This window comes from Tachysurus vachellii, chromosome 23 (genome assembly GCF_030014155.1).
Source record: "Tachysurus vachellii isolate PV-2020 chromosome 23, HZAU_Pvac_v1, whole genome shotgun sequence".
Lineage (NCBI taxonomy): Eukaryota > Metazoa > Chordata > Actinopteri > Siluriformes > Bagridae > Tachysurus > Tachysurus vachellii.
This window is the reverse complement of record NC_083482.1, coordinates 9144699-9205646: the sequence shown is the minus strand read 5'-3', so window position 1 is coordinate 9205646 and position 60948 is coordinate 9144699. Positions and strand designations below refer to the sequence as shown.

The following is a 60948-nucleotide window of genomic DNA, read 5'->3' as shown; positions in this document are numbered from 1 at the left end:
CAATCCAGTCCACTTTGCATAAAACTATTACTCAAAGACAACCAGCGATGTTCTGACCTCAGAACAGCTGAGGAGGACACGTTAAGACATAAAATACAATCCTGCTTTGGTTAAAGATACGTTAGTTAGCTATATATAAACACATTAAACATATTAGATCTATTTATGTCACTCATTACTAGCATAATACAAGCATGATAAAGTGCATTATGAGCTATAGTATAGATGGCACCGAATCATGTAATCATGCATTTCATTAACATGTAATTAGGTTTTCAAAACACTTTTTAAATTAATAAAATTCATTTGAACCGGTTTTAGAATTAAAAATGAACCGGTCGAACTGGTGTCAGAGCAATTTATGGAAAAATGGACGAAGAAAATGTCCATATTCTGCTTTCACCAAGCTGTAATTTGATTGATTTGGGATTCTTCCCTGTGAATCGTACAACACAGATTACAACTCAACACAAATCTTGCAAATTGAGAGTATCTGTGAATCAGCCAGGGATAGCTGAACTTGCTGAAGAAATGCAGTACAGACTTTGAAAACAGAAAAGTTCAAAGACATAGAGGTTTTATAGTGTGTGAAGTACAGTAATGAGGCCGACAACACAAATTCCATTGCGGTGGATTCTTGGCTTGGACATAGTTTGGGAGAACATGGAGCCCCTGAATAATAGAGGGGGTTTTACAGTCTAAAGCATAACGTGTGGTTGTGCTGTTGGTGACAGCTGACTTTAATCAGAATGTCTGCTAAGACCTTAATTACTCGTGCCAAATGGTTTATGTTGTAAATACAGCCGTATCAAATGTGGTTGTAGTGTAACCTCATAGTGAACTTGGATGCTGTAGTTTGTTCCATAGAGGGTTTATCAAAAATGCCAAGTGACATATAACAAATATGTAGTGCTTCAAAATGTATATAAATAAATGCCAACGAGTCACATGAAATACCTTCATTTTTTTTTCTTCAGGCTTTTTTACAGTCGAACAGCTTATTGCATGTTTAGGATGCACTAAATTAATACATACAATACTATGTCTCATGTTGGACAGTGAAGCATTTTGCAGCACCATCTGCTGTTTCAGCTAGAGCATGACATTCAATGTCCACTAGTCAATATATCTGTTTATTTCTGTCCATAAGTTTGTTTCATTTATTTCTAAAATTTTGTTAATTTATAAAGTTATTAGCCAAAATTCAGGCTCAACAGACAAGCTGCCATTGTTGGGCCCTTGAGCAAGTCCCTCCCTGCCCTCTGATTCCAACTTCCTGGGAAAACTGGGGTATGTCAACAAAAATGATTGCACTTTGCTATAATGTATATGTAAATAATAAAGGCGGCTTCTTCCTCCTCGTCTTCTTCTTCTTCTTCTTCTTCTTCTTCTTCTTATTTTTTTTTTCTTTTAGTTATTTCTGGTTATAGTTGTACTTCTAGTTCTAATTAATTTCAGCGTTCTTCAGTGTGCCCTCTATCCTGTTTACGGTTGTGATGGATACACAGCCTATCTTGGGTATACTGGGTGCAAGGTACTGTAGGAGATGGATGCCAGCAAACATCCAGACTTCAACAATCTAAGCACAAACAATCCATCTACCTGCATAATTTTAGACAATAGACAGTGGAGGCAACTGAAGAACCCAACAGCAAGAACATGTGAAAGTCGACAGAGACAGTGAGCCATGATTTGTGGCTAAAGTAAAGGAGAATTCCACAAATGTGGAACTGTGGAACAATTTGTGAGAACATATAAAAGAGTACGGAGACAGCTATAAATGCAAGGTAACCCAACTTAGTGTTCTTACTATAAACAGCTGGAACCAAATTCCTTGTGTGAGTCAACATGATTTTGATTATGATTCTGATTCTTATTATTCCTATTGGAATTCTTGCATCTTATAAATGCCAATAATGATGAAAAGAAGATATGTATTTTGACATATCTTTGACATGTATTTTAACAGATGCAAAATCAACACCTACAGAATTTTACAAACCACTTTTTTTTTCTTCATTCTTTTTTTGAGGCGCATCCCAAATGCATTACTTAGTACACTATATAGTGCACTTATTTAGTAGGTAGTGATTTAGGACACAGACATGTGAACTTTATTCTGAGGCTGTGACCGTTTCCTGCTCTGTTGAGTCGTTATACAAACTCAAATGGGCAGGTTAGTTGTAAACACTCGAATGTGGTTTAGTTAACATAGTTTGCTGCAAGGTAAGAACTTTTTTCTGTGAATGTACAATGGTGCAAGTCTAAAGAAATTAGCCAATAAGTCAGGGTCAGGTTTTAGCTGTCATGTTAGCTAGCTAGTTTCTGTCTTCCTCTCATGATATACACACATAGCTAGCTCTGATTTAGCTACAAGCTAAGAACACACATCCCTGCTAGTATCTGCATGGATTTAATTATTTCTGCGTGTGTTGAAAAAAAAGATGTAAGGATGTACAGACAGTTATTTTTTATGCTAGCTTCGTGTTAGGTGTTATTGCTATGCTCAAGTGTCCTTGTTTCCTTTACAACAGGGTTTGCTAGCAGGGTGCTATGCTAATTCTGCATTATTGCTAGCTTGTCAGACAGCTAATGTTACTGTAGTTACGAAGACAAGAATTCTGGAGACGAATTATCAATGTAGACATTTTTAAACAGATTTAAAGATTTGGGGCAATATACCAGCTAGGATACAGCAGAAAGTGTATATATTTTCTGTACTTTTTAGCACACAGCAGTAAAAAGGCTAGAAATGCTATGAATGTTGCTAGCATGGGATTTCAAAGCATGAGATCTGCATTTCTAATGTTTTTATTAATAATAATAATAATAATAATACTGTAGCTATTGTGGTTCGTAGTAATAATAAGTTAGCATGGTCTAAATATGGACAGATGCATTGGGTGGTTTTTGTATGAGAGAGTTAACTAAAACTTTTCACAAATAACCTTTGCACATTGGCACAGTAAGTAAGTAAGGTATGTGAAGCATATATTAATGTTAAGGATATATGAGTATCAGATTTGAAGAACAAAACACAAAAGCGTATACATTAAAAAACGATTCAAGATTCAAAAAATGTATTTATTGTTTGCAGTTTTTTTTTTGTAATATTGTGTAACATCTTCGTTAATTGACAACACCTCAGTTGTGAAAGTGCTTTAATGCTTAGCCTTGGATCGAGAATGATTTGATACTATAGAAGCGTTAAAACAATGAAACAATTATCTGAATTACAGTTTGCACTATTGTCAAGACTGATGTTAAGAAAATCATGTGACCGAACAGATTTGAGAAATGAACCTCACCTTATTTTTTTTTAACATATCAAGGGTCACAGTAAAATGCAATAAATGACAAAAATCTTTCCCCCCAGGTGGACGGGCCTGAGGCCATCGCTAGGCGCTCCAGGCAGAAGCCATGCAGCAGAAGAGGAACATCCAAATCATAGAATGGGAGGACTTGGACAAGCGCAAGTTCTACTCTTTCGGTGTCTTTATGACCATGACTATCCGTGCTACGGTCTACCCCGCCATGCTCATCCGCACCAGGCTGCAAGTTCAGAAAGGAAAAACTCTATATAGCGGCACCTATGATGCCTTCCGGAAAATCCTGAGCGCTGAGGGGATTAGAGGACTTTACCGAGGCTTCATGGTGAACACCTTTACGCTCATATCAGGCCAGGCGTATATCACGACGTACGAGCTGGTAAGGAAGTACGTCTCCAGTTACTCCAAGGACAACACCGTAAAGTCGCTGGTGGCAGGAGGGTCAGCATCTCTTGTTGCCCAGAGTATAACAGTCCCCATCGACATGATCTCTCAGCAGCTTATGATGCAGGGTGAAGGGCAGCATCTGACGCGCTTTAAAGTCAAATCAAATGCGACATGTGGAGCAAAACACAGTGTCAGTTTTGGACAGACAAGAGACATTATAGGTCAGATATTTGCAGCTGATGGGTTCCGTGGGTTTTACAGAGGATATGTGGCATCTCTTCTCACATACATACCCAACAGCGCAGTCTGGTGGCCTTTTTACCACTTTTATGCTGGTAAGTTTGAACTGCTGAAACTGGACGGTTTTGATTAATGACTTTTCATGTTTCTGAGATGGTTTTATTGTTTAAAATGGGAAGAGCAACATAATTAATAATAATTAAAAAAAAAATCAATACAATCAAAAACATTTCAAGCTTTTGATTTGATTTAGAACCAGAGTTGCATCCACTTTTTTTACTCTCCTTTTACAAGAACTGTATTCTCTTATTTGTGTGTAATGTACTTACAAGTCTACACCTTTGCACTGAAGCAATAACCTTTTAAGCATGTGATATTTCAGTCATAACCATAATGGGTGTTTCACACCAGCTTGTACTTATGCTGACAGATTAATGAAAGTGCAGCCAACATTCTTTTCACACGCCACAGAGAGGAAGGGCTTGTTCCAGACATCCTTCAGTTTTGTAATCATGAAAGTCAGTCGCTATTTATTTAATAAGAGAATACTGTGTTGTTTTTATGTATATGACAATAATAATCTTTAAGGAGAGTTCAGTTTGCCTTCAAGCCTGAGAACCTGCATCAGACAGGTCTTCAAAGCTTTATCAGGAATGCATTAGATGTCTCTTTTAACCGCATCCATATTCGTCATGATTGTGTGTGAGGGATTGTAAAGCAATGTTATTTGTCTTGTCTCATTTTAAGCACGTCGTTAGCTGAAGGAGAAAATAGGCGGTAGGATAACAAACAGCATTTTCACACCATCTTGAAGTGTTTGTCCATATCATACTGAAAAGGCAGAAGGAGATATCGGTGTATCCCAGAATATAATGCACTTTCTGCTTTTCCACAGAACAGCTCTCCAAAATGGCACCGAGTGACTGCCCACATTTAGTACTGCAAGCCATGGCTGGACCACTAGCAGCTGCCACTTCATCCACTGTCACCAATCCGATGGATGTCGTCCGAGCCAGAGTTCAGGTATTCTACTTTTCTTAAGTGTTTTTTAAAACATAGCTTCAGCTAGTAGTCTATAGGATTTTATGTGAAACATTGACTGAAGTGTGGATTATAAGATTTAAATGGAGGTTGTGAGTTTAATTCAGATAAAGCCACAGATATACCCATTATAATCCATCCATCCCTCCATCTTCTACCGCTTATCCGGGGCCGGGTCGCGGGGGCAGCAGTCTAAGCAGGGACACCCAGACTTCCCTCTCCCCAGACACTTCCTCCAGCTCCTCCGGGGGAATACCGAGGCGTTCCCAGGCCAGCCGAGAGACATAGTCCCTCCAGCGTGTCCTAGGTCTTCCCCGGGGCCTCCTCCCAGTTGGACATGCCCGGAACACCATCCCAGGGAGGCGTCCAGGAGGCATCCGGAAGAGATGCCCGAGCCACCTCAGCTGACCCCTCTCGATGTGGAGGAGCAGCGGCTCTACTCTGAGCTCCTCCCGAGTGACTGAGCTCCTCACCCTATCTCTAAGGGAGCGCCCAGCCACCCTGCGGAGGAAACTCATTTCGGCCGCCTGTATCCGGGATCTTGTCCTTTCGGTCATGACCCAAAGCTCATGACCATAGGTGAGGGTAGGAACGTAGATCGACTGGTAAATAGAGAGCTTTGCCTTGCGGCTCAGCTCTTTCTTCACCACAACAGACCGGTATATCGACCGCATCACTGCAGAAGATACACCGATCCGCCTGTCGATCTCCCGCTCCATCCTTCCCTCACTCGTGAACAAGACCCCAAGATACTTAAACTCTTCCACTTGAGGCAGGGGCTCTCCACCAACCTGAAGGGGGCAAGCCACCCTTTTCCGGCTGAGAACCAAGGCCTCGAACTTGGAGGTGCTGATACTCATCCCCGCCGCTTCACACTCAGCTGCAAACCGTCCCAGTGCACTCTGAAGGTCCTGATTTGAAGAAGCCAACAGGACAACATCATCTGCAAAAAGCAGAGACGAAATCCCGTGGTCCCAAACTGGACTCCCTCCGGCCCCCGGCTGCGCCTAGAAATCCTGTCCATATAAATAATGAACAGAACCGGTGACAAAGGGCAGCCCTGCCGGAGTCCAACATGCACCGGGAACAAGTCTGACTTACTGCCGGCAATGCGAACCAAACTCCTGCTCCGGTCATATAGGGACCGGACAGCCCTTAGCAGAGGGCCCCGGACCCCATACTCCCAGAGCACCCCCAACAGATCACCACGAGGGACACGGTCGAATGCCTTCTCCAGATCCACAAAGCACATGTGGACTGGTTGGGCAAACTCCCATGAACCCTCCAGCAACCTGGTGAGGGTATAGAGATGGTCCAGTGTTCCACGACCGGGACGAAACCCGCATTGTTCCTCCTGAATCCGAGGTTCGACTATCGGCCGGATTCTCCTCTATCTATCTCCTCCAGTATCCTGGCATAGACTTTTCCGGGGAGGCTGAGGAGTGTGATCCCCCTATAGTTGGAACACACCCTCCGGTCCCCTTTCTTAAACAGAGGGACCACCACCCCAGTCTGCCAGTCCAGAGGAACTGTCCCCAGACGCCACGCGATGTTGCAGAGGCGTGTCAACCAAGACAGCCCCACAACATCCAGAGACTTGAGGTACTCAGGGCGGATCTCATCCACCCCCGGTGCCTTGCCACTGAGGAGCTTCTCAACCACCTCAGTGACCTCAGCTTGGGGGATCGACGAGTCCTCAACTGAGCCCTCTGCCTCTGCTTCCTCAGTGGAAGACATGTCGGTGGGGTTGAGGAGATCCTCGAAGTACTTCTTCCACCGTCCGAGAATGTCCCCAGTCGAAGTCAGCAGATTCCCACTCCCACTATAAACAGTGTGAGCAGGGCACTGCTTCCCCCTCCTGAGGCGCCGGACGGTTTGCCAGAATTTCTTCGAGGCCAACCGATAGTCCTTTTCCATGGTCTCACCGAACTCCTCCCAGACCCGAGTTTTTGCCTCTGCAACCACCCGGGCTGAAGCTCGCTTGGCCCTCCGGTACCTATCAGCTGCCTCCGGAGTCCCCCGAGCCAACCAGGCTCGATAGGACACCTTCTTCAGCTTGACGGCATCCCTTACTGGAACCCGGTGGGGTCCACCACCGGGTTCGGGGATTGCCGCCACGACAGGCACCGGAGACCTTACGGCCACAGCTCCGCGCGGCCGCGTCGACAATGGAGGTGGAGAACATGGTCCACTCAGACTCAATGTCTCCAACCTCCCTCGGGATCTGGTTGAAGCTCTGCCGGAGGTGGGAGTTGAAGATCTCTCTGACCGGAGACTCTGCCAAACGTTCCCAGCGGACCCTCACAGTACGTTTGGGTCTGCCAAGTCTGTCCAACTTCCTCCCTGGCCATCGGATCCAACTCACCACCAGGTGGTGATCAGTTGACAGCTCCGCCCCTCTCTTTACCCGAGTGTCCAAGACATACGGCCGGAGGTCAGATGAAACAACCACAAAGTCGATCATCGACTTCCGACCTAGGGTGTCCTGATGCCATGTGTACTGATGGACACCCTTATGCTTGAACATGGTGTTCGTTATGGACAAACTGTGACTAGCACAGAAGTCCAATAACAGAACACCACTCGGGTTCAGGTCAGGGGGGCCGTTCCTCCCAATCACGCCCCTCCAGGTGTCACTGTCGCTGCCCACGTGAGCGTTGAAGTCCCCCAGTAGAACGACGGAGTCCCCGGTCGGAGCACTTTCCAGCACCCCTCCCAGAGACGCCAAGAAGATCGGGTACTCTACACTGCCATTTGGCCCGTAAGCACAAATAACAGTGAGAGGCCTCTCCCCGACCCGAAGGCGCAGGGAAACGACCCTCTCGTTCACTGGGGTAAACTCCAACACATGGCTGCTGAGCTGGGGGGCTATGAGCAAGCCCACACCAGCCCGCCGCCTCTCACCGCGGGCAACTCCAGAGTAGTAGAGGGCCCAGCCTCTCTCGAGGAGTTGGGTTCCAGAGCCCAAGCCGTGCGTGGAGGCGAGCCCAACTATATCTAGTGGGTATCTCTCAACCTCCCGCACCAGCTCAGGCTCCTTCCCCCCCAGCGAGGTGACATTCCATGTCCCTAGAGCCAGATTCCGTGTCTGGGGATTGGGTCGCTGAGGCTCCCGCCTTCGACTGCCACCCAATCCACAATGCACCAGCCCCTTACGGTTTCTCCTGCAGGTGGTGGGCCCACAGGAGATCGGCCCCACGTCACTCCTTCGGGCTAAGCCCGGCCGGGCCCCATGGGGTAAGACCCGGCCACCAGGCGCTCGCATGCGAGCCCCAACCCCGGGCCTGGCTCCAGGGTGGGGCCCCGGTTGCGCAATACCGGGCGACGTCACGGACCTTGTTTTAACTTTCATTCCATTATAATCCATTATAGAATTATATTAGAAAAACCGGTACTGTTGTGGGATGTATTTCATTTTTAGCAGTTAAGAATTTGCTGAATTTACAGACAAATCCTATAAACAATTGATGCAGAGTACAGTTCAGCCTTAAAGCTGATCTGCTGAGGATTAAGGACCTTGATTAAGGTCCAGTGGTTCTCTGTAGCATGAAACGTCAACTGCTGAATTTGTCATTATTATATTTGTGAGTATAAAACGAAAACCCCGTGTCTGCATTGACAGGTTGAAGGCAGGACCTCAGTCATTGAGACGTTCAAGGAGCTGCTCAGAGAAGAAGGATTCTGGGGGATGACCAAGGGTCTTTCTGCCCGCATCATATCCTCCACTCCTACGGCTATAGTTATGGTGCTCGGCTACGAAACTCTGAAAAAACTGAGCCTTCGTCCAGAGCTGGTTGATTCCAGGCACTGGTGAAGGAGCTGTTGATGTCTGATCAGTGACTTCCTTAGACAAAGTCTATTTTAGATTTTTTTCTTTTAAACATGTTGTCTCATGGTTTTTTGGTGTGTTGTTGATGTAATTTTAAAATTGGTGGTAAAGGGAATGTTTCATTTGTCATTACTGTAATTGAAATGCTGTTCTGGTTTGTGAGGAACTCTGCTTTCTTAAAAACTGTAAAAATATTTTATTGGAAAGATAGGCATTTTAATGTGTTAATTTATTTTTGTTACTAACTAGGTATTTTAATTTTTTTTGTTTATTTCAGTGGGGTTACGTTTGTTTTAGAGTTCCTTGCTACTTGTCCTTTGCCACTTTGTGTTAAGTGCTGCACTGAATAATGTTCAGACGACATCTCTTTTCAAAATTATAATTTCTAATCATGGGTAGAGTGACATTTATTTTTAAAAAAGGATAAAGTGTACTGCTTGCACAGAATGTGTAAGAAAATACGCAGTGTGATTGTAATGCTCTAAAAAATCAGTATAAAGATGCAATCTGTCAAAAGATTCCTTTCAGTGTCACTCAGTTTTAATTAAATTAGATTTTGCAGGAGATTTTTTCAAGAGAGAATAAAACACGAGGCAGAATATAACCCAAGCATACATCCGAGGAGCTGAGGGTCTAGGGCTCGGGTTATGGGACCAACCGTGTTATTAGTGTTTTAGAGCTTTATCTATTAAACTACTGTTATGCTAAACAAAGCATAACAAAGTAAAAATATTAGTGCTTCTGCTGTAATATATACAGTCAGTATTTATTCAGTGTTTTTATCAAAGAATGTATAAAAAATTTTTTGCTTCTTGATGTTGTAACACTTTTATGAATATCCACTAGAGGGCGCACGGACTGCACTTTTTAAATTGCAGCCAATCTTTTAAAACCCAATCCCAACTACTTATTACACACTTAATACATCAGTAATAATGTGTAATCATGCTGGTGCAGCACATCATTAAAACCTATTTTCAGTTGGTGTTAATTTTTAAAATGACAAATTTGAGTAATTTTTCCTCCTGTAAAAATCAGTTAAAAAAAAGGCTTATTAGAATATATTTAATGAGTTATAGTGACTCTTCTAAGCGCATAAATACACAACTACACATCAAAGGTCTTCTTGCCACAACTGATAGAAAAACATCTCTTTCCACCACCCACTCACACACACACACGACTGCAGCTTCAGATTCGGAGCAACTGCACAGACTCCTGTGGTGCTGTTTTATGAAATTGCCTCAGCCAACTGAATGAACTTTCACTCTGCTCTGATTTAGTGCTCTGTGGGAAAGCAGGGAAGTGAGCTTCCTCAAATCCGCACACCTCATTGTGTGGATATAGTGCCAGTCTGTTGGAAAAATGCTTCATCCTTGGATCTCAGACAAAGAAAGGGCCATGTGTTTCTTTCTCATCTAATGCACAATGACACACACAGTATGGAAAAAAATGGAAGGGGAGGATATACAGTATAATGTTCTTCCAACGTCTGCATGGATTTGCTTCTCCAATGTCTTCCCATCTCCCAAAACAAGGTGATGGTGGATTGGTGAGACTAAATCATCTCTAGGTTTGTGTTCGTGTGTGTTTGTGTGTATTGGCATCCCAGCCAGGGTGTATTTCTCTTTGCACCCATTGTTTCCTGAATAGGAACAGGACCCATCCTGATGAGGATAAAGCAGTATACTGAAGATAAATGAATGAATATACACGTAATTCATCAAAGTGCTTTATTAAAACACATATTTAAGTACTTACCTAGTCGCTTTAGATCTCAAACTCTTAATTAGTTTTAGAATGATGGTGATGGTGGAGCCAAGTGAGTTCCAGGAACTTAATAGCAGGAGGAACCTGGAGAAACTACATGAACATGAGGAGAATATACACATAAATACCACACAGAACCTGAGCTTTGGATAGAACCGGAGAGGCAGCAACATTACATACAATATTTTTTTCCTTTTAGATATGTCTGTGATGCTAATAGTGTTTAAAATGTAATAAAACCATAGATGGAAGGAACGCTAGGTAGTGAAAACGCTTAGACTTGCACTAAACACGTCTAGCACACAGTTCATTTTCATTTCTTTCCTCTCATAGCTGAAGCTTGCCAAAAGTACCTGTGCTTTAAATAAATGAATGTGTAAGCTTGCTTGAATGTGTAATCTTGCTTGAACAATGGAATTTGAAATGAAACCATATACACTATAGTATTAACACTGTAACACACTAATAGTAATAGCAGAAATATCACTAACTACAAACAACTGTTAACACACTTTAAGCTTCTTTTTTTGTGTAAAAAAATATTACTGCAGGATAAATGTGACTGTACTGAATGAGTGATGGGAAAGTCTGATGCTTTGGTCAGTGATTAGCTAAAGGTCAGCACAGATAAATGATAGAGAGAAACATTATCATACCACTTTCCATCAAATCAATGTGTAGTTAGAGGTCCTGCACGCTGGAAAGCCCAGGGCTTAATCTATACAGCCACAAGCATTATAAATGACTAAACACAGGGCAACAGTTGTACCAGATGCCCTAAAGAGCACACATACTTAATAAGTGTGATATTATAGGGGATAAGGGTTGACACAGAAGGTCAGGTCTCTTTTTTTTGGAGTTACATGGGTGATGGATGTCCTCCATTAGTCAGTGACAGGGTTGTGGTTTAATCTAAAGATTGTGTGTGTCTCATCCAGCTGAGGTCTGGCAGATGAGGAAGGTTGTGGCTAAATGCTTGTACACCCCAAAACGGCATCCAAATACATTTAGTATTCATACTAATACAATACATCTTATATACCCACAGTTTAATGAAGACAATAATCAAGGACAAAGTGTATGTGTTGTATTAAGTTTATTATTTTCCAACTACAGGATGTGCTGAGGTGTTTTGACCGTCTTGTAAAACAGCACGTTTCCAATACTGACAATGTTTTATTTATTGTTATTTAATTTATTTCCTTAATTTTTATGGAACATCTGCAAATACAAGTTCACTTACATTATTGCAGCTACAAACACTCGCTCCCCAACCTCCCATTTCTCTCTAGCAGTTAATAAGATGAAATTCAACATGTACGTTTATGAGAAAGCAATAAGGAAAATCCAACACGACAAATCCCTTAAAGGGTGATCCATAAACTTTGTTCACTCTATACAAATAAAAAAGTTATGTATGTATGTATGTATGTATGTATGTATGTATGTATGTATGTATTTATGTGTATGTATGTATGTATGTATGTACTGTATGTATGTATGTATGTATGTATGTATGTATGTATGTATGTATGCATGTATGTATTTATTGTATGTATGTATGTATGTATGTACTGTATGTATGTACTGTATGCATGTATGTATGTATGTATGTATGTATGTATGTATGTATGCATGTATGTATTTATTGTATGTATGTATGTATGTATGTATGTATGTACTGTATCTATGTACTGTATGCATGTATGTATGTATGTATGTATGTATGTATGTATGTATGTATGTATGTATGTATGTATGTATGTATGTAAATTAGAAACTATAAAGATAATTGTAAAATCTTTAACTCAGCATTTTGTTTGGATTTCCTCAGTTATAAGTTGCTTGAGATAACAGCATCTGCTTAATAACTAAATGTGAACGTCCATGAATTACAATGACACAACTATCAGAACTGCTGTTATAGAAAATTAATCAACACCATCTGACTATAAGTGAGAATTCAACAGAACTGTGGTTTAATATTAATTATCATGTTAACCATGCAGTGCAGCAGAGAGTGTCAAGGTTTAACATATGCTGTTATGCAAATCAGCGGCTCGTTAGTCTCCTCGTGTAGCACGTTTGCTTAAAAACAAATTCGTGAAAACACAAAGACCTTCTGAAATTCCAAATCAAACTTATTGATTAATGGGACAAACTGCAGGCTGTTGAGGGCTGAATGCATGTACTGATGGGTGCTTTCTTTTCTCCTGAACTTCCTGGGGGAAAGACAAAGTGCTCTCTGGCCTCACTCTACATTTATTATCAAGTGCTGTCCAAGAGGCAGTTTGTCAACGAGATAAATGACGCAGTGTCAGAAAAGGAACAAATCAGACAGGAGAGGAGGGTGGGCCTCATTCTCTCTCTCTCTCTCTTTCTCTCTCTCTCTCTCTCTCTCTCTCTCTCTCTCTCTTCATGTATTTCCTGGGGCACCCTTTCCCATCGTTCCCAATTCCTCTCAGCTAGCAAAGAGGGTGCAAGGATAAATCACTTGTTCTGGGAAATGTATTCAAGAATTAGTCGAGAATGGAATAATTTCCAAAATCCACACAAAGAACAAAGCATAATCTTAAACCATAGATCTGGTTCCCTAATTTAGCCCCAAAATACTCTTAATCTCTGGAAAATGGACACGACATGAGCCAATACGTTTCCATTCATAATCTATTTAAAACAAAGGATTCCCCGATATTTAATTTTTCATGCATACTGAAATATTGCTGTTTGGATGTTTTTTCCATAAAGTTACTTTTTTTTCATCAAGTCAAGGATTCAACTGAACATCTTGCATAGTTTTCTAACAGACTAAATTTTAATCCCAAAACAGGAAAAACATTGAGGTATTAAAGGACAAGGACTCATAAGGCAGTGCATCAGTGTGGGGAGGAGGGAAGAAGGGAGGCTGTGACGCTCGTCTCGCACGTCTTCACCAGTGGTCCAGTGGAGCACAACACAGTAAGACAGAGAGACTGAGAGAAGGTGGATGGGACTGGAAGAAGAAGAAGAAAAAAGGAAAGAAAACAAGTGGCAGCAGGCTAGGCTCTGAGATTTACATAGATTTCTACAAACCCTATTATACTATTTGACCATTTTTTGTACTTTTTATCAAATAGCTTAAACCGGATAAAAACAAGTATGCCGAACTTCGCAGGGACCTGGAAGATGAAAAGCAGTGAAAATTTTGAAGACCTCCTCAAAGCCCTTGGTAAGTATTAAATCAGATCCTTTTGTTTTATTTTACCCTTTTGGAGCTTGTATTCAGGAGCTTCTGAGACCACTGTGTGATCACATGGAGTCATTTGTTTCCTCTCTGTCTCGCTAGTGACATCTCCTGTCCTCTCGGTTTTCAGTAGTATATTCATGGATTAAGTGGTGTGAAGAGTAAATCACCATTATTCTCAGCCTGTTGCACTGCTTTTGTTTCTTTGGAGGCAGATTTCATTCTTATTCAAATTCTCAGTTTAAAGAAGTACAGGCGTATTTTGGCCCAGGGTTTAAAAAAAAAAGTCAAAACTGAAAGATTTTTTTATTTTATTTTTGAAATAGACAAAAAAAGTTGAATGCCTTGTTTAATGCAAGGCTTAATGAAATGCTGATGTGCTTTAGTGTGTTAGTTCATTTAGATAATGAAAACCATTTTCTGGTGAAAGTTGTAAAGTTTGTGCTGCAAAAAGCAATCTGTATTTAACCATCACACCCCAGCATTTTGGGTTGATGACTCAGCACCAGTTCTTGAGCTAAAACTGATTAATTTGGAAAATTGAAGGGTACAGTTCTGTGCTTTCCTTTGTTTTGGAGTATTTACGGGTTTAAGGGAAAGAAATGCACTTTAAAATGAACATAACAACCCTATAAAGATGCCAGACTGTTTAGAGCAAAACTGTACCAAGAGACTGTAGGTTCATAATCAGCCTGTGAAGAAATCTATTAAAGTGCAATGAGGACAAAGGGGAAAAAAAAAAAAGGCAAGAGCCATGAAATTCCTTCCAGTCAACGCCTTGTCATTGCATCGCCATATTGGCAACATCTGCTGATAACAATCTGCTCTGTGGTGGGTTGATGGCTTTTTATGCAGAAATGTATACACACCACTGGCGTGTACTGAAAAAAAAACACGAACCCGACTTATGGCTGAGAAAAATGTGTCAATCATCTCACATAGTTCTCATTTTTCCTTCTCGGGTAACAAAAAGCACCACAAAAATTATTCATGTCTTCCCTCTACCTAGAAAAGACAAATCACATAATTGTACCAAGTTGTATCAGGAATGAGAAACTGAGGAATTTAACACTACTTTGAACTACAGTCCCTTAACGCACAACAGAAATGCTTTCAAGTGAGACTTTTTAGTGCCTTAACGTGAATTGGTTCAATATTCCATGATCTTTTTGCTTATTATTTATAATCTGATTTTATGACACAACATGGAAAATAATCAGTGATGGGATGACATGCTTATTTTCCAAAGCCAGAAAGAACATCCTGAAATGATTTAATCTTCTTATACCACAGTTTGCCAACACTATTTTTTATTAATAAGACTGTACAATTGTTACACAATTGTTACCTCACCAGCATCTTTTTTTAATCTTGAAGTTAAAAACATTTCATCAACTTATTAGGAATTATATAAATTAATTCAATTCCCTGTAAATTAGTTACTATACAAATAACATTAAAATGTGTACATTAACATAAAACTGTGATTGCTTTGCAGCCAAACTGTGGTTCACATCATGCTGTAAAAAAGATAATCCACCTTCTGTCCAGTCAGATTAAAGAAGTCAATGATGGTATAATATAGATAGTTGTTTAACATTATGCACAGGGGTGAATGCCATGCTAAGGAAGGTGGCCTGTGCTGCGGCCTCCAAGCCTTCGGTGGAAATCCGTCAGACCGGTGAGCAGTTCTACATCAAAACCTCGACCACCGTCAGGACCACAGAAATCAACTTTCAGATAGGACAAGAGTTCAATGAAGAAACTGTGGATGGACGAAAATGCAAGGTAATCACAGAGTACTGGGATAATTATGTGCCACACTGCATGATTATACTGAACAAGCTGTTTTCAATTCTGAACAGATGATAATTAGAATTTTTTTACAGCGGGGGCACGGTGGCTTAGTGGTTAGCACGTTCGCCTCACACCTCCAGGGTTGGGGGTTTGATTCCCGCCTCCGCCTTGTGTGTGTGGACTTTGCATATTCTCACCGTGCCTTGGGGGTTTCCGGAGTGCGTGAGTGAATGAGAGTGTGTGTGTGCCCTGCGATGGGTTGGCACTCCGTCCAGGGTGTATCCTGCCTTGATGCCCGATGACGCCTGAGATAGGCACAGGCTCCCTGTGACCTGAGGTAGTTCGGATAAACGGTAGAAAATGAATGAATTTACATAGCGCAGGTGAGTTTGTGCCATTGTTAGGGAATTGTAGAGGTGAGGGATGCATGTGCAGATTTCATTATACAAAATCAAAAACAAGAACCATAAACCTTATCAGATGACACCTGGCAAAAGAGAGAGTAAAAGCAAGACTATGGTATACGCAGCAATCAAAGCTTACTGACACTGAAACAAGAACTTCTATAATGCTAATCATGGTGACATGAGATACAGGTGTGAGTGACTGAAAACATGAGATTTACTGGGGGCTGATGGGAGTGTAGTTATATGTTATTGTAGTATGTTAGCCACATTAGACTGAATTTTAATTATTTAAATGCAATGTTCTATAAAATTTTATATAAGTCTATATTTATTTGTTTGTTTGACAAATGATTTGAATTGGGTGGGATAAACTTCATAAATAAAATATTTAAATATTGACACACAATATATTTGGAAATGATGCCACCATGCCTTGTGTATTTTGTCATCATTTATTTTTCACTCATTTCGATCAGAGGCAGTTGCAAGAACACAGAAACAAAGTTGACAATTTTTTTGCTTTTTTGATAGCTGTCTGAAACATTCATTTACTTTAAAATAAACCAAATTAAGGGGGCACGTGGCTTAGTGGTTAGCACGTTCGCCTCACACCTCCAGGGTTGGGGGTTCGATTCTCGCCTCTGCCTTGTGTGTGTGGAGTTTGCATGTTCTCCCCGTGCCTCGGGGGTTTCCTCCCCCATTCCAAAGACATGCATGGTAGGTTGATTGGCATCTCTGAAAAATTGTGTGTGCGTGTGTGTGTGTGTGCCCTGCGATGGGTTGGCACTCCGTCCAGGGTGTATCCTGCCTTGATGCCCAATGATGCCTGAGATAAAGTTCGGATAAGCGGTAGAAAATGAATGAATGAATGAATAAGCCAAATTAAAAATTCAAGGATAGAGAAACAGGTTTCATCATCCACTTATTGTTTTCATGCAATGATGTTTGTGCAGCCCAGACACAATATATACATAAAGAATACACATACAATAATGACATAAACAGTGTGTTTTGTAATGTAGTACAGGTTTATTACTGATTGGTCTTGAGGAAAGATGACGCACCATTCTTCAGGAAAAAACCCTTTTGGGAACAATGAATGTGACTAATCCTGACTAAAAGTAAGAGATGGTGTACACACTGGCTGATCAAACTACTGAAAAGCCTTTATACTGAGTCAAAAACTGGCTTCTGACAGAATTATACAAAATAGTCTGGCTTCTGACAAAATACACAAATGCAGTTTGTATTATGTTCATTTCAAGCTTTATTATTTACATACATAGAGTACAGTCTCTTCATGGTGAACCTATTGGTAGCATGAGGTAGAAGTAGACATATAGTAGTACACATAAGGTAATAGTAGTGTGCAAGACAAAAGTTGCAGTAAAGGACATCCTGTGTAAAACCTGTGCCAAACACTAAATATGTGGAGCTGATGATTCACTTTGGCTGACAACAACGTTCATGTGTCCCAGGTAGCAAACTAAAATTGGCCTGTCAACCATTTCATTGGACCAATGTTGAGCCACCAAACTTTTAGCCACTTTTAAATCCACCTTGCCATTTATAGCCTAAATCAATCTTCACTTGTTTCCAGGTTTGGTGCCAGTATAATTCTGTCTGTTGAGGCAACATTTGGCAACCATGGCTGACAACATTTCAGCAACCATTACATCTAAGATGCCAATATTGGCCCAAAATCAGCCAATCTGTTGGGCCAACATTAGGCCCACATTGGCATACTTTTTTTTTTTTTTTATAAAAAAACTGCTCCTTCAACATCACACATCACTGGCCTAATGTTGACCTAAAGTGTTTGGCAAAAGCCAAACATAGCTTCCAAAAATAGACATTGGGAAAACATGAGTTTGTAACCTAGGGAGATTTTTGATTGAGGAATGTCTGTGTGAAGTAGCTTCTCCTGAGTCTCTCTGTGCTTGCTATCATATTCTGAAAGCCTTTTCTTGAATGCAGAAGAGAGAACAGTTTGTAGTTTGGATGAATGGGATCTCTGAGGATTTTCCTGGCAATATCTCTACACTGCTTGATGTAGATGCCAGGCAGGTCAAAAAATAAACTCTGCCAACGGTATGTTTGGCCAAATGTTCTACCCGTTTCTTCGTATATTAGGAATAAAGCTGCTGTTAGCTAATGTTTCCCCATGTTCCTTGGTTCTTTGGTGAAGACAGCACTGATATATCATTCGTTATTACAGTACATTTGAGTTTGAGTCTTTTTTCTTTTGGGAATTTTACTTTCCTGTATTTTACATTCATTCTTTAAGTAGATTTAAAGGTTTATACATTTCCACTTTAAATTGAGTGAAGAATTTTAAGGTGCTGTGCTTCAGCCTTTACCAGCGGATTTATTTTGTTGAATAGCACTTTTACTTGAGCAAAGGTTTTGGGTAATTTTGCCACCTCTGTGGTAATAAAGTGAATAATTGTTCACACAATAATAAAAATCATGTGTGACTTCTTGAAATGAGTTGTTGCTTGCATAAAGTGAGAACCAAAGTAACTTACGGTTAAGCCGTATGTACTTCTTTGATATGTCCATAGATACATACTATACAAATTAACAATAAACAATGACGTCAGTTAGAAAGAGTTCAGTGCTACTCACTCGGGTCAGGAATGGGTTCCTAGCTGTAAAAGCACAGGCTGGATTTTGTCTAAATCTTCAAGGTGGTCAGTCTGGCAGTGGTTTTACTAGGTTACCTTTATGACTAATGATTTTTAATAGCTACATAAAAGCAAAAAACAGCAAGGTTTCAGTCCAACTCATCTGTTCTGTTCATTAGGTGCATTCACTTTACAGTAACATTTTGACACCTACTATATATATACCAATCATTACAAACATAAACCTAGAAGAACAAACAGCATACACGTTATACAGATAAAACTTAATTTTAGTTTAAGCGAACATAACACTCATCAAATGACAAAGTTTTTGGCATAAAAGTGGTGTTATGGACTGATAATTCTGGTATGTCAGAGTCCCATGCTGGTTATAGTGCAACGTGCCAAATGAGGTTACAGTTAGTCTAATAATTTTTCATACCATAACAGCATCATCCAAATGTGCTTTGGTTTGTGTCAAATTTCATAAATAGCTTAGACACAGAGAGATCCAAATGTCTGAGACTATTTAAATGTATGCATATTATTGATAGTGAATATGTTTTGCATAAAAGTTCAGATTTTCCTCATGTGTAATCTTTTCTATTGAAGCACATGTTCAGATAAGATTCCAATAGATTATATAGGTTATATAGGTCCAATAGGTTTGGCACAAACTTGTGGAGTCCATGCCAGCTGGAGCGCACAGCAGCATTAAAGCAAATAGGGGACAAACCTAATTTAAAAAACCCTCAGATTCATGTTAATTCATGTTATTTTTATACGGATTCATCTTTTTACTCGTAATGATAGTTTTTACTCATTAAAATAGTTGTATTAAATTAGAAAAGAATGCAAAACCAAAGCATTTTTAACAGTGTTCTCAGACATTTGGGCCCCACTGTATGTACCCCTTTGAACCCTGTGTGTAAATGGTATCAATTTTATTAATTGGCTTTCCTCAAGACCTTTACAAAACATGAAAAGAAGCTTCTATTGTATTACTAAACTGTTAGGCTGTGTCACCATGGGTTACAGGAAGACATGCAGTGATGATTCCACTGTCTGGGGAAAGTTCAGTAGCCCCAGGTGGGACTCATGGGGCCTTTTTGAGGCTTTATAAAGGGAGAAATATTGCAGTGACTCATAGCCAAGCTATGATGTTGTAGCAGGGTCAACTGCAATGGTGCCCTCGACTCAGCGCTCTTATGAATCATACTTTCAGACCAATGGCCTTTCAGTCTTTGATGTCCTCCTGGAATGTCTGTGAAAACATTATTTTTATGCTGATATCACAAACCAGCAAGCTGAAAGTAGTTCTAAGAGCAGTCTTAAAGCCCAGTAATTTATTTCACTATTGATTTGCACACCAGGGCTTTATTTCTCTCTAGTAGCATTAACCTTTGAGTTGTTCACAGAGCTTGGCCACATGGGAGACTGAAAATAAGATCAACTGTAAGCAGACACTCTTGGATGGAAATGGCCCGAAGACCTACTGGACCCGAGAGCTGAGAGGGGATGAGTTAATCCTGGTAAGGAAAATCGTGAGAACTCTGATAAAGTAGACGATCCATTAAAGACATATGATATACTGTACCTTAATCACAGTTCACGCTGTATGATTATTAAAAATCTCCAAGCAGTTTTTTATGTTGATGTGGTGGTATCTGATTTTCGAGGTCTACCTCATAACATGAGGTAGTGGTTAAGGCACATTCCTTGCACGTCTATGTGCTCCCATCAGTATCAGCTCTCTGATTTCTCCTGAAAACTCAAGAATGTAGCATGGCTATACATCTGGCCTGTTTGGTTTTATAGACCAGATGGACATCAGTAAATGGGACTAATAACTAAGCTGTACTGGGAAGGAGTATTTTCCATTTACTGCCTTGGCAGTCCCAGTGGGACATCAAATGCGTTCCTCACTTGATAAAGTGACTGTGCTCAGCTTAACACAGGATTTTTTTTTATTTTTTGCAAGGCTCAACTTAGGATGGCCGTGAAAACACTTGTCTCCTGAAAAAATATCTGCATATTATGCATATAACCAAATATAAATACACTATGGATTGAACACTATATAATGTCTTTTAAACAAATGCAACTACAGATTGTGTGGTTGATTTTTTTTTTCACTGAAAGGGCACCAATACGAGACTACATACCACTGGGACTGGGATCCTGTGGGATGCAACAAAAACAGTTGCACTATTTAGAGGTTTTACTTTCAAACAGTACAACAGCAGATGTGAAATTGAGGCTCAAGGTTCATTAACTTGAGTATGTATTGGCTTTTACTAAGTGTCTGCTGTTCATTGGCTACTGGTTCAACTGTATTTTGGGAAACTGAACCAATCAATTTACAGACATGTACAAATAACCAAAAATAATTGAGTCAGTGTGAACAGAACAAACAAAAGCTATTATTTCTAACAAAATACTAAATCTGTGGTTGAGACCAATTATGACTTGAGTTCACACAACATACTGACAGTGTTACCATTTTTTCATGGTTTCTGGGCATTAGTAGACCATGCCCATGTTTAAAATGAATACAGATCCAAATAAGGAGGACCCCAAATCTATATGCTAGTCAAGATGAATGAGATTGAGATTTTCATATACAGAGAGGAAGGAGGTCAATCTGAGTTCTTTGTATTCCTTTTCGTTTCCCAATGACACCATTGTACATTTCCTGCTCTAGTGATAAGCCCATACAAATTAGATGCCTTCTTTTTCCCCGCCATTATGACTCACTGATAAGTCATGGTTTGACTTGCCCCAGTAAATGGCGTAGTGTGTATTCAACAAGGAAGATATATTAAAGCTTGGCTTTGGGTCAGCAGCATCTGTTTTCCAGCATAAACATGAACCACATCAAAGTCATTCCTAGCTGGTGGGGAAATGGCTCTGTGGTGTACCTGAATGAATAAATAAGAACCAGTACATTTCTTTGCTTGGTGTTTCCTTATCATGCCATCAGAAAGATATTTGTTTAGTTCTAAATGACACAGCCAAATTATTAACCAATCACTCCATAATTTTGAGTTTTGTTCTTCTGTACCTGGTATATCGATCATATGCAATGAACTTATTGTAGGTGGTAATGGGTTTAATTGAATCTAAAATTATTTAAGGCACATTGTACAAATTGTATCGTCACACAGAGGACTCCCAAAAGCTGGCACACAGCAGCAGAGTACCTGGAGGTGACCCAGCTCGGGCTGGACTAATGATCCTCATTGATCATGTTAAATAGGGGAATGCTAGAGGAGCACAGTGCCCTGACACCCTTCTTGCTAATGTCTCCCAAGACGCCAGTGCACTGGGCAGATGGCCTGTCTTAACTTCCATTTTTAAAAGGGTGGCTGAGGTTGTCCAGCCCTCTTTTCCTGCTCTGTGACACAGATGGTGCTTGGTGCTGACAGCCGGCCAGTTTGTGTCCTGCTGTGCCTTTTGAAACCCAGTAAACACAGCAATGAAGTGTTGAACTGTAGCATTTTAATTCTCCTCCAGCAACAATATCGCCGAGATAGAACACAGAGTCTAATATATACTGTTAGAGCTTAAAATCAATATTCAGTGGGAACACATAGTGGGAATGTTACCATGTTCTTCATCATTATAATTGCATTCCACTCGTGTATGAAAGCCATCACTCACATTAGAGAGTCCACATACTGGAGTGAATATGAAATTAACTCCTATATTCCAGTCATTTGTCTGAAGATAAACTGTCAGCATAATTGCATTAAAATGTCTCGCTCTAAATTCACATTTTAGACGTTCGGAGCCGATGACGTGGTGTGCACAAGGATTTATGTGCGGGAATGAGCCCCATGAGAACCAGATGAAGAAATCAGTCAGCGCTCACAAGAGTGACATTTCATTTCCATGTTACATTACAGGGCTTTTTGTACCAATTTGTAGAAACCTGTGGATTAGCTTTCTTACTCATACTGGACCATGAATCGTATAGACACGTGTAATACTACTTAAGTGCTATTCATTCTATATCTTGTCATATATTTCTTACATTTTTTATGTTCAATTGGTTTGTACTAGTTTCATTAAAAGTATGATAAATAATATTGGTCTCTATCGTATCATTATAAATAAAACACCTTTTCTGCCCAAATGGAACCACAACAAATTTAAACAAGTAAAGAAATATTACAAAAATAAATACAGTATTAACTGCAATGTGCAGCACCAGCCACCCTGCACTTTTATTGATTTTATTATTGTACCTCAAATGATCATATATCATAAAGGTTTCTTTTTTGCATTTTAATATAAAATGTAAAATGTCCTAGAGATTTTGGAGATACCCCATGGTCACTTTTAATTTTTATGAATTATATACTTTCCTCGTGAGCCCTTCCTGGAGTAGACAATGAGGTAAGTAATTGTGTATAATGAAAATAAATACATGTCTACAGCAGAGATTAAAAAGCCCTGTAATCATAACCAGAACTGGAAAGTATTGGAGAAAGAGCTGGCATATGCTCTTGATTACAATTACATCACCTGAAGTGTTAGTATCCAGTTCCATATGAAGCTGATTTGAAGTCCTGAGGTCTCCGTTCTTGTCTGAACACAGTCGTTCAATCACTTCGTCCACGAAACATCTGTTTGGAGCAAGAATATGTATTCATGCCTTTATAATTCTATTGCTTTTTTTTAAAAAACATATGGTGTAGTCCATGCACTGAAGTTATTGATTAAACCCTATCTCATTAACCAGTTTGTCAGTAGCTTCTTAAAAATTTTAGCTTCTTTAAAAAATGAATTATACACGATGTGGAATGCTAGTTACATTTTATGTCAAGAAATGTCGTCATTCCTTCATCAGCCTCTCTTTTATCTCTCTTGATGTTGATACACATCAACATCAATGGAAATAAATGCCAAATAAAAAAGATTCAAATAAGAAATTGCTTGTAATATTATGGAGAACCTGTAAAAAACTCCTAAACTACTTCATGGTGGAAAACAATGCACTGACACAGGAGACTCCTTTTATAGATGTTAATTAACCATATATTTATTTTCTGTTTAATAACGAGTACTAGTAATGGAATGAGAAGGTATTACAACATACACATATAGAGTATAAACCTGTGATTTGAATTACATCCAGCACTGCTGTCAAATCTGCTGATTTAAAACTTCACATCCTCTGACCATCATATCTGAGAATTCAACAATGCTGAAGCACAATAAAAATGAAAGGTAAAACATATGATGGCCTATCTACCATTTTTCACACAGATTAACTAAAATATCAGCAAGGGACTAAGATATAATCCATAAGGTGTTACATACTGTATAGTCAGGTGACAAATTAAAGGAAAAAAAACGTGAATAATGGAGTAAAGAATGCAAAAGTCTTCCAAGCAAATGTATACAGTTAAACAGTAAATATCATTATATGTTCCCTCCATGATGTGGATGAAGATAAACACAGGAAAATATGTACAAAATGTAAAAAAAATATTTAAAATAGGCTTTTTATTACTGGGGCATGGATGCAGTCACTGAGCTCCGGTCACAAGGTCTGCTTCACTGGCTGTGTTTCAATTTAGCTCTTACAGGAAAGACAGTAAAAATAAACATGTGTTAGATTTACAACAAGCCAAGCTCTGGGTCATATCAGGCAGAGGACAGAGAACAGCATAGTGATATGGATAAGCAGGTTTCTGAGGAGGAAGATGATGTAGAGTATCAGCGGAAGACACAGACACATTAGATGAGTCAGATCAGTGCTGAAGCTACTCTCGCTCCTGCTGAAACATTCAAATCCAAAAAGTGGTGACATCTATTAACGCTTAGTACCTCCTGACTTACATGGCAGGGCAGCTGCTGCAAATGTCATCAAAATGATCCCTAAATTTGTCTATAAAAAATGTCATCATTACTAATACAAACCATGAAGGAAAAAAGTCCACAGTGACATGTGGAATGACATTGATGAGGAATGCCTGAAAGCTTATATTGGTGTTCTTTTTTTGCTGGAGTGTATAGACCCAGCAATGAGGCCACTGATAGTCTCTGGGACGTGTCATCAGGTAAAAATATTTTCTGGGCAGCAATGTCACTTCAGAACTTTCGAATGATATCAAGAGTCCTCAGATTTGACAACAGAGGTGCTAGAGCAAAATCTGTCAAGTTTTCTTCCATCAGGGATATCTGGGAGAGATGGGTGCAGCTCCTTTCACTGTTGTTCAACCCAAGGCCGGAGGTGACAGTAGATGAACGTTTTGTCCCTTTCCATGGAAAATGCAACTTCCGGCAATACATGCCCAGAAAGCCAGGCAAATACGCCATAAAAATCTGGGATGCAAAAGCCTGTGATGCAAAAACCAGCTATGCATGGAATTTACAGATTTACACAAGCAAACCTGCGAGTGGCATCCCTGAGAAAAAAACAAGGAAAACATGTAGTCCTCGATATGGCTACTGGACTGTGTTGTCACAATATCATGCTAGATGTGTCTGCATACAGTGTATTTATGTTGTGGACCCACATTCTCCTAGGGTGGAACTCAACCAAAAAAAAAAACAAGCGAAGAATGTTTCTTGATGAGCTAAGAAGTTCCCTTGAGTGAAGGGAACGGGTTCCCCGAGACACAGCCACCACAGCCTTGGTTAGACAGCTGCAGAGTTCACCTAGCACTTTATCCACACCATCATCAACACAAAGAGCATCAGTGCCTGCATCTTCCTCCGCCAGCCCTGTCTCAACATCAACCAGCACAGCCACAACCCCACTGAGGCCACCTGATTCTAAAAGAAAGCGGTGTCAGGTCTGCCCTAGCAATAATGACAGAAAGACATATATATTGTGCTTCTACTGCAAAGAACACACTAAAAGTGTCACCTTTTGCAACACATGCATCTAAACATACACATACTCATGCCTGTCCTTGTGCACACAGACTTTTTTGGAATTAGAAGTAATACATTTCTATTGGTTTGATTTGCTTGATTGGTTGTTGTGTTTTACCTTGCAAATCTTTTGTATTATTACTTGTTCTGCTTTTCATTTTGTATTTGTATTAATGTTCTATTTGTGAACTAAAAACATATGGGTCAAAATTGACCCGTAACACCACAGACGTCACAATAGATAATAATATTATAATAAAAAAAAAATTAAAAAAATTTATTTAAGAGATGTGGTCTAATACCCCTAAGTAATAGTCAAGTAGCATAACAACCGTTCATTTATTTATGTAATTTTCTTTTTACTATTTTTTTTTTACTATTTTGGCAGGGGCCACACCAAAAACCAATTAAACCAATCTTTTTATGGATAAGGAAGGTATTTTATGACTGGTTTAATACACGACCCGTTAACATAGATAGCAACAGAAAGCTAACATAAGTGGAAGGTTATACCCACTGGTGCAGTAGCATGATATACAAAACAAAACAAAACACAAGAAAGATGATTGAGAAGGTCAGTGAAGAAATAGATGACTTTACAATGACCTGCTGTTTCTTCTGCAAATAAGGTACATGGTAAAGTTTAACGTGTCTGTTACTTTGAATGACAACGTCCAAATGCGCCCCCTGCTGTTAATTGTACACAATAACACCTATAGAAATTGCTTCATTGTTAAGTTAGTTAACACTGTTCTGGTTTAAAGATTACTACCAAGCTGCATTTAATTCCAAGATTTGCTCACTAATGAGAGGAACATGAGACACTTCACAGCACAGAGGCCACAGTGATAAACCGACTTGGCCCAATTCACTGTAACAAACATACTTTAAAATAATATGGACTATAATTTTTTTTTTTATTACAGGAAGCAGGAGACAGTTTTCTTTTATATTACTGTTGAATTCTCAGATATGATGGTCAGAGGGTGTTAAGTACCGATTTGACAGCAGTGTTGGATTTAGTCAAAATCACAGTATCACGCTTTCTCGACTCAAAGTTTTTTCTTTAATTTGTCACCTGAAAGTGTTCATCTTATAGTCGCTTTAGTTAATCTGTGTGAAAAATGGTAGACAAGCCTTCATAAGTTGGACCTTTAATTTTTATTGTGCTTCAGCACTGTTGAATTGTTGATATGATGGTCAGAGAACGTTAAGTTCTAAATCAGAAGATTTAACAGCGGTGCTGGATGTAATTTAAATCACAGGTTTATATTCATGTGCATGTTCTAATACCTTCTCATGTCTTTAATAGTACTTGTACGTTTCACAAGTTATGCTAATATTAAACAGAAAGAAAGATACGATTTCCACCATGTAGGAGCCTTCATGGCAGAGGAACCCTTGTTTTTCTCAGTAGTCTTGATAATATAACAAGCTATTTTTTATTTGCATCTTTTATTTTTTTTTCATTTGTAATTTACACCGTATGTATTTTATTCTTTCTTATGTCCTTAATTTGTCAGACATTCATTGTATGGTGTAACACTGTTTCCTGTGCAAAAGAAAATAAAGTCTTGTATCTTGAATGAATTAATGACAAGAGACATGCTTTGATTTTCCCATGTGAATTTTACTGTTAACTACAATTTTTTATTTCAATCTTTAAAACAATAATGAATAATACAAAAGTCTGTACATGAGAACATAGAAACATGCCATGACTTTTTTATTTTCTTTTTCTTTTCTAAATACGCTTTTCTCAGCAGCCACCACTGCATGGGGCACAAGAAAAGTGGGGCAAAATGAAAGTTTCACGACTTTTTAGATTTGGACTAGAAAGGGAGGCAAAACAGGACAAGAACAGTGAAGAGTTTCTAATTTCTACTCAGTATATTATTAGAATGGGCAGTGTCACAAATTTCCATAAAAGGTCGAGTTAAAATCCTTCAAATGACTTCGGGGAGGAGAGAAAAAAAAAAGAAAAAAAAAAAAAAGAAAAGGGTTTTCTACATAGAGAGCATTCTTTAAAAGCCCAGACAAGTCATGACCACAAAGGGATGGTAAAACAATTAAAAAAAAAAAAATACAAAAAAAAAAAGGAAAACATTATAACAATAACTTCCTTTGGTAAAAAGGTAATTGTTTATAATATACAGACCAGCATCAGTCACATCTTCTAAGATAATAAAGTCTAATTACTACATTGTAATATTCATTTGAATATAAACAGTCTGGAGTATATACAAGTTATTTACAATTTCATCTATTCTGTGGCTGCGGTCTTATTTTGAAGCTGGTATCTTAGATAACCGTTAATGCATGATTATCTTCAGGGGTTTAGAAATATTTTAGAGCACAGAGCTTTTACATGGACATGTACAAATTCACGCATGTCGTCACGCCAGACCACGTTGCATGATCTCGTACGAAAAGCTTTCAAGTAGCTTTTTCTTCTCCGTCAGTACATTCTGTCTCCTACTTATTCCACAGTTCAAGTCTGGCTGCAATTCACAATAGTGTTTGAGGACATGGTTAACACTGAACCAAGAAATAATAAGAATAAAAATAAAACGGCAAACAATGTGGGCATATTTAAAAAAAAAAAAAAAAAAAAAAAAATAATAATAATAATAATAAAATACTAATTCACAAGACATTAGAAATAATAATTAAAAAATAAAAAGTTACACATTGACTTGTGCAAGGTTAATAGTACATCTTCATGATTAGCTTCAGACTTGTGTAATTAATTAAAAAAATCTGTTGAAAATATTTTTTTCTTTGATAACTGAGAAAACATGAAGATGTACTAAGAAGTTTCTATCTAAAAGTTAAAAAAGATAAAAATGGACAAGATTAAGGAGTCTGAAAAGAGCTCCATGGCAACCAGCATTATATATATAATAAAAAAAAAAAAAAAAAAAAGAGGGGGGAAAAAAAAAACCCACAAAAGCACCAGCTCTCAGAAATGGCAGAAGTACAGAGTGAAGTGTTATGGAGTGCTGCTGTAGATGACCCTGTATCTGTTGATGGCCTGGAAGTGAAGGATGCAAGGTTCACAGCTCGTTTTACAGGCCCGCAGCCCCTCTTGGCCTTCCCCTATTAGCCACCTGTGATTGTTGGTGGCTTGCTCGTTGGTCACATGATTCTTCCTCCATGAGTCTAACCAGGTCTGGAAACGCTGGTGCAGCCGTGTACTGACTTGCTGGTGGGACTGGACACAAGAATAGACACAAATGAAAAACAACGACCCGTTACTTAGCCTTGTTAATAAATAGCTTTTGCTATGTAGTATATTTTTGTGATCCAACAAATTGATTAATAACAAAAAAGAAACCAAACAAACATTCATTGATTGTGAATGGATTGTGAGTTGCAGCCAACAGATCCTAGTCCCATTCCTAGATAATTAATTTTTCTCCTAATCGCTCCTGAGCAGATGATCAGAAAAATCTCCCATACCTACATCTCTTCATAGGTAATCAAGAAAACGTGTACAGTATTAAAAATATATTGCTTTCAAGATGTTCCAGCGTTAAAAGTGTTTACTGGATCGAACAATGTGGGCTTTAAATGCACATTATAATGAGGCCCAAAACTAATTCAGCAAACTTAAACTTGAAGCCAGAAGATCAGAAGATTCCATCATGACAGAAGCCCAACTTTTATACTAATACCAAGTATAATGTAACCAAGTTATAATTATACGTTATAACCAAGGTTATAACATAATGTAACCAAGGTTTCACTACAAATAAAGCTCAGCATCTTGAGCAGAGAGATTAAATGTCACATCATTTGCATACCTGATGGGCTCTCAAGAGCGCCGTGCGTCTGTACATGTAATCCTCTGACTTAATAACGTACACCATCTTGTAAGAGTTGAGCTTAAACATGCATTCCATTTTCGGGTCCTCGGCACCGTCGGCGGTTTTCTTAGCCGCTTCGCTTGCCTCTCTCATCTGTACATGTTGCCCTCGCTGGCACTTCCTGATCCGTCGAAGGTTCCTGACAGAACAGAAAGGAAACGTTGCATGAAGGTGTAAAGTCATCCGCAAAAGCCGTCTGTCACAGCATGTATTGCAGTACATCACGTAACCCACGCACCAAGGCTCAGCCTCTCAGTGTGACGAGAAAGAAACACCCAATCATAATCAAACAAGATTATGGACAAAGTCTACAGTGCACCTCCGTTTGAGCCAGAGATTCCCTTAACAGGCGCAAATCCGTGGCAAGCCGTATTTTGATCAAGTACAAATTCAGATTATGAAAAAAAGATAAAAAGAAAGAAAATAAACAGGAAAAAAAAAAAATCCCCGCTTCAATAAATACTAAAATTAAAAATGTACTTACCGCACAGGTTACAGGTGAGAGCGGGGACTGAAACCATGAATATTTTGTATTCAGGACTCCACTTTACAGAAATTGAGACGCACAAGCCAATTCTCAATAAAAATAAGAAATGACAGTTAAAAAGCCACGATAGGAGTTACTTGAATGTAAGTATCAGCAGTTCAAACTTGATTATGACCATGCATACAAATCTGCTTGCTTTTTTTTTTTAATCTGTTGTTGCATTATTGTATACAGGGCAAACTGTGAAGCAACATAAATATGAAATGTGGGTTAAATAACCTAAACTGCCCAATCACACACCCATAAGAAGATGCACAGAACAAAAAAAATCTAAATTAATTAAAAAATATATATATATATAAAAATAATAATAATTAAAAAAAACAACCATCACCACGTCAATCAAAAACTTTGGCAAAACATGTTGCCAGTTTGAATGTGATTCATATAAAAACATTAAATTTATAAAAAAAAAATAAAAATGAAAAAAAAAAAAATCTTTGGCATTACACATATTGAGACATGCAAAGCCAAACCACAAGAAAATAACGGATGAATATACAATCCACAAAAACATCCTCCCATGCAAGTGCTTAAACTTTGGAAAAGAAATACACGCACATTTGAGGATACAATTCAGACCAGCATTTTATTGACAAGCTCCCCCATCTGAAATACAGCTGTATGGGAGTCACACACCATGGCAAGTTAGACTTCTATCCACAGCAGCCCTCTGTAAACTCACAAACCCAACCAAAAGCACACACTTCAACGGGAGCGCACTGCATCTCTGAAACATGTAACACAGTTTGTTTTGTTGTTTTTTTTTTGTGCTGAGAAAAGTCTGAAATCAAAGACCTTAAAACCATTTATAGGAACACATTAAGCAAACACATTGAGGAATTTTGCTCACATCATTTCTGTGAAAATCATTACATGAACATAAGGCATAGACTTTTCATATTGGATATATATTATATTCTAATAATAGTAATAATAATCTGTATGCCCTGGGCCTCTTAAAAAGGTTATGCAATAATAAATCTCAAGAGTGAGCCCATTTTTATAATCTCATTATCATCATCATCATCATCATCATCATCTCACTGCATAATGTTTAATTCGATAATGTATGCACTTCAAAGGAACATGACTGTCTAACAAGTCTGTTAAGAATGGTGGTATAAAAATAGTTCTCCATACTTACATTGAAAATACAAAGATTAAAATTATATGCACTTTTCCAGTTACTTGCAGCATCACGGCTGTAACAAAGGCAGTCAGAACTGAATAATTAAATGCAGTTAAATCTTAAAAAAAAAAAAAGAGGAAAAAAAACAAAACAAACAAACAAAAAAAAACACCCTCAAACTTTTTTTTTTTTTTTTATGATGAGCAGAAAGTCTGAAATAAATAGCAATGCTCTAAAGACATTATATAATATCAAACTTACAATGTGATTCATAAATAAACTATATACTAGACCTGCAAAGTCCAAGTCCAGGACAGTTGGGTGAATTCCCAGCTCAAAAAATAAAAAATAAAAAAATAAAAATAAAAAATCCAACAGATAGAAATCACCAAACTGTACTGGACTGCAGCAGAAATTGAACATCCTCAACAACTCCCATGTCCATGAAAAACAGAACACAAAGAGCTTGTCCTTATTTTTGGATGGAAAAAAAAAACAATGACACCCCCACTGAACATTGCACTTCTGCATTGCACTCTGTCTATAATGCCATCAAAGCACGCTTGGACCAGCTAACATAAGTGGCGTGGGTGTTCACACGTCGAGTAAGATGAGTCAACTTGATATTCTGTGGAACCAGAATCTCTGGACCTTAAATGATCACTGATGATGTTACCCATCTATCTATGAGGTTGAGTTGACTTTAGGAAATGAGCCGTGCTAGGCTCAGGGCTCAGGAGATGGAGCAGGGCTGAGCCTCACCTGGGCAGAAACACAGGCTTCTGGGAGAGCTGCTCCCTCAGCTCCGGGGACGCAGAGTCCGTGTTCAGGTAGCGGTCGACGTAATCCGGCCAACGCTACAAGGAAAAAAGGTCTGTGTGAATTTCAAAGATTTCAAAGAAGAAAAAAAAAAGACCAAAAAGGCAAATCAAAGTGCTGCAACTGTGTACCTCAAACTCCAAGGGTTCATCAGAGTTTTCCTCCTCTGTGTCCAGCAGCTCCACATCCAGCTGAACACCCCCCTTGCTCTTCTGGAATAGGAGCTGTGGTGAACACGTAAGTGTTATTATCGAAAAAATGACGCAGTCTGAACTGACACAAATGCAACAAACCCAAATTCAATTTATCATTAAGTAAAACGAAAGCCTGCGTGATTGTGTAGCCTGCACACACAATATATATTGGCTATACAATAAGGTACTGATATATGTAAAAGATTTCATTCTGGCTAGGATCTTTATTTTAACTAGGAGGTGACAGAATCCTGTGAGCATTTAGAAAGGACTTAGTTTTATTTCACTCAGTTCTGTCAGTGTTTACATGATCCGAACTGATCTTGTACACCTGCACCATTCAGAGCATCTTGACTGGAATAATCACAGCCTAGTGTTTAAACAACACCAAGCAGGACAGGAAAGCTCTTTAGACAGTGGTGCGATCAGCTGAGTGCTCCATCCACACTGAGCTCCCTGACCTGCAGTCCGACTACAGCAAGCGCTGCTGGACCAGGGCCAGGAAGATCGTGAAAACCCTCAGCCATTTCCGCAGGCCATTTGAACCCTTAACCAGGAGAACACCTAGAGCCTGGACTTGCAACACCTCAGCACCTTTTGTACATTTCATTTTGCAATTCTGTCTACATTGCACATTTTACACTTTATAACAATTTATCACAATGCTATATTCATTTAATTCATATTAACATTTCACTTTCATATGCTTTCAAATAGCTCATATTTTGACTTGCCCTGGCACTTAATTTTTATATATTTCTTGATATATATAAACAGGAAATATATCCTGTTATCCGTATCCTGTTAATTCCATTTATCGACTGTTTTTATATGTTGACTCTTGAATCTGACTATTTCATAAAAAAGCATTTCAATACATGTACTGTGTATGATTGTGACATAAAATCTGAATTTGAAAGTCTTCACTGAACCGCAAACAACCCATCTACTAAAAAAAGGTTGTTCTATCAGTAAGCAATGCATGTGAATTTAAATACAGATCAGAAACCTAATGTTTCTAGCTTAGAAAACCCATCTTAGAAAGGTTTCATTGTGTTTTGCAAACGTCATTAGAGAGTAAGGTTTTTGTCCTAAATAATCTAGGCATAAAATAAAATGTATTTGTTCTGAGCACTTGAGCTACTGATTGGTCCAATTGATTGGTCAAGCAAATTTGCTTTAACGTCTTCCACAGGAAAAAAAAAAATCCTGTATATTCACCATCTTGCAATCCCTATTATATTTAAGCTCCCTTCTGAATTAAGTACAGCGTTTGATAGCTGAGCGGAACGAGCTGTCCGTTTTTTTCCAGGCAAGCCATGATAGGTTGAAGAAAATGTCATCACTTTCACCTTGAAGCAATTCTCGTCTGCCATTAGCTGCTCGGCTTTGCGTTGGTAGCTGGTTTCGGCACTGGCCCTGGGTGACTGAGTGGATGTGGTTCCACCTGTTGCTTTATTGGAACATTCATTGAGGTAAAGATCCGTCACCTGAACGCAGATCTCATCGCTCACTATGTGCTGGAGCTGAAAAAGGGAGGAAGAAGGACCAAAAAGGACAAAATTAAGGTAACATTTTGTAAAATATGATCATAGCTTCAGGTTAAGAAGACATTTTTCTAGGCTGGCTGACATTAACTAGGTCCACACGGTTTTTTGGGCAAACTTACTGCTATTACTGCATAAGAATAAACTCTATCATGCTCAATAAGCACCAGATAAAAAAACAGCAATAAAAAGCAAATTTCAAAACATATAATAATATATTTCAAGTAATAAATAAATACACTACTTATGATAGTGACCAAAAGAACACTAGAATCTGGTCTTGTCCCTTACCTGTCTGACAATGCTCTGGATGAGCTTGTCCATGGTGAAGGCAATGTAGGCATGGATGGTGAACATCTCCCTCAGCTGGTCCTCATACTGAGACGTCTCCATATTCCCGTCCAGAAGATTGCGCACCATCTCCAGAAAGGCGGAGTAGTAGTCCTCAACGTCGATGTCCACTGGAACAGAGCAAAAAAACATTTCTGCAATCGTTTTAAATCTAATTAGCGTATATACAAGGATGTGTAGCGAGGGTGAACAAACCACCCTTGTTTTCTAATTCATACAGAAATGATTCCTTATGTACATTTAGATGTAATGTGCATCGCAGCATTGTGTGTTAAGGTTGTAAACACGATGTGCTGCAGGAGAAACTGTGCGGGAATTCCTTGAGGACACGTTACAATGGTTTTAAAAGAGGCCAGACTTACGTGGCTCCCTCAGGCGCAGCTGGACAGCTGGACTGTCATTCTTCTCTCTCTTAATCCCTAGTACATTTCGCTCCCACTCCCTCTCCCTGGTCTCCTCCTCGATCTGTTTCTCAGCCTGGTTGTAGATGCGCAGCAGCCTGGAGCACAGCATGTGATGAAGCCGCAGGAAGACGTACCAGTTGTTGTTGACATAAAAGAGGTTGTAGGCTTCGTCGGAAGTGCTTAGCTTCTGCTGGGCCGGCGTCGTGTGGCTGAACAGCAGCTTGGATTTGGGTTGAGGTGTACCGTTAGGCTTCTTCACTCGATCGTCGTCAGGATCTGGCTCCTCCTCTTCCTCCTCCTCTTCCGCATCAGAAAGCTCGCCGCGACGGGCAAACAGCATGTCAGGGATGAAGTGGTAGATGACCTGCTTGATTTTATATTTGTCGTCCTTGTGGATGCTGGACTGTCTCTTGACGTGGTGGATGATGAGGGCAGCTGCGTCTTCCAGGATCTGTCCGTCTTCATAAGGCAGAGTCATGTGAGGGCCTGATGGAGAGGAGCCGTTGTCATCTGATGCTTCTTGCCGCTGCAAGGGATTGTAAATTGCAAATTGTCAAATTAGCTGTTATTATTTTATTTAATTTTAACTAATTTTAGATCCAAATATCAGGCAATAAATCTTTTGCAGCTGCTGCTTATGCTCTATCACAAGGCAGCTGAACAGTCAGAGGAGAGTCGCATCCATCTAACCTCTTACACATACCTGTATTCTCAGATGCTCACAATTCATTAATGTCACTCTGACAGGACAGAGCATTGCAACCTCCCTCAGCATGACAGCACAGGCAGTTTTACTCACTTACACACTTGCGCGTGGCTGCAGCGTCGTCTGGATTAGAGATCATGATCTCCTGACTATAAATCAAACTCTTTTTTGCTGTTGCTTTCAAGAGCCCACGTGTCACATGTCTACTCCTCATGACTTACGAGAACATGGCCAATTGTTCACAAATATCAAAATTAAACAGGAGCCATTACACAATCTTTTTAGAATGGACGTCTTTCATATTAGCACAAGATAAAGTTGCCAGATTCTCAAATGTCCCACATCAGTTAAACAAACTAACTGTTTTTAGTTATATAAAGGGTATAGCTCATAGAATATCATTTCAGAATTACTCACTTCTACTATCATCCTTCTACCAAAAACAACATACATTTTTTTTTTTTTTAATTCTAACTATGGGCCTTTTTACACCTGGTCACTTCATGTGTTTTCTCTGATCCGATAGCTATCTGATTTGTTAAAACTGTTCCATTTACATTAGGCCACATAAATGCGTCTTGTTCAATCCGATCTTTCTACTCCCGCCCAAAATGCAAATATATTTTACCTCATTTCCGGGGCAATTGAAACTGAACACGCTTTTTTGTATGCGGTTTTCACAATGCATTCAAAAAGAAGATGAAAAAACTTGTTACGACGGTTATGCTACAAAAAACATCATTTATTGTTTGCTTTATTTTCGCTGACGCAGCAGCGCGTTTTAAGACCCAATGAGACACCTGGGTGAAAGATCACTTGCGAGTGACGTACTTCAGTTTGGGAGGAGTATAGCGCTGACGTTTGTGGCTTGAACAACCACATTCATTTACACCTGTCCAGCTTCATCTGAAATGCGTCCCAGACCACCTCCTGAACTGGTTTGAACGATCGGATTTATATCCGTCCCGAAAACGTTTCGGAGAGCATTTAGACCTGGTATTTTTACGATCGGATAGCTATCAGATCACAGAAAACGCATGAAGTGACCAGGTGTAAAAAGCCCCTATGCCTTACTTACTAAGCAAACCACAGAATTATATCATTTTAATTTATTTTTCGATCACAGTTTATACAGAAATGGAAGAAATGTCCAGGCTGAATTGATCATTTCTCTCTAGCAGCAAGTCCTGAACATTACTATCAGATTAAAAAAATAGGCTTATATTAATTTGCACTTTGACAGGTACGCTATATTCACCGCATTCAGCTAAAGCTAGAAATGTCACATTACGTGTGTTTGAGATCACTTGGCATCGACCGGGAAGTGGCTTATACTAATGATTAGTATTAAAAAAAAGTTTCAGATTATAATTCCCTTCCAACATTCATACACTAGACAGTAGAGGACATCGATGACATATTGTAAGCACATAGTGTACAGCTCATTATGACAGATACACTGCTGGTTTAAATTTCAAATATGTTAAGCTAGAAAAATGAAGACTAAAGTAAATATATTCGGTAACAGAGATACGATAATTCATGCTCTGTGGCTTAATGGTTTGATTTTACACTTTTTTTTTTGCCTTTTCAAATCATTTGATCCATTTTCTTATTTCCCAAGTGGCCAGAAAACTAATTTGTATTTTTTTTTCCAGGGCACATAAGAATGCTGTACTGTACAGCTATCCACATATATTTACTAAAACGAAGAGGAGAAGGTTATAAAAAGTGACAGGGTTTGTCTTACCTCATCGTACTGAGTCTCGATCTCATTGAGCAATGTCTTGGAGCGGAACACTTTTGTGTCGTTCTGTTTGAAGTTAATACCCTGGTGGTCTAATGACTTGAGGTAATACTTCTCATTCTGCTCCCTCCAGATCTTGTTAAAGCCTCTTTGAGCCTCGCGCCACTCTTCGTCTTTCATTTTCAGTCTGAAAACACAGTTATAGCATCTGTGCCCATTACATAACTTAAAAAAAATCTCTCTTAAACAAAGTTGCACCTGTCCAAGTTTTTTTTTTATAACATTAGGGACTTTGAAACTCAGGTTAGAAAGCTTAAGGATCACTTTCTTCTTGACTTGAATTTATTTGTGAAATGTATTACATCTGACTGGTTATTATTAGTCACGTATCTCAGGTTTACCTTTTTAGAACAATAGGTACAGAGACAGCGGGGTTTCTCTTAAGACCGTCAATTATATCTGCAGCTTTATCTCCGTATATCCTCTGAATGGCTTTGCGGTGAATGACCTCGGACGAGCCTCCCATAGTGTTGTCCAACCTGAATTTGGCCTGTTCTTCTGCTGACATTCGTGAAAGTTTCTTCTGAACAGTCTCCAAAACACGGATAGTGGCCAGGTTTGTCTCCAACACCACATCCAGCTGACAAGAAATAAACGCATCGAGTAAGTGGAGCAATTCGACTTAAAAAAAAGGGGGCATGAAAACAAGTTGTGAAAGCTTTCGTACCTCAAAGCGCTCATCCTCACATCGGTATATGTGCTCTTCGTATTGTGTCTTCTTTGAGCTAACAAATGTGGAGTCCTCGGACCATGATGGGAAAGACACCCACGTGTCGTTCAGAACCTGAACATAGTGAAGCATTAAGAATTTCAGATAATAACACTATTCATCTTTTTATCACTATTCAGTATTGATACTGATTCTGTGCTACAAAACCTCTAGACGTCATTATTTGTTTCAGCAAATCCTTAAAAACAAGCCAACGTGACTACTGCAGAAAGCATGCAACTATAATAGAAGAAGCCATAGATCACAGTCACTTACTTCCTTACACAATGGAGTTCTCCCTGTGCATTTGGGTTGCTGGAAGCTCTTAGGCAGAGCTCTGTAACTGAAACCCAGTCTCTTGCAGGATGAATAATCAATCTCCATAGCAATGCCCTCTGTGGCACGCTCTTTTGGAAAGCTCTCTATTTGGGCACACTCTTTGTAGCCCAGGAAGTTTTTGAACCAAGTAAACAGCTCTGGGAATTTCCTGTGAAAAATAATTATTGAACCGTTTGAAATTAGTAATGGGAGAAAAAAATAAATCCATCGCACCTCATTACTTGGGCCCCTTAACACTGCTGTTAAGAGAGACATTTTTGCTAGGCATAAAATTTAAAGCTAGGAATGCAGTGTTACTTATTTGTAAAAGGACTGTGCTGTAACCTTACTATCTTTTGCCTTGTAAACAAACTGCTGATGCACAAGTGACAGTGATCTGGACATATTTCAATGACCAAAGAGAATGCAAACTGTGATCTGTGAAAATATCCAGAAAAAGCACTCTGGCATCTTCAGGTGACCCGATAAAAACATTTGCTTGCGTGTAAGCAGTATCTTTAATAGCGAGCATGAGCCTTATCAGTGTGCAAAGTCGTGGAAATGAGTGCAAGATGCTAATAATTGTGCACACAAAACTATGCAGAAGCAGGAAGCTGTGAAGTGCAAAGAAATTGGCAAAGCACCGTGACACACTTCCTTCCACCAGAGTCTATAGTTTGTTCGAGTATGAAGGTGCAAATTCAATTGAGATTGATATTTAAAAAAAAATTTATTTGTAGTCAGTTTGGGGGGAAACCACATCAGTGCAAACTTTATAAAAACAAACTGTATAAGTTTCTGGGGAAATCTCAGTTACTTGGGACAGAATCCCATATTACATAGAAAAATAACATTAAATAAAGATAAATATAAACACTACACTTCCACTATACTAAAATCCAACATGACATCCTGATAAACCTCAACACACAGTTGACTTTCACTGGTACATTAACATCATCACACTTACCCTAAGAAAGGTAGCACCAACTGCACTAGTTCTGCTCGGGAGATCACCTCTTGATTGAAGATTACTAAACAACGCAGGAAATTGTCATAGGCCTCTGCACTTCTTAGTGCTTTCCTCACCTGAGATTTAAAAAAGAAATAAATAAATACATACAGAATTTTACAGGACAAGCTGCTTAATGCTCTGTACACAACTATTACATGTTCAGGTTGATGCTAAAATTATATTCTCTGAGTGAATTCATTAGTGTGGACAAATAATTAGGATTCTGCAGGCATGGTAGAAATGAAACTAACAAAACTCACTATTTAAAACCCTGAGATAAAACAAACACTATACAGTCTTGTCATAATTAAATGTGTAAGGACAAAAATCTAGCTCATAGCTGAAAAATGATATACTGCGTTTGAAACTGTCCGAAAGACAACGATTATATGCTAATTAGTTCCAGGAAGTCTTTACTAAAGCAATCAACAGGCCCGTTATATATTACATGATGACAGCCAGTTTTTGTTGCCATAAACTGGCCGAACTGTAAAAGAATGTACGTTATACTACTAAATGCTCCAGCAAATATACTTGTATATAGAGAATAATCCCTTTAAAATTAATTTAAAATGCCACTTTTTTTCATAATTCTGAACCACCAAAACATTGCTAGGAGAGGTAGAACCCTAGAGATTCCACTTGCCTTGTGAGCTATTGACCTGTCCACCACTGGCAAAAAGGCAAAATTGCATAGACTTACCTTTTCAAAAAACAATGATTCAGTGCCAATTCCAAATTTGCTGCCTTCAGCCACTGGGTGTTCTTTCCCCATAAACTTTGGCTTTTTCTGTTAACAACAAAACAAGTAGGTTTCAAAGTTTCAGTATGGTAAACAAATCCATCAGTGTGTCCTTAATTGCAAATATGATTGACACTAAGATCCAGACAAAAAATAATCTCATGGCACTTATTAAACAGCACCAATTAAGCAGGGTTACCTTTAAGGGCGGAGCAGCACCAGGTCCGGAGTGTCTACGATTCTGGCAGCCGTTCTGGTTAAATCTCTGCTGCTTGTTGTTGTTGAGCTGAGGCCTCTTCAGGACACCACTGTTGTCCATACGTACAGACTCGGGCTTATCTGTACTTGTTTTTCCCAATAACTAGCCAGAGAAGAGCATTATTAATTACCATCCACACTTGTGCAATCATTACGAATTAAGTTTCTATTCTGCAAACCGCATACCACAGAACTGTTGGCATCTGGTAAGAACTGTCCGAACTCAGACAGCAGATCCTCCTGGTTCTTGAACAGCCTGGCTACTTGAGCATACACTTCCTGTTCAGTAAGAGCTGGAGTGTAGTTCCCACCTGCTTCCTTTGCATTCCGCTGCTCTTTCTGCACAAATACAATTCTTTCTTTAGACTAAATTATATCTTTAAACGTAGCAAAATAGCTTTTTTATTTTTTTATGATTTTGTACTTCAAAGCTGCTCCTTAACTGCTCCATCTTTTCTCTCACCTGGTACGTATGCAGAATCTCCAGAAAGGCTTTGTAAATGTCTGGTTGGCCTTGAAAGCGGTTTTTGATCTTGTTGACATAGTTGATGGCGTGGTTAAACTCCACAGGCTGGTTGTTTTGCAATGGAGGAGCACTGGCAGGTGTGCTGCTCACTGGCGTATGAGATTGGACTGAAGGGGAGCGGGGCGAGGCGTAGGACGGGATGGACGGATTGTGCTGGCTAGTTGGGGTTAGGGCAGGAGACTGCATGGGCTGCAGGGAAAAGGGAATTGTGTATTTCGGTTTATTTCAGAAATTACATGTCTGAAACGAACTGATGTCTTACTATATGACTTATATATGATTATATATTTTTCCAGTTTCACTGCTCAAATAGACGACATCACGACCACTCAAAGTCACCTAAACAACCACTATAAAGTAAAACATAACAGACAACCGTAATGGTACCTTGCTGATCTTGGCAGGCGTAGGCTGGCTGGGCATGGGCAGAGCAGCGGTGCTGGTGGGAGCCGAAATCTGGCTCTGGTGCAGAGGCGGCTGCGGAATGGGAATGTTCTGCACTGAAATGCCATGTGGCGTGATGTGATGGATCTGGCCTGGGGTTGTTACGTTCACCAAGTCGTCCGCCTGCACGTCTATTTTGTAGCCAGGAGGCAAGAAGGTATTAAAACCCATGATGAGGTCTGGATGGCCTTTAAATAGCTGCGACACTCTTTTAATCACTCCTGGTGTATCAATGCTGGAAAGAGACACAGACACATGAAACACATCAATAAGCAGTAAGTGCTCTCGCATGTAACTCCATAGTAATTACTTAACAAGTATAGCTGTAAACACACAACATACACATTATTCATAATACGTTGCTAGTCTACTGATTAATATGCACAAATAAACATTTAATTACTTTTAAGACAGGAAAATAGGACTATAATTACTAGTAATAATGGAGACTGTTGTGGTAGATCGACAAAAAAACTAACGCATGAAGTACCTACACTGATGAAGAAACTCAATCTCTTACCATGCAATTTGGAAATATCTCACTTCCCTGCTGCATGTGGGCTCATATATGATATGTAACGAATAAAACACAACACAATGTGCTGCTACAAGAAAAACACGGAATGTGATGCAAGACCATGTAAAGAGACAGCCTTTGTTCTCAATGCAATATTTAGCAATAACAGCATGACCCAAAGTGTTTTACACCGCAGCTATTCATCCAACACTATTTCTGCCATCACTTACATTAGCAGCTATAAACAGTCTACCCTTTACCCACCCCTCTCATTTTCCCTTTAAGTTAAAAAGGCAGGTTTTTGTAGTGTTGTAAAAGTGACTGCTTTACCTCAGACTGCTAAAGTGCTGACGTTGCAGATTCCTTCCAAAAATGCTAAATAAACATTTACTCTCAAAGATTTTTGCACATTTTTGTAATCTATTTGTGTGGAGAATCTGCCATATAATTTGTTGTGTCCGTTATTACCACAGAGATTAAGTAAAGATAAAGTATTATAACAATTGCAGCCAGAAATACTAACGAAAGAATTGATCATTACCTACTGACCAATCAGATTCGAGCGTTCAACAGCGCTTTGGTATAAGACTTACTAACCCTTTTTTTTTTTTTGGCAAATTCCACCCTCCAGTCCAGTAGAATTTCCAGTCTGCGTTTCCCCACAAAAAATTAAATCATTAAATACATATTATAGAGAAGGAAACGAAATCTTTTCTTACCAGCACAGACAATTCAATCTTACCTTTGTGATTTGAATTCTTTCATTATATCCAGGAAGTCATTGTAGACTTGAGGCTGATTTCCGAACTGGAGCTTCACTTGATCAAGGTAGGATAGAGCGTCTTCCACCTTCAGGGTTCCAAAAACACAACCGAGCAATCACAATCAGCTCTCAGTCAACAGGTAAAGTACACTCATGTTGGCAGGAACAACTCTGCGAAGTCTGCATATGGACTGAAGTCAAACCTTAAGCCTTTGGAACTGCTGCTGGCCTGGTGTTGGAGCTGAAGCAGGTGGGGTATGAGAGTGACCCTGACCAACGGCGGCTCCTGTAGGCTGGACCACGGGGCCGTGATGATGTGCGCCAGCGTGCACTGCAGGACCGTCGCTATGTCCATGTCCTCCAGAGCTCTGAGCCAAGGGCACCTGAAAGAAAATATGAAAACAAAAAAATGTAACTCAACCTGTTTAATAAGCATTATTGGTCTATGCTTTGTTTAACGAAACCAACACTACACTTATTTGTATCTAGATAATGGAGATGACTAAAACATTACAATAAAGATGTTCGAATAAGCAAATTAACAGTGCAGGCTGTATTTTTAATCTTTAATCATGCGTTATCTGCTTAAAGCTGACTAGCATCCAGCACATACCTGAAAAGCCTGAGAGACCTGAGAGTACTGCACACCAGCTGCAGGCTGCATGTTTTCTGAGGCAGCCCCGTAGGTGGAAGATGCAGCGGCAACAACGCGGTGAAAGCTTTCCGTGCCTCCGGGGAGCCGCCGCTGAGACCCAAACGTTGTTTCCTGATCGTCCGAACGACGCTTCATTGTGTACTCATACTCCACAGCTAAAGACAATCTAAAACAGCAAAGATTTATAAGGACCAGAACATAGATTCAAGAGAGACTAGACAGTGCTCATACACAGTAAAAAAAAAAAACATAGTATCGTGATACCTAAAAACATTCATGGTTCTTAATGTGCGTGGGGATATTTGATGATTATAAAAATTGGCACGATCAAAAAAATAGTGGAACATTTAAATTCGGTATGAACAAAAAATAAAGAAGAACTGACAAGAGAAAACACAGCCAATTCTGGCATAAGGTGATAGTACTTATCGGCTATTTGTTACTATACTGTTATAAAACTGAGAGCAAATCTTTATTTACTCTATATTGTTGTTACTAACAAAGTGTGCAAAGATACACCACATGCTTTACAAAAGATCAAAATGTCAATATCAGACATTTATTAGGTTAAAATGATAATACTTACACTATTACATCGATCATAGTGTTAAACACTGATACATTTTTACAAAAAGCATGCTTTCAAAAAAGCATTAATAAATATAAGCAAACTTAATTCTCAATAAATAAATAAACCTTATCTCTCAGATGCTGCATAAAATTGACTAAAAACTCTAGAGCAATCTAATACAACAATCTATTTACACAATTTAATACAAACAACAAAATTTGCATCTGTAACACCTCAGTCATTTTTTTTGCACTAAGCTAGTTGAGAGACTTCACATGTGGTGTTCAGTCCATCTGACTTGGTCTGTTCTGCTTTGTGTACTTTTTTTAGACAAGCAAAAAAACAAAAACCGACCTCAGGTGTGGACAAAAACTACCGGCTCAAAACCAACCAGTCCTCCAAGATTGAGGTCATCTTTGTCCAGTCCCAAACAAACTCAAACACATTTTGAATGCGATTCAACCCTGAATCGACTCAATTGCAGGAAGTAAAGCAAACACACTGTGTATTTTGGGCTCTATGGAGCTTTTTTCTTTTTTCTGTGAGCTGCTAAACTGAGCCCTGAGGCACAATCTGACCTGTAGTTCTGTGGATACACAATGTAAACAAAAGAAGACGACAAATGCTGCGGTTCTCAACCGAGTTATATATGAAAATGGCTCAACTGAGTAATAAATGTAAATATAATTATCTATTAAGTTATAAAAATACAGGGTCTGTGTTCTTCATGCTCGAGTGACTCTGACACACTTGGCAAACTGTTGTTTGTAGTTCAGCCAATTATGTGCAGTGTGAAACCAAATCAAATCAAGCAGCAAACAAACCGAAAGTATCAATTTCAGTCTGATTCTGAGCAGGCAAGAAAACTGTGAACTGTAAAAGAATGTACGTTATACTACTAAATGCTCCAGCAAATATACTTGTATATAGAGAATAATCCGTTTAAAATTAATTTAAAATGCCACTTTGTTCCCTTCGGATGCTCTAAGCAGCCAGGTTGACCAGTAACTCTAGGATTCTTACAATTTCAGAAATTAATTTTCATTTTTGAAAATTAACAAGTTTCTTTCCGTATATTTGGGTCAAGACTCGCTGTCTGACATCACAATGCGCATTCAGCAAAAACAGTGTTCTATTATGGAAAGTAATTACATATGCATCTTTACTGGTACGAGGTTCAAAGAAGAACCTGTGCTTACAATTTCAACAGGTCACAAGTTTTCCATTCAAAAAAAAAAATAAAAAAATCATAAAAACACTGCAAATTTCGAATCTTGAAAAAAGCGATAACAAATCAATGAACTTTTATCATAATCAAGGGGGAAAAAATCTGTGAAATCTGGAAGGAACTGGCTGATTAAACTTGGAGGTTTGAATTCCAAGTGATAGTGATTCAAATGGAGCTCAACTTGCTCCTAATTCCTACCTCATTCCCAGGAAAAGGACCTGTCCAGATCCTCAAGGACTGAGAGGTTACTAAATAAACAAACGAAGACACTCCTTAGCCACAGTAAAGTTCTATACCGGTGCATGATTTGTTCATTTGTCCCAAATCAAATTATTCTTACACAACTGTATGCAGCATCTTATCAACTTGTTCTGGTTAGAAGTAAAAAATATGGCCCTATGCAAAAAGTGACTGTTGGGTTTTGACAGCTTGTGAGGACGATAACACTAAACCATTACTGTCAATCTTTTGATATTTAAAAAGTAATATAAGGGAAAGACGGCTGAGCTTGACACGGGTGATGGGAGATTTCAGTGGTTTAGCTTGCAGTCTGAAACCGCCATGAACACCGAGGCCAATGTCAACAAGCTCTCCAGCTCTGTTCACTGACACAGCTCCAGGTCAAGCAAAATCTCACTTTCTCTCAACTTTCTTTACTGAGGAATCTGGACTCTGGACGTGAAGAGCGGCCAAACTTTTACAAAAGTTTGCGTAGTTGTTCATCGAGTTTGATTTCTTTTTCCCTCCCAACCCCCCGCCCCCTCTGCGTGTGTGTGTGTGTGTGTGTGTGTGTTATAGGCCCGTGAAAGAGACAGCTGGCAACCATTACACACCACACGGCTAGCTAGCTACCTAGCTCACCATGAATTATAGACATTGTAGTACAAATAGACAAATAATACAGAATTAAACCAAAGAAACAAAACAATAGTGTAAATATAAATAAGTATCTGAACCTTTCTGAGAATGTACCCAGGTAATGGACTCCGTTACCTAACGCTAGCTATGCCAGATAAATCAATTCCTTCGTATAATTATAATAATGTTAGCGAATCCACCACGATTTGTGGCTAAATGTGTCAATTTAAGCTATCAGTTATAGACCCTGGGGTGAAGTATGGCTCGGCGGGGGAAAATATATATATAAATTTATATTTATATATAAAGTACAGTTAACTAGCCAGCCAAGCTTGCTAAGTCCATAGCAACTATTAGCTAGCGAGCAGGGTTGTTAACGTGGATAAGTAACCGTACACATAAACGTACAGCGGAACTCTGTTTGTTTGTATGATATTTTGATAAATATTAGAATTATTTCTTCTGTGTTAACAGACGACAACGTTTATGAGAACTGTAATAAAACTGTAATGAAATGTATAGACAGTGGCGCTGTATTAATGAATTCCTGACCAGCTTGTTTCTTCTCTGGGATCATGCTAAGCCTGTTAGCTTGTTTCTAGCTAGCTGTGAAATCAGGAAGTCCTGATCAATGACTTCTAGCGGCTCCACCAATAAAAACAATGCTAGCTATAAATAAGGAAATAAACAACAACGTTTACTAAACGCAAATACTAAGTGCATTTGTTGATCGTTATTAGTCTGAAGGATGATCAAGTTCAGGATAGTATAAACGCGTTAGCTTACCCAGATGCTAAGCTCGCTAACTAGCTGGTCAGGCATTAAATTAGCAAGATGTCTCGACTCGAATATAATGCAGTTCGTGTTTGTTTCCAAGACAACACACGACGTAATTGTAAATCATCAATGAACAAACCGGTTAAGAAAGATTACGATTTATGTAGCTAGGAAGCTAATAATCTACTTATATGCTTTAGCTAGTTAGCATGCTAGTTAGGATATAGATGAGAAAACTCACCTCGACCGCAGACAACAAAGTCTCCTCGTTAAGTTCGGATCTAGTCACTCCAGAAATATTTAAAGGATATGAAAAAAGCTTTAATACTGTAAAATCAGACGGACGTGTTAATAAAGGGAAATATAATAAGCCTCCATCCAAGGCGCCAGAGCTCCGAGAACATGCTAGCGTGCTAATTAGCTCAAATCGGGAAAACAACCTCAGGACGATTTTTCAACAAGAGGGCGTGTCTTTGCGAAAGGTAACACCCATCTCTCACGGGATTGGTTAATCCAGTGATGCTTCCCGCCTAATCTCCTCTGAATAAACGCCTACCGGCCAATATAAATGATCTTATTGGCTCTTGGATGAATCATATCAAATATGCATTATTATTTTTTTTTTACTTGAAGAAATAAACACAGCTGCAGATGTTCAAAACATCTGCTTCATTAAAATGTGCACCCTCTTAATTTTTAAATAGATTCTAATAAGACTAGAAAAATATGAGTACTTGTTGATGCTTGAATTTTTGTGTTGCAGAACATCATTGCACAAATAAACACAGATGTTATTTCTATATTATTGAAATAAGTTGAAAATTAAGTAGAGTTGAGTGCAATTACATTTTAATGGATTAGGAAGCATTCATGGTGTGTGTTATGTCTTAATGACAGTCAAATCATGATATTTTATATATATATATATATATATATATATATATATATATATATATATATATATATATATATATATATATATATATATTATCATGATCATGAGGATATATCCTATGGACTACACAGACCTACACCAACCAAATACACACACTTCCAATATCCATCCATCAACCTGTTTACATGCTGTTTTTGCACACTTTTTGCTCTTTGCACATGCTGTCTCACATTTCAGTCGTTTGCTGTTTTGCACAATCCGTTACATTATCTCAGGGACCTGCTGCTATAACACTGTGTTCATTCTAGTATTACTGCACACGCAATATTGTTTGGTTATTGTCTTTTTTTGTATTGTCTTGTAATTTTTTGTCTGCATTGTCTTGTCTGTCTTATTTGTCTTGTCCTGCACTGTTTGCACTAGGTTGTACAGTTGCACTTTATATGGCTAAGACTTACTTACTAAGTCCTTAGCTCTGTCTTTGTTCTATGTAGCTCCATGGTCCTGGAGAAACATTGTCTCATTTCACTGTGTACTGGAATAGCGATATATGGTGGAAATGACAATAAAAGCTTCTCGAATTGACTTGATGATATCATGATAGTATATATATCAGTTAACAGTTAATTAACTGTTGATTTAAATTCTCTAACAGCATGGCTCTGAACGTAAATTATAAGTTATGTACTGCTCACTTCAATACAATCTCTCATACAGTAACAACTAATCTATAAGCCTAATCTATAAATCTTCAGCTTTCTTTAATGTCTCTTCAAATCAATCAAACAAAAACAAACAAACAAAAAAAACACTGTCATGAAAACATGGCTGTCATGAGTCACATAGATATTGCATAAAAAGCACAATGGGTTGCTGATGAAAGAATTAAAAATATTATGACTAGCAAATTGCTGTTTCATAAGAGGAATAATATATCTTACATTGAACTGAAAAAATACTCAATATACTCAGTAATTTTAAAAGTCGGGGGTACGATGCCCTCAGCACTCCTTCAGTACTCCTGCTTCTCACATCTTTGGGCACATCATAGACAAGACTTCATGCAACATATTTGTAGAAAGAACAAACAGCGGCACAAAGCGGCTTATACCCTCTGGCTCATAATGTACCTTGTTGACTTCATGAGCTTTGTGTGTTAGTTGTGTGAGCCTTTAATTGTCCTTAATGGATGGATCTCAACATCAAATACACAGAAGATGCTGGAAAAGCAAAGAATACACAGGACGTGGAGGATTCTTCTGAAGAACCAGTGGACGTTTAACTGCCCAGGATTAACAAGGGACTCACAAAAAACTCACAAAACAATACTCGAGATTGAGGGAGTAGCACACAGTATTCATTTGTGTAAATTAGGTTATTATTGTGTGTTGTGCACTTTACATGATCTGTTATGTAAAATAGCTTATTCAGGGCAAAAGTAAATTTAAGTAAAGTACATTTTTGTTTACACCTACAGAAACGTATGACCTCAATCATATTCATTGAAGAATGAAACACTGTACATTTCTTGCTGTTATAGTTACGTTTCAAACTGGGAAACCTCAAAAATATATTCTGAGCAATAATAGCAGCTATAAATATTTATTTCCTATTTCTTAATCATACACCGACAGACTCCAAAAGTTGCAAAAATTACAGGTTTACGGGTCTGTCTAATACAGAAATGTTGACCCAGGAGATTCTAAATAAAAATGCTAAATAAAAAACACAATGAAGAAATGACTGTATCAATGTTTACACATTTTATTCATTTGTGGAGATTCTCACTGCATTTGAATGGAGGCATTAATATGCAATAGGTCTTGAGCCAGAAGAACTGTCCAACCTGTGCTGTTATAAACAAAACTAATGAAATAATCAACACCTTCCAACTAATCAGATTTTTCAGGGGATTTAACAGCACTGTGGTACATTTACATTTCTGGCAGATGCACTTTTTCCAGTGCCATTTACAGCACTCTCATTTATACAACTGAGAAATTCAGGGTTTTTAGAGGCCTTGCTCAGTGCCCAGGGGTGGCAGCAATCGAACTCACAACCTACTGATCAGCATTCCAACACCTTAACCACTGAGCAACCACTTCCCAGTTTTCTGAGTCTGCACCTAAACTCAAAAAAATCTTCCTAAATGATTTAATCATTAAAATCATGTTCCATATAAAGTATTTTTTCAGTAAATAACCTGGTATTTCTTATCAGCACTGACAACTCAATCTGATCTTTGAGATTTGAATTCTTTTATTATATCCAGGAAGTCATTGTAGAATTGAAGCCGGTTGTCCGATATGTAGCTTCACTTGATCAGGAGAGTCTTAAATCTGCAGGCATCCAAAAACATAATTGAGCAATCAGCTCTCAGTCAGCAGTTAAAGTACATTTGTGTTGGCAGAAACAACTCTGCGAAGTCTGCATATGGACTGAAGTCAAACCTTAAGCCTTTGGAACTCTGGCCTGGTGTTGGAGCTGAAGCAGGTGGGGTATGAGAGTGACCCTGACCCACGGCGGCTCCTGTAGGCTGGACCACAGGGCCGTGATTATGTGCGCTAGCGTGCACTGCAGGACCGCCGCTATGTCCATGACCTCCAGAGCTATGAGCCAAGGGCACCTGAAAGGAAAAATGAAAACAAAAAAATGTAACTCAACCTGTTTAATAAGCATTATTGGTCTATGCTTTGGGTTCACACCACTGCACTGTGCAAGGTACTTTAAAAGCCTATGGAGAATATAGTCTGATTTCGGTGTTTACCTGTTTTTTTTTTACAAGGATTATTTCAGATTTTCTAAATTTCAATAGTCTTAAATGCAATCATATTGATTGAGTTGTTTCCATGAAGGCTTTTGAATCCAATTGAGAGATCAGTCCGATTACTTTCGGATTATTTGGTTGAATGTAATTGTACTAAATGTGAAATGTGCAGGTTCGTGACTAGGGCTCCAGACTGGTCACATGATCCACACATGCAAACATTTTGCAAGAGAATCCATGTTAAACTTTTGAATGATCTCCACATGCCCACGTTGGTGATCAGACTTCTGTGTTTCATGGAAAATAACTAATAATATACTGTATAATATACTTTTTAGTCTGGGGGAAAAAAACTTTAAAAAGATGAAATATAAACTAACTCACTCGAATGCTAAGCTTGCTAACTATCTATTCATGCATTAGATGATTAAAATGTCTAGATCATCTGTAATGCATTTTGTTTTTGCTTTCATTAATACACGCAATTTCATTTTAAACCAAAATTTTGGATATTCAATCAGCCCATGATTTATGTATCTTTAATGCTAATATGTTACTCACATTTACATTTACATTTACATTTACAGCACTTGGCAGACGCCCTTATCCAGAGCGACGTACATACAGTAAGTGCTTAAATCTCTAGCATTGGATACATTAATGCTGGCTCACTAGGTTACATACTTAAAATACCATGAGTTTAAAACATTTGTTCAAAGTTACAATGAAAAAGTGTCAAAGTTTTTTTTTTTTTTTTTTTTTTTTTTTTAAATGCAAAAGATAGGGAAAGAAGTGCTAGTTGAAGTGTTTCCTGAATAAGTAGGCCTTCAACTGGTGCTGGAAAATAACCAGTGACTCAGCTGTCCGGACCTCTAGGGGAAGTTCATTCCACCACCTTGGTGCCAGAACAGAGAAGAGTCTTGTAGTATACTTGCCTCTTACCCTCAGACGCTCTGGATAAGGGCGTCTGCCAAATGCTGTAAATGCACCCTGAGAGATAGTGGAACCAGTCGAGCAGTGCTGGTAGATCGGAGGGTTCGGGGTGCAGTGCGAGGAGTGATGAGGACTTTTAGGTAAGAAGGAGCTGGTCGGTTTTTGGATTTGTAGGCCAGCATCAGTGTTTTGAATCTGATGCGTGCAGCTACCGGAAGCCAGTAGAGGGATCACAGTAGCAGGGTGGTATGTGAGAACTTTGGCAGGTTGAAAACAAGCCTGGCAGCTGCATTTTGGATCATTTGCAGAGGACAGATTGCGTTCATAGGTAGACCTGCCAGCAGTGCGTTGCAGTAATCCAGTCTAGAAATGACAAGAGACTGAACAAGTACCTGAGCAGCCAGTGTGGACAAAAATGGCCGAATCCTTCTAATGGACTCACAAGCTTTAGCCGGTTAGTTTATTTAGTTAGTAACTACATCAGAAAACTCACCTCAACAGCAGACAACAAAGTTTCTTCGTTAAGTCTAGTTCTAGTCACAGCAGGTTTTTTTTTGGAAAAATACTTGAAGGAATTGTTCAAAGCTCTAATACTGGGCAGAAAACAAACAACAGAACTACATTTTTTGTGAAGGATGCTGTTTTATCACAATCATTTACATTCATTAACTGGCAAATTTACTTTGCAGTGATGTATGAAATCATAGAGATGTTAAAGACTATGTGTAAGATATTTGTATGAAGAAAAGAGAGCCACAATGAACAGAGGTTACAGAGTGCTCAACAACTGAATGCCACAGTTTTAATATAATAAAAATACCCCCAATAAATAAGTCATCATTTCAAGGTTATCGTTAATTCACTCGTTCATGCATTCATGGAGTAAATACAGAACCAACTCTGGGAACACTGGGCAAGAGGCAGGAGAATGACTGGGATTTCACTCTATCAGAAAGCACAATGCACTAATATGTTCACACACTCATTCGCAGCTAGAGGCAATTTACCAGTTCAACCTTTGGGAGATGAGCAGAAACTGAAGTGCACCTAGACACAGAAAGGTCTGAGGTTATTATTACACTGACATTCAAGTACTTGGAGAAGCTAAGCCTTCTGTTGTTTTTTGAAGATTGTAAGAGGATTTGTAACGTGAACAAGAGATTTAACAAAGACAAAAATGAAAAGAAATGTGGACTCAGATCCATGTGTATTGCAAGGAGCTGTTCACTCACAGACTGCAACGAGCCAGATGAAACACAAGCCCTGACATGTGACTTCATACAAGTAATAAATAAACAAATACAGACATAGGGCTATCCAAAAAACCTGTGCATATTGTATTTCAATAAACATTTCATTAATACCTTTATAGCATTTAGCAGACACCATTATCCAGAGCAACTTACATTTAGTTGCGGGGAAGTCGTGGCATAATGGTCAGAGAGTTTGACTCCTAACCCTAAGGTAGTGGGTTCGAGTCTCGGGCCGGCAATACCACCACTGAGGTGCCCTTGAGCAAGGCGCCGAACCCCCCCAACTGCTCCTCGGGCGCTGCAGCATAAATGGCTGCCCACTGCTCCAGGTGTGTGTTCACGGTGTGTGTGTGTTCACTGCTGTGTGTGTGCAAATGCAGTTGAATTGCAACTGGGTTAAATGCAGAGAACGAATTCTGAATATGGGTCAAAATACTTAGCTGTATGTCACGTCACATCACGTCATTTATCTCATTTATAGAACAGAGCAGTTCAGAGTTAAGTGGCAACTAGGTAGTTCTAGGATTTGAACTCACAAAGGTTCACAAAGGTAGTCCAACATCGTATCTATTGAACTATGCAGCCATAATGTACAATTGTATTTTAATAAATGTATGATAAACTCATCATTATTAACAGTTTATTAACCAGAGTCTATCCCAGGAAGACTGGGTACAAGGCAGGAATACACTTTCCAAGATCATGGATCATTTTTATCACCATCGGACACACTATTTTACAGCTATGGACACTTTTGTGTGGCTAATCCATCTATTGGTATATTTTTGGGAATTAGGAACACACGAGACATATTAACAAAGACAGAAAAGACCAAGATAGAACTTGAGTGCCTTCTACTGTGGGCCATCAACAAAACAACCATCTGTTTTGCAGCATGGCTCGTGTAGTTATTACTATTTATTTTTTGGTGGCCCGGAATGGACTGGTGTTCCTTCAAACTCACTCTCAGGACTGTGAGATGCTCTAGATTCTTAGTGACCCTGAGCAGGATATAACATTTACTGAAAATCAGTCAAAGAGTGACTAGTATTTTTTTTTTATACATTTGGGATCAAATAAAACTGAGCTCTAATTTTCTCTTTCATTTCAATCCTTTCATCAGTGAATGAATCATGCACTGCACTGATTGCTGATAAACTTAAAATCTCCCCCTAGTTTTTAATATTATCATTACTATCCACCCCAGGGAACGGAAAGAGCTCCTCTTCTGCAGAGCTCTAATGGAGCTTCACCAGCAGATGGAGATAAAGTGTAAAAGCAACGCTTGTGGCTCCCCTCATCATGGTGAAACAGGCACAGCTGGGCACAGCTGGTTAAGCAGACACTTGTTTGGCAAGTGACACTATAATTTGTTATTTCATTGTTGCAAACATAACTCTATGAGCCATGACCACGTTTTCTGTTTAATTGTTTAAGTGGGACTTTAATTATACTTTCCCAGCTGGAATTTTCCCATTCTGTTGTTGAAAATATTGTGTGTCTAAAATGGTGTGTTATTATATTGCAAATAATTTTTCATATACATGGCATCGGTAAAATGCTTTTATCTAATGAGTCGTATAATGTTTAATTTAGATCCGATACTGTGTGGGTTACAGTTTTATAGAGGAAGCGTTATTATTCCAAAAATAACTAATGTATAGAATCCTTGCACTGCTGAAATGCAGAAAAAGACAGACTACTTTTAGTGACAGTGTTGTGAAGACAATGTTGATTCACACACTCAGATGCTAAACATGGAAGATATTACAAATAAATGCAGTGTCATCCCATCCATCCATCCATTCATCCATCCACCAAAATTCTGTACCAGGGCTGCAGGGAGTCTATCAAAGGGCACTTGGGTTACAAACTGGGTTCCAGTCCATTGCAGCAAACAATCAAACACACACTCACTAACCCATTCACTCCCTATAGACAATTTAGAGATCCTAGTCAGCCTAGAACACTTGTCTTTACACTGGAGGAGGAAACCAGAGTACCTGGACAAAACCCCCAAAGCACTGGGAGAGCATGAAAACTATTTAACACAACCCTGCTGTGAAGATGATATTGCTATCTAGATTGTGATGAGGGCACCAGTACATACAGTATATCCATCCTCTCTTACTATAACTTTTCTAGTCAGTACTGATTGAGGTTATTTTCTGACTTCATGTTTATTCTAAACATTTATGGATATAGCTTAATGTCCCTTCTGCGAAAATATGGCATTTTAATTGAAAAAACTTTGTAAGACATGAGAGCACGTTTATGTTATGAGAACGTATTCCTTCTCTTTAACTCTAATTGTCATGACATGGTTTGGATTTTGAACTGAAGTGTATAAGTTTTCAAAATGAAAGTTAAAGCAATTATTGTCTTGACTACTTGTGAGTTAAAATAAAGCTTAACTTCAGGGCAGCAGGTGAACTTTTATTTCTGAGTATAAACATCTTGAAATGTTATAGTGTTTATTATGCTGCATAATAAATATGGCCAATTAGAAAAGATGAACGGCGAAGTGCAGTATTAATTTACATACAACAATTCATTCATTCATCTTCAGTAACAGCTTCATCACGTTTTGGGTCATGGTGGAACAGGAGGAGAGCCCAAAAACACTGAGGGAGAAGTGGAAATACAACTTGGTTTGGATGCCAGTCAGTCACCAAACACTACTCACACAGTCATTTAGGCCTCAGAGCAATTTATGGTTGTCAGTCCAGCTAGCATGTCTTTGAGAGGTGTTTCTGTGAGCCAGTCATGCAACCCACTGCTCCGTTGTGCCTTTCCAAAAAACATAATAAAATTTTCATTAAAACTCCAAGGCACTAGCCAGTTCAATATGTTGTAAAATATGAAGCCAGTTGCCTAGTGTCTCAAACAGGTAAGTAATATCTGAAATTTGTCATGATATATACAACTGAAAAGAATCGTTTACACTGAGATAACAGTTTATTAGGTGTGCATTTAATGAACAGACAACTTAGAGTAGGTTAATAAGGTTATCCGATGAAATGTATCTGTCTTAAATACTGCTGCTGACTTAGATGCTCCATTCTCAAAATCAATATGAGCTATGTCTCAAATGCTAGAGTCTATTTTTAGACAACACTTTGCTTGACATCCTTGGATTTTTGTCTGGCAGTAAAATGAACATTTTTGCACTAAATGACAAATTACTTAATAGTATCTCAAATTGCTGAACTGCCTTCAAAGCAACAACCAACACTTTGAAAAATGTCCAACATAAACTCTTCATTTGTCTGAGGTGAAACAACAATTTTTGACTAATAATAATAAATGTAACAGTAACAACAACAACAACAACAATAATAATAATAATAATAATAATAATAATAATAATAATAATAATAAAGTAACAATAATAACAACAATATCAATAATAATAATAATAATAATAATAATAATAATAATAATAATAAGAAGAAGAAGAAGAAGAAGAAGAAGAAGAATGTATAATGTATAATTTAAGATCATTTATGAACAATTTATGCACACCAGCATGTTAGCCTCATCTCTCCAAGGTTAGGGGTTTGACTGCATCTTCAGAGGTTTCCTCCTCCAGTCCAAAGCATGCATTCTACGTTGTCTGCCATCTCTAAATTGTGAGTGTGTGTGCCTTATGTCCTGAGTCCCCTGTGATAGACCCCAGGTTTCCTGTGACCCTTTGTAGTAAAAGCGGTACAAAAAAACAAATGAAAGGATGTGCACAGCAGTAACAGTGGTTGTATCATGGTAGAGCCAGCAAATTAAAATGAAGGCTAATTAATTGTCTACCATGCGCTCACTTTTAGCAGCAGGCTTTTATTTAGCCAGCTGGCATGAATGTTTGTTATTTAGCTTCCTAGTTAAGTCACAGCCAATGAGTTGTGTTTCATGTAACACTGCAACAGGTCTGACTGAAAAACGTATGGATTTTCTTGTTGAATAGATTTGCATGTTGAAGGAATTTTCCTGTTTTGGTTTATTTAAGCTGTAGGCTTTTATATGCGTGCTTTTAGTTTACTCATTAAATGCCAGTTCATAATTAGCCTCTTTACTAGGAAACTAGCAAACCACTTAATATGAGAAATATAAGAAACTCAGTATGTCTCATTAAAGATCAAACATAACACATGAAATGTATATTGTATTATTTTACATTCAATCTGATCGATACATTTGATTGATTGGTTAAGTAAGAATGACTAAAACAATGCATAAAAGCAGGCAAAAAGGCAGGGATAACAAATAAAAAAAAGATATTTGATATAAGAAAAACACAAAACAGGGAAAATTAAATAAACGATAACTAGAAACAAAACCCGGCAAAATATGAAACAAGAACCAGAACAACAAAGACGGCAAAAGACAAGGACTCCACGAAGCTAAGCGCAACGTGGAAGAAATAAATACACATAATAAATAGTTCCATTACAACCAGGTGTGAATGACAAGACACTTGACACAAAACGCTCTCTAATGTTCCTGCAGAGAATGTCCGAGCAGAAGTCCTGACCAGCCCATCAGAGAGGACTCAGGCTATGTGGATGGGGATAAAGTAAAAACTGTAAATGATGACTCTCATCAATATAGAAATGTTTCAGCCTATGTTGACCTGGCCACCGTGAACACTCATCCAGCCTCTAAATATAAAATAGTTTCAGTTTTCTATATTCTCGTTGTTTATGGTAGTCATTACCCTACAACTTAACTAAGACAAGATAGTGAATAAGATGTTGAAATAAAAAGAAAATTGCCCATATTTCCCAATTGATTCTCTTGATTCACTTTAAATAAAAACGATTCCTTTGTGACTCAGGCATAAACGTAAGGATACGGACCATAAATTTGCACTAGGCCGTAAACCTGCCCCAGACCATAAACCTGCACTAGAAAATATGTTATGTTATGTTTAAACAACACAGATTCTTATGCTGCTCTCCCATCCTGCTGCTAATGCAGTTAAGAAAGAGTAAAATATATATGTCATAATGATACCCGGATTTGTTTAAAAAGAACTATTTTCATTATTATATATATTATCAAATACTTCAACTGTAAATTCAAGTAAGACAGTTAATAAAAAAAGAAATTCCCAGGCTGATAGAATTTTTTTATTATCTCTGAAATTACTATCCACAGGCCAACACAGTGGTGCAGCAGGTAGCATTGCTGCCTCATACCTCCAGGGACTCTTGTTCGATCCTGAGCTTGGGTTACTGTCTGTGTGAAGTTTCACATGTTCTGCAAGTGTCTGAGGATTTTCTCTGTTTTTTCCCCTATGGGTAAGTAGATTAACATCTCTAGAAATTGCTCCTGAGAGTTGATGTATGTGTATGTGTGTGCTTGATGTCCTGCGGTGGATTGGCGTGTTCCTGATACATGCCTAGTGTTTCTGGGATAGTTTCCATCTCCCTTTTGATCCTGATCCGGTCAGGGTGATGATCATTACAGTATAATAGTAATATTATGCATAATTTCTGTGTTACTTATGTGAAATGCATTTTAAGACTGGGGTGCTGCTTTGGTCCAACTTATATTACATTTACAAATATGCATTGAAATTTAAGGTTAAAGGAATTCAATACACAAATGTCCTTGACAAAAAAAACCCAATGTGCGTATTTTAGATAGGCAGCTTATTTCATTAATTACTGCTTTAATTCTTTATCCACATGGCCTTGTCGGATTGCTTTCATTACCTGTACACAGTTTGATTTGACATCCACAGTCAGTATACTTCAGATGCCAGTTACTGAATATAAATGATTTACTTTCCTCTGTTCAGACTTCACATACGCGCGTAAACTGCTCTCCGGTGGGTTGAGCAATGCTGAATTCCCCAAAGTTGAGTTCCAGTTTTGTTCTATTGCATATCTGATGTTCTTCAACTGTTTCTTGTTCTTCCATTTCTCTCTGTCGAACTCAATGCGTGCTTAATGCTACTTGTTATTTGCTTTCTTTATCTTGAGCCTGAACCAATGCCATCTTCAGAATTTCAGTTTGCTCTGGGTTTGCACTTTTCTATGAATATTTATTGCTTATTTTTTTGGGTAGTCTCAAAGTTGTTTCCTGGGCAATTATATTTGAGGTCTTTAGTGTTGTCACTCTATGTTTGAGTACTGCAGGTTAAAATGGATTTAATATATTAATCCTTTTATGTTTTGCTTCTTGTTTGCTTTAGATCTCTATATATTGTGTCTCTGAAAAACAAGATTATGCAGAAATATATATATATATATATATATATATATATATATATATATATATATATATATATATATATATATATATATACACACATTTGTGAATAGTAATGTAATGTACAAATGTGAATTAAAATACAACTGTACAATACATAAGTAATTTAAATGACAGTTAGTGAAAGTGAGGAACAAAAATACAGGAACCTGCATGATAGAAACACTAATATATAAATTGTACAATAGTGACATAAATACATACATTTAATAATATAAATGAAATAGTTACATAGCAGCTTGAAACTGTAGTGATTGCTATGACAAAGTAATAATAGTTATCAATAAAGAGTTATTGAATCAAACTCTGTGGATCAAATCATCTGCTGTGGTGAAACTGAACAGGGAGCAGTCAACAACAACAACACGAAGAAAAATAAAACCTAGATAAATTGAAGATCATGGAAAGATGAAAAATAAGCTTTTACTTCCTCTTTATGGTCAGTTATATTGTGCTATTAAAGCACAATATTCCACATAATACACAATATTCAAAGTTCCTTTAATTTAAAAAGTTACCCTGTTAGACAAATTATACATTGAAAGCAAATAACCAATTTATTACCTTTATAATATCATTAATGTCTTTATTCAATTAGCATTGATATTATTTACTATATTTTCAAATATTTACTGTATTTTCTAAATCTCTGCAACAACCTCAACCGTTTTTATACAATTCATGTAAGAACGAAATGCAGCCTTTGTCAAAAATCTTGGCCACTGCATTTTTTAAATACTCAAATTAATTTATTCTTAGATCCAATGTAAAAATTCCACCACGAGTCAAAACAAAACAATATCAATTTGACCATATTAAACCATAAAGCATAAAGGTGAAATGAGTGTATTGTGCAAATGACCTTTACACAGTGACTGTCACATCGATCCACAGTTCGTATTCAGCCAGATATAGCTACTTTGAAATGCTGCTTTGAAAGCTTTGAAACCTGATGTGAAATTTAAAACAAGCAAAGTAAAGAATGAAAATTATTGACGTAATTCTCTAAGAAAGAAGCATGCAGTCGATTATGTCAAAGAAGAGCAAATACAAAATATCCAGAAGCTCAAAGAAACAAACCAAAACAAATCCAAGTGAGATTACATGAGAAAAAAGATATTAAATTAAATCTGTTGGCTGGTAAAAAAGCAGCCAAGAATATCCTCATAACCTCTGGTTATTTGCATGACTTGGGCAGGAGGGTAGAAGAAGAAACGTGTTCACTCCATTCAATGTGATTCTTTTGCTCCTGTTAAGAGACTTTTGTTTCTCCATAGTTGTTCTTTGCTCTTTGCCCATTTTGTGAGTGTAAGTCCCCAGATGCCAGACTGTGAACTTGCACAAGAGCCATGTGAGGTGAAGCTGTAGTGCTGGGTGAGAGGAGAGGTGGACAGTGTGATAAATGGTGAAAGGAGATGATAAATGTTGATTCTTGACCAGTAAGTCAGGCAAAAATGAGCTGGGCATGATAAGCACACTGCTTAGACTGCTAGGTCCCCGGGTCGCTTCATTCCTTGTCAACAAGAGCTGATAGTCCCATATATTCCATGACAACCCCTTAGTATTTTTCATGGTGATGGAGAATGTTAGGGTTATTGACTGAGTGTGCTTTGATAATATATACGATTTGGATGTCATTATGTCTTTTTGAGAGAGAGAGAGAGAGAGAGAGAGAGAGAGAGAGAGAGAGAGAGAAAGAAAGCAGACAAATAAAGCAACATACTGTACAAGTTTGACTTTTCCAATGGTGCATTTGAAATCATGCCACAGTGTGATACCTCCATTATCATCCTGGGTAATCGTATCTCTACCATCATCACCGACTCTGAAAAATGGCCCATTGTATCAGGGGTGACTCGTCTATTTCCTCCAGTGTGGATCTTTTCTGTAAATGAGCACATTCTAAGTATGATGTATAACAATGCTCTACCCAACTGGACAGCTCTGAATGAAATTCCTATTTCTTTCATTCTTCCTAAGACTTAATCACTTAGAAAAATTAAAAGATACCTATGCACTTTAGGAGAAGTATTTGATTTTAAAAAAGTCTTTTTAACATATTAAGTTATAGCATGTTGACCCACCTCCACATTCAATAGCTAGCGTAACAGCATCATGTGGACAAGCACTGATTCCTTAGACAACAGATTGAAGACAAATCACACTAAAATTTCCATGTGCAAAACACTTTATTTTGAAAGATTTCACCTTTACTGGAATGCTTGAAAGGCTTGTGGCTGCACATTAGTAGGTCACATTACCATAACATGTATTTAGGCTTCACCTATCTTTGGCACACTATAAATTCCCTAAAACCCCCAGTAGTGTCATTTGTTATCAACCTCATTGGTATTTGATTGTTCTATATCTGAAACTCAGCCAGGACTTGGTTCTCTTTCAGTTTTGGCAAGACATGATAGAATAGAGTGAACACTTCCTGTCTTTCTTTATCCCAAAGAAAACGTACAAAACCTCTTTTTTCCACAGGATATAATGCAATCTATATCACCAAGTCAATTGGGGTTTTAAATA

At 38.5% G+C, this 60948-nt stretch overlaps 3 protein-coding genes across 6 annotated transcripts; 2 read left to right on the top strand and 1 right to left on the bottom strand.

Annotated features, from left to right (window-relative positions):
• Positions 1-2088: 2088 nt before the first annotated feature.
• On the top strand, positions 2089-9344 carry slc25a44b (solute carrier family 25 member 44b). 3 transcript variants are annotated; one of them, XR_009647675.1, is made up of 4 exons: positions 2089-2226; positions 3377-4051; positions 4857-4979; positions 8620-8757. XR_009647675.1 is itself a non-coding variant. In XM_060859644.1 (4 exons), the coding sequence occupies exons 2-4, from the start codon at positions 3421-3423 to the stop codon at positions 8809-8811; spliced, it is 951 nt and encodes a 316-aa protein (XP_060715627.1). In that variant the 5' UTR covers positions 2089-2226; positions 3377-3420; the 3' UTR covers positions 8812-9344. The 3 variants fall into 3 exon arrangements, 2 of the variants coding, with proteins under 2 accessions (XP_060715627.1, XP_060715629.1); XM_060859644.1 differs by having other exon boundaries at positions 4852-4979; positions 8620-9344; XM_060859646.1 differs by having other exon boundaries at positions 2105-2176; positions 4852-4979; positions 8620-9344.
• Positions 9345-13517: 4173 nt separating this feature from the next.
• Positions 13518-22688, top strand: crabp1b (cellular retinoic acid binding protein 1b). Its single transcript, XM_060859327.1, has 4 exons — positions 13518-13804; positions 15429-15607; positions 20069-20182; positions 22434-22688. Exons 1-4 carry the CDS (start codon positions 13735-13737, stop codon positions 22482-22484), a joined length of 414 nt encoding a protein of 137 aa, XP_060715310.1. The 5' UTR covers positions 13518-13734; the 3' UTR covers positions 22485-22688.
• A 5786-nt stretch (positions 22689-28474) lies between these two features.
• On the bottom strand, positions 28475-46750 carry sin3ab (SIN3 transcription regulator family member Ab). 2 transcript variants are annotated; one of them, XM_060858972.1, is made up of 22 exons: positions 46540-46750; positions 44862-44911; positions 42823-43030; positions 42413-42592; positions 42189-42295; positions 40873-41164; positions 40423-40674; positions 40146-40298; positions 39901-40062; positions 39663-39749; positions 38915-39033; positions 37903-38113; positions 37585-37701; positions 37259-37497; positions 36861-37044; positions 34363-34930; positions 33941-34110; positions 33455-33628; positions 32040-32132; positions 31852-31946; positions 29348-29549; positions 28475-28755 (listed from the first exon to the last, which is right to left on the bottom strand). In XM_060858972.1, exons 2-22 carry the CDS (start codon positions 44864-44866, stop codon positions 28534-28536), a joined length of 3840 nt encoding a protein of 1279 aa, XP_060714955.1. In that variant the 5' UTR covers positions 44867-44911; positions 46540-46750; the 3' UTR covers positions 28475-28533. The 2 variants fall into 2 exon arrangements, with proteins under 2 accessions (XP_060714955.1, XP_060714956.1); XM_060858973.1 differs by lacking the exon at positions 44862-44911.
• Between the last annotated feature and the right edge of the window lie 14198 nt (positions 46751-60948).

Excerpts from the sequence above, each read along its gene's own strand:
- slc25a44b (XM_060859644.1), top strand. The coding sequence starts at position 3,421 with ATGCAGCAGAAGAGGAACATCCAAATCATAGAATGGGAGGACTTGGAC. Across the intron at positions 4,052-4,851 it reads TTTTTACCACTTTTATGCTG|AACAGCTCTCCAAAATGGCA; the intron begins GTAAGTTTGAAC and ends GCTTTTCCACAG. Across the intron at positions 4,980-8,619 it reads TCGTCCGAGCCAGAGTTCAG|GTTGAAGGCAGGACCTCAGT; the intron begins GTATTCTACTTT and ends CTGCATTGACAG.
- crabp1b (XM_060859327.1), top strand. The coding sequence starts at position 13,735 with ATGCCGAACTTCGCAGGGACCTGGAAGATGAAAAGCAGTGAAAATTTT. Across the intron at positions 13,805-15,428 it reads AGACCTCCTCAAAGCCCTTG|GGGTGAATGCCATGCTAAGG; the intron begins GTAAGTATTAAA and ends CATTATGCACAG. Across the intron at positions 20,183-22,433 it reads GAGGGGATGAGTTAATCCTG|ACGTTCGGAGCCGATGACGT; the intron begins GTAAGGAAAATC and ends TTCACATTTTAG.
- sin3ab (XM_060858972.1), bottom strand. Across the intron at positions 42,296-42,412 it reads AGCAGTTCCAAAGGCTTAAG|GTGGAAGACGCTCTATCCTA; the intron begins GTTTGACTTCAG and ends GGAACCCTGAAG. Across the intron at positions 40,063-40,145 it reads CAGATGCCAACAGTTCTGTG|TTATTGGGAAAAACAAGTAC; the intron begins GTATGCGGTTTG and ends TTCTCTGGCTAG.